General features: G+C 41.2%; 7 protein-coding genes across 12 annotated transcripts in view; 4 read left to right on the top strand and 3 right to left on the bottom strand.

Moving 5' to 3' along the window:
- Positions 1-10,016: 10,016 nt before the first annotated feature.
- tmlhe (trimethyllysine hydroxylase, epsilon) lies at positions 10,017-17,492 on the bottom strand. Of its 4 annotated transcripts, none has more exons than XM_019858798.1 (8): positions 17,437-17,492; positions 14,208-14,570; positions 13,960-14,136; positions 11,941-12,220; positions 11,674-11,793; positions 11,335-11,571; positions 10,996-11,134; positions 10,017-10,881 (listed from the first exon to the last, which is right to left on the bottom strand). In XM_019858798.1, the coding sequence occupies exons 2-8, from the start codon at positions 14,356-14,358 to the stop codon at positions 10,750-10,752; spliced, it is 1,236 nt and encodes a 411-aa protein (XP_019714357.1). In that variant the 5' UTR covers positions 14,359-14,570; positions 17,437-17,492; the 3' UTR covers positions 10,017-10,749. The 4 variants fall into 4 exon arrangements, with proteins under 4 accessions (XP_019714357.1, XP_019714373.1, XP_019714370.1 ...); XM_019858814.1 differs by lacking the exon at positions 17,437-17,492 and having other exon boundaries at positions 14,208-14,367; positions 14,453-14,801; XM_019858811.1 differs by lacking the exon at positions 17,437-17,492 and having other exon boundaries at positions 14,208-14,389; positions 14,469-14,801.
- mpp1 (MAGUK p55 scaffold protein 1) lies at positions 14,115-24,756 on the top strand. Of its 2 annotated transcripts, none has more exons than XM_019858786.1 (13): positions 14,115-14,222; positions 17,405-17,527; positions 20,051-20,179; positions 20,293-20,371; positions 20,513-20,598; positions 20,692-20,760; positions 21,520-21,716; positions 22,350-22,450; positions 22,535-22,615; positions 22,841-22,921; positions 23,001-23,203; positions 23,435-23,509; positions 23,586-24,333. In XM_019858786.1, the coding sequence occupies exons 1-13, from the start codon at positions 14,148-14,150 to the stop codon at positions 23,760-23,762; spliced, it is 1,476 nt and encodes a 491-aa protein (XP_019714345.1). In that variant the 5' UTR covers positions 14,115-14,147; the 3' UTR covers positions 23,763-24,333. The 2 variants fall into 2 exon arrangements, with proteins under 2 accessions (XP_019714345.1, XP_019714350.1); XM_019858791.1 differs by lacking the exon at positions 14,115-14,222 and adding an exon at positions 15,914-15,994 and having other exon boundaries at positions 23,586-24,756.
- A 1,123-nt stretch (positions 24,757-25,879) lies between these two features.
- LOC109508883 (55 kDa erythrocyte membrane protein-like) lies at positions 25,880-29,188 on the top strand. Its single transcript, XM_019858823.1, has 7 exons — positions 25,880-26,148; positions 26,782-26,882; positions 26,967-27,047; positions 27,273-27,353; positions 27,433-27,635; positions 27,867-27,941; positions 28,018-29,188. Exons 1-7 carry the CDS (start codon positions 25,895-25,897, stop codon positions 28,192-28,194), a joined length of 972 nt encoding a protein of 323 aa, XP_019714382.1. The 5' UTR covers positions 25,880-25,894; the 3' UTR covers positions 28,195-29,188.
- Positions 29,189-29,872: 684 nt separating this feature from the next.
- On the top strand, positions 29,873-38,021 carry vamp2 (vesicle-associated membrane protein 2). The gene is made up of 5 exons (XM_019858853.1): positions 29,873-30,386; positions 33,307-33,409; positions 33,508-33,666; positions 33,854-33,905; positions 34,027-38,021. Coding segments are annotated over exons 1-5 (333 nt in total). The 5' UTR covers positions 29,873-30,384; the 3' UTR covers positions 34,044-38,021.
- A 3,003-nt stretch (positions 38,022-41,024) lies between these two features.
- pcolcea (procollagen C-endopeptidase enhancer a) lies at positions 41,025-47,303 on the top strand. Its single transcript, XM_019858830.1, has 9 exons — positions 41,025-41,191; positions 42,475-42,583; positions 42,669-42,927; positions 44,638-44,762; positions 44,840-44,976; positions 45,059-45,417; positions 45,508-45,585; positions 46,716-46,886; positions 46,984-47,303. The coding sequence occupies exons 1-9, from the start codon at positions 41,103-41,105 to the stop codon at positions 47,112-47,114; spliced, it is 1,458 nt and encodes a 485-aa protein (XP_019714389.1). The 5' UTR covers positions 41,025-41,102; the 3' UTR covers positions 47,115-47,303.
- A 46-nt stretch (positions 47,304-47,349) lies between these two features.
- tmem88a (transmembrane protein 88 a) lies at positions 47,350-52,859 on the bottom strand. 2 transcript variants are annotated; one of them, XM_019858838.1, is made up of 4 exons: positions 52,396-52,859; positions 51,162-51,468; positions 49,242-49,352; positions 47,350-48,580 (listed from the first exon to the last, which is right to left on the bottom strand). In XM_019858838.1, exons 2-4 carry the CDS (start codon positions 51,462-51,464, stop codon positions 48,404-48,406), a joined length of 591 nt encoding a protein of 196 aa, XP_019714397.1. In that variant the 5' UTR covers positions 51,465-51,468; positions 52,396-52,859; the 3' UTR covers positions 47,350-48,403. The 2 variants fall into 2 exon arrangements, with proteins under 2 accessions (XP_019714397.1, XP_019714403.1); XM_019858844.1 differs by having other exon boundaries at positions 47,350-48,589; positions 49,251-49,352.
- A 2,280-nt stretch (positions 52,860-55,139) lies between these two features.
- LOC109508971 (uncharacterized) overlaps positions 55,140-61,022 on the bottom strand; it is a 35,222-nt gene continuing 29,339 nt past the window's right edge. The window contains exon 20 of the mRNA XM_019858920.1: positions 55,140-56,636. Coding sequence (XP_019714479.1) covers positions 56,613-56,636 — 24 coding nt within the window. The 3' untranslated portion in view covers positions 55,140-56,612. The remainder of the gene's footprint in view (positions 56,637-61,022) is intronic.

Raw genomic sequence — 61,022 nt, 5'->3', positions numbered from 1 at the left:
AACACACACACACACACACACACACACACACACACACACACACACGACTTTAACATTGGCATTCCATTGCCGCAACCTTAAAATGTAACTTCCAATAAAAACATTGAGGGATCCCCACGTCAAAGATGCCTTCTGTTGATGTCTAACGTCAGTGCGTCATTACATATCGAGATGTAGACTAGCAGGTTGGTGACGGCTGACAAGCGCAATCATCTCGGGCCTTCTTGGCCTCTTCCCCACACGGTTCACCCGCAGGAGACCTTGGAATGGCTCGAAGGTGCGAACGTGAGTGCGAATGTGAGTGACGACACACGTGTTATCTCTGTGATGAACTGCTGGTCTGACACGTCCTTGGTGAGCTTCACCCGGATGCTTGCAACATTTTTCCGCCCCCTCTTGCGACCTCAAATGGGATTAGCAGTTTAGAAAATGGATGGAAGAAAGTCTAACATGTATGTGCATTTATAATCGTTTTTGCCAATGAATTAATAACTCAGCGGCCCGGTGGTCCAGTGGTTAGCGCGTCGATCTCACAGTGCAGTGGTTGTGGGTTCGATCCCGGCTCTGGCCTTCCTGTGTGGGGTTTGCATGTTCTCCCCGGGCCTGCGTGGGTTTTCTCCGGGTACTCTGGTTTCCTCCCACATTCCAAAAAACATGCATGGCAGGCTGATTGAACACACTAAATTGTCCCGAAGTGTGAGCGTGGATGGTTGGTTGTCTGTGTGTGTGTGTGCCCTGCGATTGGCTGGCAACCGGTTCAGGGTGTCCCCCGCCTACTGCCCGAAGATGGCTGGGATAGGCTCCAGCATGCCCGTAGCCCTCGTGACGATAAAGCGGATCGGAAAATGAATGGATGGATGGATGAATAAATAACTAAATAAGTCAGGGTTTGTTCTTTTAAGTTAAAAAGAATCATGCCATAGTGGATTGTGAATTGAGGGTTGGATAAAGTCATCTGTTCGGGGCGTCTGGAATGATTTTTGCGCCAAGATGTTCATTGCGGCCTCTCGTGCAAAAGACGTGTGCATACGGATGGCATGCCGTGGCGAGGCTTTCCACAAAGCATACAGAATCTGCAGCTTTAGGCGACACTCGCAGTTTGACTTATCGTGGCGCTACTGTTTGAACAAAAGAAGCCATACAAGCACAGTAATCCACGTTTAAAGGCACATGATGCCGCGTTGAGATAACAGCTTTAACGTCAGTTCAATACTCAAACATCAAATTCTTACAGCGGTTTCCCAATCTTGACTGAGCCGAGCCACATATTTTACAACCAACCTATTGGAAAAAGTCTGACACCACCACCAAACTCAAATGGCACAAATACTTCATTAATGACATTAGGCCTATTTGGTAGAAAACAAAGCTGATACACCGGTACTGAATTGAAGAAAGGCACACACAGCTATCTTAAAGGTCCCGTGCCACACCAATTTATTCATTTATTAATTTAAATTAAAAGCGTTGATGTCCTTTTATCGCGATTGCAAGATCGTTTGGGTTGAAAATGTCCAGCATACCCTTTTTCCGGTCGATTCCATTTGGTCCAAAATGCCTACTCGATGAGATGGCTGGATTTCTCATTAACATTCACTTTGATTGGCTTACTGCTCACCTCGATTTAAACACGGAAAACCGTTTTGCTCAGATTGCTAATACTATTCCTAATAGAGAGTGCTTGAAAATAGAAACATAGAAAATCCGCAAACAACCCCCAAAAAGAAGCCACAGACATATATGACATGGTTCCCCCATTCTCACCCTTTTTGTGCTTTATATAGTTTCTTTTTTAAGACATGGATGGTTTAATATGAATTATGCATCTGGCCAAAGAAAGGCCTGTGCCAGCACAGTTGAGGGGAAAAGGAACATTATCTTCATTTCTACAAACTACTAATCATGCAGTCCAGGGGTCATGAATGTGTTGCACGGGGGCATCAGATAGCCCCCAAGGACCACGCGAGTAGCTCAAGGTTCTGCTCCCAAAATAGCTTTGCAGTGATGAGGCATTGTGAGTTTCTAGGGATTTTGAAGAAGTGATATCTAACATATAACGTATAGTAACAATACCTGTAGTACGATTAAACATAAGTTGAGCAAATTTGTTTTTTTAGAAGTGTGTGATTGCTCTTTGCAGTAATCATCGAGCGCTCAGCTTCAAAAAGGTTGATGAACCCCAGATTTTTCACATTGAAACTGTCATGTTTTGTCTTGATTGTGTTCCAGCTTGCAGGTGGAGTGGAGGGCGTTTCCCTCCAGCGGGCGCACCTGCGCCTCGTGTCCTCATCAAGCTTGGGTGTGTATTTAAGGACCCTGACTTCTGCTATGCCTTGTCAGATTCTTGCCTTGCGTGCTGTTGTGCTTCATGTGTGATTTTTCCAGACCTCTCCATTCCATTCATAGTCGCTCTTGTTTTGTTCTTAGTAAGATCCTAATTAATTAGATGAATTAAAGTCGCCTGTTCTCCAGTCCGACATGATACAGCAGTGTGCATGTGCTCACGTGCATATTGAAATAAAGAAATGTTATTAGGTCAAAAGCTCTCAAACAGTTGATCAATGCATGTAATTAATCTTGTGGAGCTTTGGACAATGAGAGTCAAAACATATTAGCAAGACTAATTGAAGGTCAGGGGTCACATATCCAGAGGTTGGTATCACCAATATGTGAGCAGATCATTGAATATATATACTGTATTGCAAATTTTTTTGTTCTGGTGAACCATTTAAACCATCAGAATTACAATAAAATCTCGGAGGGCAGCACAGTGGTGAGTAATTATGAGTGCCTCACATTCGAGAGGTTGCGGGTTTGAAACTCTGCTCAGGCTCAGGCTGTGTTGCGCCATGTTCTCCCTGCGCTTGAGTAGGATTTCACATTCCAAAAGAAGTTACCTGATATTTAACACCACATGACTGACAATGGGCTTGATGCTAACACACACACCGCAAAACACCATTGATGGTCAAACAAAACTAGCATTGATTGCATTATAACCCTTCAAGCAACAAGTATCTGAACACAAACGGCGCATGAACACATGTAGACAGACAATACAAAAATACTCTTAATATATTTTTTATCCTCTGTAAAAAAAAACAAAAAAAAACACACACATGATTGCGACTTATTTGTGATGGTCTTCCGTGTTTCATCGTCTTATCTACATTGGGGATGTCTGTATTGTGCATCTCCTGGCGGCACACAAAGAGTACCACAATAGATGTCACAGGAAGTATTGTTGAATTACTATACAGTCAAACCTCGGTTTTCGAATGTCTGTTATTAACCAAATCGGATTTCGACCAGAAAAATTCAAGATTTTTACGCCTCGGATTATGATATATATATATATATATATATATATATAAAACATCACTACTTTGTCTGCTATCAGCTTCAACAACAGTGAAAGGCAATTTATTTGAACAAGTCACCTATAGGTACTTAAAGGAAAGGACGGGCTATTGAGACGCTTAAAAGGACTCATTTCATTTCATTATGTCAAAAAAAATGATTTTTGTGTGCTAAACCGTCGGTCAAGTTGCAAGTCCTTCGCAAGACGTAAAGCAGATTTAATGTTCAGCTTAGAGTCATCTAATTGATTTTGTTTAATTTACTCACAGCGGTCTGCACCGAGAACTTGGACAGTTGATTACGCTGCTAAGTGAGTTCACCTTCAGAGGGCCAGGACTATATAAATCATTTCGAACATGTCAAGATGATCCAAAAAAAAAATCTTTATACCTTCAAGATAATGAAATAGTTCCCGATGTAGCATATGGAATGCTTTAACATCATCATGCTTGAATTCATTGGTTGAGAACGAATGAAAAAGGAAGCGAGTTTGCTTGCTGCTGCTGAATTTGCCTGTACTTCTCTTTGTTTGCACAGGTCGGCTCTTTCTGAACTGGAGTGCATAACTCTGTTCAGCAGATGGATGCAGAGCCACTGAAGCAGCACCATGAAATGTGCTTTCCATTTCCGTGTTCAATTGTCAGCACTCCATATAACAACATCAAATATTGAAAAGATGCATTAACATGGGTCAGGAATTGATGGTGGTTCCTGTGTAGAAAGAAAAGAAAGTGGCAGCAGTTCGGCTTAGTGAGTTTGGGTTCTGGTTTTTTTTTTTTTTTTTGGGAGAACCATGCTTCCTTGAATGCATTGTCTTCATTGAGGCAGATCATTGACTGGACCAAGATGCTTAAAGGTGACCTATTGAATATTAATTTTAACTATTATGACCTTTAAAAAGGTTTAGATTTTTATTCATCAGGCTACTTTCAATACCTTTGAATCTTTCTGTTAGTTTAAACAGCCAACAGAGTACTTTTCAATATCGTGAAATCATTTCATTTTTTTAAACAACTGCAAAAAAAATTAAATTAAATTAAATTTTAAAATCATATTAAGACAGCTTGGACCTTTTCCATTTACAGAAAACCAACATGTACCGTAAATATTCTGTTTCCTTAATTTGGCTGGTAGGAAAAGACCACCAAAATGTTTTCAGTCAATACATGTAAGCAGTTGGATCCGGTCATATGAATGGAGCCCTTTCGGGAAATGCATCCAACGACGACATGATAAAATGTCAAGCCATGTTTCCTCTCAAGCCTCGTCCGATTTGTGTTGCCATGACGTTCTGCTTGGAGCTTGCAAAGAGAGAAGATGTAGAAGAGTAGAAACTCAGTGATGCGAATAAAATATTAACATATACTCTATATCGTTTTTGCCGTGTGACCATTACAAGGCCACAACTCCCCTTTGGGGCATCATTCATTAACGCCATGTGCTGTAAGTGCAATTACCTGTGATCCAGTCAACTGACCCAGAGCGAATGCAGTATATTTGTGCTGAGTACAACATAAAAATACCGTCACTGCCACAACCCACTTCAAATTTAAGAAGGTTTAGATTTTTCTTTTTTCCTGCAGCAAAGGTCGAACTAAATATCCTCGTTTCGGGAAGCCCAAGTAATCTACGCTTGTTTCACCCTGCGAACAAAGACATGCAAGTGTATTTCCGTCAGTTGGGAGTCCGTCGGTGACATACTGACAAGGCCAGTCGGTATTGACCCGGTTAGTGACGATTCCAGGGACCAACGAAAACCCACTCCAACATGTGCGCTGTGTTGAACTATCTCGGTCAAATGTGGCAGAGCCAAAAAGCATATCTCGCAATATACGAGTTGCTCAAAAGGCAGTGACGAAAAGTGTAAGGTCACAGATACAAGTGGCTGAAGTGTGTTGAGGTGGCTCAGACATCTGCTACGACAGCCACCCTGGTGAGGTGTTCTGAGCATATCTCTCCAGGAAAAGGCTTCAGGGCAGACCTAGGACAGTCTAAGGCCGATGTCACACAGCTGGGCTGGGAAAGTGTCATTGTCCCAAGGGGGACACTAAAGAAGGTACCCGGGAACAGTGAGTTCTCATTCTCTCTGCTTCGACTTTTCATTAAATGTCAAGCATACCGTTTCCAAAAAAATACTCTCTTTAACCGTGTAAAATTTTTCAGTGAAAGTGTAGTGCCCACACAGTAATTTTCAAAACTTTAACTGATTTTTAAAATTTGAGACACCCCAAACAATGAGTACATAATCATCAAGTGTGGAATTGATCTTAAAATTTGTGGCATTCTCGAAATGACCAACACAGCACACCACAAGAAAGCCTTGCCCCAACCACATCTGTCGTAGTACTATGACTGACCTATAAGGGGCAGTATAATGCCCCAGGGCATAGGTGTCAAACTCAGGTCCTGGAGGGCCGCTGTCCTGCATGTTTTCCAAGTCTCCCTGTTGCAACACACCTGATTCAAATGAACAGGTTCAATTCCAGGCTTCCGCAGAGCTTGCTGATGATCTGATCATTTGAATCAGGTGTGTTGCAACAGGGAGACTTGGAAAACATGCAGGACAGCGGCCCTCCAGGACCTGAGTTTGACACCCCTGCCCCAGGGGATTCATGCTGCCATGAAATACAAGGAAAAAGAAAGGTTAGTGTTATTTGTCGTAGTAGTAATTGTCATTTTGGTGTGCTGAAAAGTTTATTAAAAGCATTGCATTGCATACAACAATATTGCGAACACAGATGTAAGGCAAAACAATCACTTGGAAATGTTCAACATGTGCCCTTGAGGAACAATGATCATTCCTTTATGCTTTTTTAACTGCAAGCCATTAGAAAGGAAAGTTACGAATACAATAGTGATGCAACACAAAAGAAAGTCCACTGTTCCCCCGCTCTTCTCCATATACAATTCATGCTCTGTCGCCTATAGCAACAGTGAAGTGAATTTCTCACATGACAAAAGAATCGGGAGATCTTGCACCTGACTGTCACTGCTCCAGTTTTTCATCAGATTTACTTGCACGGTCGCGTCAATCGTTAAGGAAGAAGCACTGCTTGCTTACGTTTTGACGCCGATGGAAGACGATAGTTCAGCGTCACTGCATTTGCTTGCAGCACCTTGTTGTTTGCGAGTCGGATGATGCTTCACGCCACTGTATGTGCCATTGTGATTTGCGCATTGAGCATCAGGATTTGTGAAAGCTGAATGTATTCTTTTAGAAGCTGTAGAAATATTGTTAGGTGGGCGATCGGTGTTTGGGGGTTCAGGGGAATCAGCATTTGTTCAGCTAAGATGAGCATCGCCTTCTGTCTGTCACTGGCGCGCGCAGTTGCACGCGCACTTTTCGAACTCTAAAAGCCTCTTCTGCCACCTGCTGGCTATCTTGTGACCTGCATGCTTTTGGTCCTTCAAAATCTATTTTTACAGCACAGTGTCTGCCTCGAATGGAGAAATCAGCAATTACTTGGCAAAGAGGATGTATTATTAATATTCGTTATAAAATTGTGTAAATTAGGGGGAAAAAAACTACATTTACATTTGGAGTCGGTCCTGCAGTGCTGACCAAAGTGCTGATTCACTCCTCACAGTCTGCTGAGTGGGGAAACAACGTACAGTATCTGTGGTGGGTGGATGAATGAGTCTGTGTGGAGGAATTACACTGAAAGCAGCACTCAGGTTTGAGCAGGAGGAGACCCACCAGCTCTCAAAGTTCACTACACCAGAAAGTTCAGCACATGCTGCTGGCCCAGTTTATCATCGGCTCTCCAGTAAGGCAGGCTGGGAAACCACTCATGCTTGTGTTCATTATTATAAAGCCACCCGATGCACTACATTGGTTAGTAGGATAACGTCATGATTCCAATGTCAGACACGTTTGCTCTGTCATACCACAAGTTCAACGATGTACTTTATATTGTGTGTTACACAACCACTTTCAATTTACCGCCAGGCTCTCCATTAAATTTTACCACTTTCCTTGGTTGTAAAATTGGTCAAACTCACAATAGCATATAACCGTGGAAGGTTGTACTCTAGACCTTCAAGAATTTTATAGGCTAAGTAGATGATCGAGGGTGCCATGGTAATGCCGATTCTTTTTTTTTAAGTCAGTGCAAATGCAATAGTTAAAATTAGACACTGTCACCAAATGCAAAATTACATACAACCAAACCATTTAATAAAATCCCATACATAAGTTGTATAAACACAAATCCTGCTTTTCATGGAATTATAATGCCTAGTGTTGTCAGAGCATTGCTTTTGAAAATATATATGCTCTGAAGTAGAAACCAGGTCCGAGATGTAGGGGTAAGAGTGGTCCTACCCACTCTGCCCTCAGTGCTCCATACATGCTGGATTGAGGATAATCACTCATTTTTCACCCCCACCCTCCAAAAAAAAAACAACTTACTTAGAAACAATTTATTGAAAATGGTCAAACGGTTCGTTTATATTTTCCCAGCGCACATGGCGCAGTGTGATGGTTTATCAGTGGTGGTCACTGATTCGTGATCACTTACCAGCGAGTCGTACTATTGATTTAATTAGACTGTCTCCTCCATTGCACAGTTTAGTTCTGCTCAAACATACAAACTTGACCATACCACATACCAGTGCATGCCTCGGATGAACCGAGGCCATGCTCAAACTTGCTCACCTATCATGCATGAGTCCAGAAAGTTCAGCACATGCTGCTGGCCCAGTTTATCATCGGCTCTCCAGTAAGGCAGGCTGGGAAACCACTCATGCTTGTGTTCATTATTATAAAGCCACCCGATGCACTACATTGGTTAGTAGGATAACGTCATGATTCCAATGTCAGACACGTTTGCTCTGTCATACCACAAGTTCAACGATGTACTTTATATTGTGTGTTACACAACCACTTTCAATTTACCGCCAGGCTCTCCATTAAATTTTACCACTTTCCTTGGTTGTAAAATTGGTCAAACTCACAATAGCATATAACCGTGGAAGGTTGTACTCTAGACCTTCAAGAATTTTATAGGCTAAGTAGATGATCGAGGGTGCCATGGTAATGCCGATTCTTTTTTTTTAAGTCAGTGCAAATGCAATAGTTAAAATTAGACACTGTCACCAAATGCAAAATTACATACAACCAAACCATTTAATAAAATCCCATACATAAGTTGTATAAACACAAATCCTGCTTTTCATGGAATTATAATGCCTAGTGTTGTCAGAGCATTGCTTTTGAAAATATATATGCTCTGAAGTAGAAACCAGGTCCGAGATGTAGGGGTAAGAGTGGTCCTACCCACTCTGCCCTCAGTGCTCCATACATGCTGGATTGAGGATAATCACTCATTTTTCACCCCCACCCTCCAAAAAAAAAAACAACTTACTTAGAAACAATTTATTGAAAATGGTCAAACGGTTCGTTTATATTTTCCCAGCGCACATGGCGCAGTGTGATGGTTTATCAGTGGTGGTCACTGATTCGTGATCACTTACCAGCGAGTCGTACTATTGATTTAATTAGACTGTCTCCTCCATTGCACAGTTTAGTTCTGCTCAAACATACAAACTTGACCATACCACATACCAGTGCATGCCTCGGATGAACCGAGGCCATGCTCAAACTTGCTCACCTATCATGCATGAGTAGTACAAGCAAGACAAGCCTCCCTCTACTTGTCCAGTCTCCACTCACCTCTGTTCAACACTTTTCACACCGTTAATCACCTTTGTCACCTTCTGCTAACGATAGACAATTAATCTTGTGTGATTTACCCCCTCCCTCACTCCATCAGCTGGCTTCTATGTGTCCTGCGTGAAAATGATGAAGCTGAAACTTACTTTATTAAGTATGCATCACAGGGGAGTGATTCCCTCCCCCGGCAATAAGCGGCATGATGCAGTGCTTTAACTTTCAGAAGCTTGAGGCAACCAATAAAGGCCAGGTGGAGATTAAATTACATTCATTCCTGATCCACCAGCCATGACCCAGACTGATATACAAGGCAAGCAAGGCAGAGTTATGAGCTGTGGCTAAACTTCTGGCGAAGTAGCGTCAAATAAATGACATCTACAGGTAATCAATTTCACAATGCTGTCACCTTCACCTGCTACATAACATCTACATGTTTAAAATGCTGTGTTTACTTTTAAAAGACCTTACTCGCCGTCACTCTCTTTGGGTCTTGAAAAATGTCCCCAAATTTATATTTCAGTGGATAGTCGGTAGCCAAATGAAATATTCGGTGGTTGATGCAGGTTTTAATGTGTTTAAATGAAATGTGCCTGTACAGAATTCATTTATTTGGTAATAGCCGTTTGGTATTATTCATAGAAACCACCACCACCACATTGGTTTAATCATTTACAGTAGTCTCACAAAATAATGACCCAAAGAGAGGTTTCGACCACCTGTTGACATTGGGTGAGCGATGGGTGTGATATTAAGTGAAACATTTCGAATAATAATCAACAACAACCGTTTAACAAAAGCACCACACACTGAAAATTATATTTGAATGATTTTTTTTTGCGTTTATTATTGAATATCAATACAAAAACAATTGTGCCAAAACAAACAAACCAAAAAAAACAATCACATAAGATGCATCTCACATCAGGTGAGACAATTCCGGACATTGCTGTTGCAGCTGCTCCCACTCTCTTTTATTTCCTCACTCTTTTGTTATATTTTAACTACCGTTTTTGTTCTGAAGCAATAGGTAACGCATTGCTCAGTCTGTTTGAAATCCGATTTGAATATTTACATTTGCAGTCAATTGCCCTTAACCACTTTTTTTTAATCACCACACAGTAGTTTCAATTATTGTGTGTGAAATCTGAATTCTGAATTCCTTCAAATACATTTTCCCCTAAAGGCGACATCATCACATGCACTTCTTGATCGAAATGGCCACCTTGCACGGCCTGATGATAGACTGCTCTCATTCACTGAATTACCAGGACAACAAAGCAGGCCTCAGTATGCTCAGCTGTTTCTATGGTTACGATTACAGCAGTCTCTTCAAAGCCACTGATGGAAATAAGAGTAGCGCTGTGACTGCATCTTTGTGCCGTGTGCTGTCTTCTGCATGCAAATGTCCCCAATTGAAACTGTTTGCTGTCAACACTTCACACACACAAAGGACACTCAATTATATTCGTGTGTATGTATATGTAAGTATCAAAAAATCTGTTTTAACGAAATAGAAATTATTAACGTGATTGTCATGGAGGATTAGCCCACACTGGCCTGTGTAGGTTTCATGTCGCAACTGTCTACTTAATTCATCGATATAAATTACGAAGCAGTGTAATTAATGATTTTATTTAACAGATCAATTAATGCCTGGAAGCTTTAAACCTACTTCACGAGATGAAAAGTGCTTAAGGGGCTCTCTTAGACTGGCTTCATGCCTGAAGCCCGAAACCCCGTGCCTTGCTTAGAACGTCATCTCTGCTCAGATAGCATCCACAGAGTTGCCTTACGCCGGTGAAAGCCTCCCTGCCATGCATGACCCTCCAGTTGTCAATAAAAATCACCTAAAGTGAAACGGAGGGGAAAGTCAATTTTGCATTGCAATCGCATCTGCGTCTAACATTCTGATTGCTATTGTTACAGGGCATTTACTGGTGAAAAATGGGCAATGGTCTTACTTTTCCTGGAGTGAGTTTGATCCACAGCTCATTCTCTGGTCGCCTGAGTTCCATGGTCAACTGTCGATGAGCAACATACCAGCGGCGAACAACGTTGTGAGGTATCGTGTTTATTACGGATCGGTCATAGTTGTTGTATCTACAAAGAAAAGCAACTTTTTACAGATCAAATAGCAGCGGTATCCAAGAGTAGTTTTTTTTGAAGTGATCCGTGACCTGATCATAGTGATCAAAACACGTCACGTAAAACGAGTTTCTGAATACATAGCCAGTATATATGACTGTTATCTTTAGTGACAGATTCGGCACAAAAAATTGAAAATAATATCATCAACATACCGAATCAAGTAAACTTCATTATTCCAAGGATAGGTATTGAGAATGGGGCCAATGCCTATCATGTGGTTATGGTGGCCGTCATCGCTTTCGACAAATTCGTGTCTGATTGGAACATGCGAAAGCAGGTCAAAATGTTCTGGTGATTGCAGACGAACGGTTTCAGCTGCATAGAAACCATCAACAAGCAGATTCCTTCCTCCGGTACCCTCATGCTTTAGACAGTGAAAAACCTGAATTCTGTAGGGGGGTTGGGGGGGCACAGAAAAAAAAAGGTGTAACAAGCAGCACACATTGGCAATGTTACTGTGCCTTTAAAGAAAGATTCCCTCTCCCACTTACCCACATGGTTCATGAAAGTAAGTTGTGTCAGTGTGGCGGTCAAGACCCAGCTGGCTGTAGGCAGTGTCTCCTCTGGAGAAATCAGAAGTGAAGCACCACATTCTTCCATATGTCGTCTCCCTAGAGGATCAGTAAGGCAACAGATGCATATGGGAATGAGCGGACAAGTCTGGATACATGCTAAATTCCTTAGCGATGTGGCCACTGATATCAGGAAGGAAACACGTAGTAAAGTAGGGAAAAAAAACATTTTAAAGCATGTTATACCTGATTAAACTAACCCTCTGAGTCACGGCCTCCGTGGCTTCAACTGTAGCAGGGACATCGTCTACGAAAGCGATCCCATAGAGAAGATAGTTCTGCAGAAACATCTTTAGTTCATCATCGCTGCTCATGAATGTGTCCCATTTGGAGGAGGCAACGTGGGAGTTATTATAGATGTCTGCGTTCCAAAGAATGCGCGGCTGTATGGTGCTCTGCTTCTTCCCCTCGTAACTGTTCTCAGCTAGCCAGCAAAGGCTGTAATTAGATGTATGACCACCGGGCCCTAGGGTGCAGAAAAGCAAACGTGGTTTAGCGACCTCATATTTAAAGCAGAGGACATATCAGCAGATATGAATCAGAAAGTATCTTTGTGGCACTTCAGTTTTTATGATTATTTGGAAGCGAGTCAAAGGGTGTGGCTCAGAAAACGATCAGAATGACGTTGCGCTTTTAAAGACAACTTTGGTTGACACACATGCTTTACACATGCTTTGTTTTAAGTGTTATTAAATCAAAGTCAAGAGTACAAAGTGTGGTTAATTACCGGAATAGATAAACTGATTGTGCTGCATGCGAATGCGTGTGACGTATTAAGTACGTTCTCGACGCCGAACGGCTGTCATAGGCACAACGCTGCAGAAGAATGCAATGCAATAAAAGTCTCCTCTAAAAATGTGCAGCTGACTTTGCACTCAATATAGATTTAAACAGGTTGTTGATTGCAACTTGAAGAATGGTGGCCCACTCCTCTTCAGTGCAATGCAGTTATCAGCATTGACAGGTGATGGAACATGCCATTGGCAAGCATGATCAATGGTTGAACTGCCAAGTGAGGTGAATATGCTACCATACTGGCCATGCAAGAAGGGAAACGGGTTTTCAGCTTGTCGAAACTGCAGTTATCCTTGCAACAGGCTGATGTTCATTTTCATGTTGTAAGAAGAGGTGATAGTTGTGGATGATTGACACAACCATGTGGGGGGGGGGGGTTGACAGGGGCACTGCGCTGCAAACGGCAAAGACAAACAATCTAAAAATCTAAACGACAACTGCAAAACAAAAACGCTGCAAGTAAGAAATGCTGCCATAGGCCAAATGCTGCAAACAAAAATATCTAACACATAAATGAAAAACGAAAAGAAGGAAAAACATAAGTAGCAAAACAAAATAAAAACAGCTGCAAATGATGCAAATTGATGCATCACAACAGAAGTTTTCCAGGACACTATGCCTGTTTGTTCAAAATTTGGTTCTTATTTACCCACTGTTTAAGTAAATTTAACCAAGTGTTAACTTTAACCACACAAATATCATGTTGCTCAAAACTCGTTTAACTTTAAACAGCTGTTAACTTGACATTAAAAATTAACACACTTAAGGACCACCGCTAACTTTTAAACGGTGAGGTTAACTCTCAAGATGGAGTTTGTGGCTCATACTGCTCTCATGGTGGCAATTCAAGGAAGAAAAAAGGGAGGCTATCGTGGGCTTGCCTTTGACAGAGTTAATTATTGCAATGAAGAGTTACAAATGATAATGTTTTATCTCTCTGACATATATATATATATATATATATATATATGACGCGAAAGAGTAAAATCCACGAAGTAGGTAACCCCCTGATGGATGTACAGCTCATGTGTATGTGTATATATAATATTTATAAGGCCAATTGTAATGCTATGCATGCATGTAGAAGTAAATGTTTGCATTAATTGACATTTCTTAATGCTATATACTATAGCATATATATAATGTATAAGTTAGGTTAGGTTAGTGTATAAATAACAAAATACAGTAAACAAACATGAAATATACATGTAGTACTGTATATGTTGCTCTATGTGACTCACTGTTGTTTTGCTGACTTTCAATGCCTCTCGCGGACCTTTTTCGGCATTTTCGCTTTTTTTTTTTAAAATCTGCGAAGCACTGACTCCGCAATAAATGAATCGCGAAGTAGCGAGGGATCACTGTATATATGAGTGTATAGATGGTTGTCAGTAACCAGAATAGATTTACAAGTGATGATGAGGTGGTCATCTTCCAATTTGGTGTGATCGGGGCGAATGTTGAGGTCAATACTTCCGGTGTCCAAATTTCTCTGGTTTGTTTTGAAGTTGAACGACGAGTCAGAGCGGCAGTGATCCCTCAACCAGACGTAGTCCAAATGCATCCGACTTCCTCTGTAGTGGAGTTCTGGTACATGCATGAAGAGGAGGAGCGTTAACTGCAGCTTTTGTCTTTTCGACGAATATTCCAGAACTCACCCAGACAGTCTTCAAGTAAGTGCAGAGTTGCCGGTGGGACAACGTATCCACGGACGAGCTTTTTGTTTCTCAATGTCGTCCAGTTTAGAGCGCAGAGACGCTGTGTGTGCGTGGCGCCGGCTCGTATGCTCCTGCTCAGCATCCCGATCATGTCTAATGCCTCACAGCACAGCAGCACCTCTCTCACAATAAAACCACTAAGTTTCAGAAATTTTGATGCAACTGTTGAGGCACTGCGGACTCACCCCGGCACTGACTCGCGAAAGTGTTCATTAACAGCACAGCTGTCTCCTGTCTTGCGCTTTGCTTCCTTTCATCAAAGCGAGTTTCCCGTTTCAGGTGGACCCGGCCGTGAAGCGTGGCCTGGATTAGATATGAAACGCGTTAGAATTTACATGCGATTCGAATCGATAACGTGGTACTGATGCATAGTGGAGTGCGCATACTGAGCGAATTCGCCGATACAGTACAGTAATACCTGCAGGCGTACTTCGGCCTAAAAGGCAGTTTGGGACATATTCTTAAAGACACAGGCCCAATTTCCATAAGGAACTGCTTTTTTTTAAATCACATATAAGAATTAGATTTTTTTTTTGTTTGGTAATGTTGCATGCCAAACTGAGATATTAGTATATCGACCACGTTGTGGTTGGTTCTGTTTAAGTATCAATAGTTGTTTCAGTAATAGGCTAGTCGGAGTAGTACAGAACTGTAGTTGTTGTCGTATAGTTTTTTGGATTAGTAGTAGTAGTATTGACCAGAAGATGTCGCTGTTTTGTAACAGTACCCAGAGCGCTGCTGCCAATATGTACTGAGTCAGAAACCGTAAAACTGGCCATTGTGTTTTACTAATTTTCCGATTACGTCCTCAAATAGTCAGGATTTTATTTTATTTTATTTTTTTACTAAACAGCGCCAGTTTACACAGAAAAAAAAGGTCTTGTATTAGAGTTTGAAATTCCGAGGGGAAAAAACGCCGAACGCGATATGGACATTTAAAGTTAAAAGACACGTACAGTACATACAGTGCAATTCAACATAGTGTAATATCTGTTTCTTGTATTGGTGTGACGTCATAGGAAGGGGAGGAGCCAGGTTGGGGGAATATTGGCTCCGGTAGTCAGTCTGAGTGTAGAGCGCATGGGCGTGAGTTGTGGCTAACAGCAACTCCTTTGAATGCGTGTGTTTACTGCCTTATTTGTTTATTAAATACCGACAAATTGTATCTGCGACTGCGTGCATCCTTCTCTCCGCTATTGAAGGGCATTACAATAGGATGATAAATCCTTCCTGGTCAAACGTCAAATTTCGCACGTTCTGTCAATTCAGCCTTTGGTGCAGTTAATCCAAATAAAAAAACTTTTTTTCGCTTTACACTGGAGGGCATTCTTTCGTGGTCATTTGGGATCAAACCCATTCGTGTTTGGATACATTCTCAGAATGCCATTCTGCAATATTGTCTGATTTCAAACTGTTTATCCCTGTCTTTGAAGTAGCACCCAGACAACTGTAAAATGTTGCAATGTGGCCTGTTTGATTGTGAGAATGTTGAAGGTGATCATTAGCGTGGGCTCGGGTGGACGGCAGCGGCGTGCTACCTTCAATGTCAGTCGGATATTTGAGCTGTTATAGTCGCGAAGACGGACGATGAGAACCACCGTCACTGGACATTTCATTAGGTACCTCGTTCCAATCTTTTGAAATGTAATGCACGTGTGTTAATGGTTGTGGAGTCTTGCACTGCGTCATATAGAACGATCTGCTGTTCGAACAACAAACAAATTGAGGTATTTATAAGTCATTGAGCGATACCTCTCACTAGATGAAATTAATCACAGCAGTACATTTCACACATCACTTGTATTAATCGTGTAGTACAAACAACAAAGTGCAAACTAAAACAAAAAGCATCGAGGGGGTGGTGCATCTTCACTTGGGTTTCGAGACGTGTCTCTTTCATCCTCCTGTGGCTCTCTTGTGATATTGGAGTACTTAATTTTAATTTATTTTTAATTCCAGTTACTTTTTTATGTAATTCTAAATGCGAAGATTATTGTGCTCTTGGAACATTATACAAGTATTTTTTTTTGGATGTCAGATTTTATTTTCGGATCGTTGATCTTTTTTATATGCATCGAGAAATCTTCACTTGGGTTTCGAGACGTGTCTCTTTCATCCTTCTCCTGTGGCTCTCTTGTGATTTTGGAGTACTTCATTTTAACTTATTTTTAATTCCAGTTACTTTTTTAATGTAATTCTAAATGCGAAGATTATTGTGCTCTTGGAACATTATACAAGTATTTTTTTCGGATGTCAGATTTTATTTTCGGATCGTCGATCTTTTTTATATGCATCGAGAAAAGTAGGCCGACTATGAAAATGAAATATATTAAGGGCATGTCTTTTGCACTTATGCGCCACAATATCTGCATTAAATTGGCATTTTTGTCATATATCTAGTTAGGAAGTGCATGGTGCTATGTCGTCCCCAAGTACCACTGCTGACACCCACTATGCATCGAGAAAAGTAGGCCGACTATGAAAATGAAATATATTAAGGGCATGTCTTTTGCACTTATGCACCACAATATCTGCATTAAAATGGCATTTTTGTCATATATCTAGTTAGGAAGTGCATGGTGCTATGTCGTCCCCAAGTACCACTGCTGACCCCCCACGCCCCATTTTAGCATAGTTGCTAATCCCTGTTCTAGAAAATGACAAATACAAGCATGTGTACAAATGCAAACACAAAACGCACCGCCTTAATATGAACCATTACAACACACTACCACAGGGGAAAAAAACACTGTGTAGCGTCCCATTTAACTTCATTAAAAAATAATCTATTTCACATGGAGTAAGAGTGAACACATTTAAAAAAAAAATCTATTTCACATAGAGTAAGAGTGAACACTCAAATTTGGGATCTTGCGGTGAGCACGTGAAGGCAGCACGAGCCTGCCCCTGTTTACTTGCTCTGTCAGCTGTGTCCCCGCAGTGGCTCTCGTGTAGATTGCCCGCGACCGATCAGAACCTTGGACATTGATCAGAGTGACATTTATATCATCAGCTTTCGTTATCAGCCGTTTCCTATCTCGCAGCATTTTTTTTTCGAGCCAGCCTCTCGCGGACCTTGCACAGGGCGGCAAATCGGGTTCACTGATTTTTTTCCCCCTCTCCTTTCTTTCTGAAAGATGACGCTAAAATCCAATAAAAACGAACCTACTGTCATATTGGAGCCCGTGGACTCCGTCCGGACAGCCCTCTCCGATCTCTACCTAGAGCAGCTTCTGCAAAACAAACCAACGACTGACAAGGTAAGTTGTCGCTTTTGCATTTCATCTTTAAATACTCGGATTTTTCTGTTTGCTTCCGGGAATGTGGTCCAGCACATGACTGTTGTTTTGTCTTGGGGGGGAAGTGGAGAGGGAAACGTTTGGCTTTCAGATATTTCGTAGGAATATTCCTTTTTGCCGCACAATTGAACACCTTGGCCCCAAAAGGGGATAATGATAGAATGTATTTTGTTGAAAGCTGAGTCACCTCAACTGTGTTGCCCACTCAGCCTGAACTGGATCCAGCAGACATGGCCAAAGCTTTCCCACTTCTGCACTCGCTTTCCAAAAATACACATGGAAATCTTGTAACAGCTGAGGGGTAAACAAGTTTCTGTCATGAATAATCTACGTTTATTTTTGTGATAACGTCATCATCTTTTGGTTGTTTGTTCAGTGAACTTCAGAATACAGCATTGCAGTGTTTTCCACTCAGAGTAGGATCTCTTGAGGCTATAGTGAGTGGTTGTGGACTGCATCATATGGTAGCAGTCTGTCCAAGACATACACAACTTGGTTTTTAAAGCATATTATGGTGGAAAGTCTTGTCATACCGGGAAATCATGTTAATAGCTAGTTAAAAGATCTGTTAAAATAGATTGGAATTGCCAACTCAGCGGTGAGTTACAAAGGAACGTGACAAAGGAAGGAAACTTTTTTTTTCTTACCTCAGCACTTTTGTCTTCTGTATAATGCTGATTTAGTAAGTGAGGTCGTCACACTGGAGACTGCTGAGCATAATGTTGGTCAAAGGTCGCATTAGGATCGTTAGGGAACGGGAACAACAACAAAAGTCAACTAAGCAATATGCTAAGACTGGCAAATATAGTAACGTCAGCATTTAGGTAGCTTATTTGGAACATGCTTTTTAGGGCTGCTGTTTATCACAGGAACACCAAAAGTGCCCCTTCTTATGGGTAATTAAGGGGAAGGGTTTAACCCAATAGAGCTATTACTTTATTATGTTAAGGTCCAGCGGCATTTTTGGCCAATTGTTGATTGTCAACTCCTAAAAATCTGAAGGAAAAAAAAAATTAATCATCCTAAATGTAAAGCTCTTTTTTATGTTAAACTAGGTTGAGAGCGTGTTCTTATATATTCAGAAACATGCTTGATGAAGTCTTTTATGTAAATTAGGTATAGATAGTGGGCCAGGAAGCACTTGCCTTTGACCAACTTAGCGGACACCAAAGGGCTCCCTTTCCTGAAGGCTAGTTGTTTGTCCTATAGCTGTGCCACACCCAACACGGGCATTTAGAAAGGCCTCTCACTCCACTCATTGTCCATTATCACATATGTGTGGATTGTGAGGGGCACTATCATCTATTGATGAAATTTGCAGAACATTCCCAAGTTTTTGTGGTTTCAACATGGTCTTGCTTATTCGCACCACACACACAATTGAGGACCAGTATAGTATGACGTTTGTGATTTCACACAGTGTCATTCAATCTCCTGATGTAACTGCAAATATTTTCCTCTGTCACCCGTCTGTTAAACTCAAATAGCACAAGGCCGGGAATTAAATATCACGTTGCATGGAACTAGGCATCCACTCAGTCAACTGTTGACTGCAGGTTTTAGACAAGAAAGGAACATGCTAATAAGATCCCAAGTATGGAGTTTGGCTGTCGTAGTTTATTTATTATAAATTATATTTTCTGTCTATCTTAGGAAACCTCAATAATACCTCCCTGTTAGTGGCTGGTAAACCGCCAGGACAGACTCCAGCACGCCTGCCGCGCACGTGAGGAAAACGGATGGATATTTTATGACCTTGCCTGAAATGTCCAACCCGATAGCTCTTATGTCATCCCCTGTTGTGCTTAGCACCGCTAGGGAGCATACTTTCATAGCATCTGGGATTTAGTATTGTCACTATGTCTTAGCCAACATCAAAAGATAGAATGCATTTCAATTTTTATGTAACTACTGTATCTAGTTCCTACTCTCTTTGGGATTAATGAATAGATTTTCATATCGTCTCCGTTGTCTATTAACATACACGGCAGTGGAGCTTTGATTAGAGGCCTCTCTGTTTGCCCTTTGGAGGGAGTGGGGCGGGGGCAAAACAAGGGTTTCAGTTTTCAATCATGTTGGTTTCAGTTCATTTAGTTGTCAAGTGCAGGTCATGAATGCAAGTCTGGCCTCATCTTTGCACCCCATATTGAATGGAAGCCTTAAAAATGACTTATTTGTAATTGTCTTCCAAGACAGTACTCTCGATTTACTGCTGTTGTCTGACGGGATCCCTTGATGACACCGGTGGTATCCATGACCACACGAACCTGTCGGACCAGATCATTGGATGTGTTAAATGAGGTGTTATAATGTTGGGTTAATTTTCAACCGATAACATGTGTTGAAACTGCGAATGAAACATGAGCAAATAGCAAAAGTCTTTCCCTGTAACTTTTAGAAAAAATTCCTGATGCAAGATGCTCTCAATTTTTGCAGTATAATGAATTTTTTTCTCTCTCTCTCCTTTTTTTTTTTTTTTTGCAGGTAGCCATGCAAACCTTTGAGAATAAAGGTGCGGAGGTTTATACCAATGGAAGTGCCAAATATGCGAATGGCACTGAGCTGACCAAAATGAAAGAAGTCATGTTTGAAAAAAATCCCTCGGAGCCAATGGTACATCTTATATTTGCAACACATCTCCACTTTTTTTCTTTTTTCTTCACCATGTGGATTAATGTTGCTTGATTCTCCCTCATTTGTCCGTCAACATCATCTTTTCTCTACAGGGAGTCACTCTGAAAATGAATGACAAGCAAAGGTGCACAGTGGCAAGAATCTTGCACGGAGGATTTATACACAGACAAGGTAGTAAATCAAAATTGACCTGACAGTGGGGTTTGGTTAAAACCCTTGCTGAGAGAGCTGTCATGACATTTTGATATATGGTTGTGTTTTCCTCAAGCTGTGATGCTGTTAATACATTTCATTTCTTCCCTTTTTTTCCAGGATCCCTGCACGAAGGGGATGAGATAGCAGAAATCAATGGGAAAAGTGTGACCAACCAAACAGTCGATCAGCTGCAAAAGATTTTGGTGTGTTAACACTCAATTAATCACCACAGTTGTTAAGAGAAACACGCAAAAAAACACAACAATTAAACTGTGCCATCCTTTTTTTTCCTGCAGAAAGAAACAAACGGAATAGTCACAATGAAGATTGTTTCCAACCAAAAAAGTCGCTCCAAAGCTTGTGAGGTAATATAGAAACATCGAAAACTTGCCTCAAAACAGTAGCGTGGGTAATATCTTCACAGATTCATTCTTCATTCTTTGCTATCTTTTCCTATATTATTTTCTGTACATTTTGCCCGCTAGGTGAATCTTCTCTTAATCGATGAAAATCCAAGGTGACTATTTAAGTAGAGGACACTGGCTTTGTTAGTTTGAATGTAAAAGACAATCGTAGTTTAGTGTGTTTCTTTCGGCTCTCTAAGTACTGTTAATAATATCATATTTCCTCATGCGTTTAATCCAATGGACGCATTACTACAAAGTATCCTTCAAATATCCCATTCATAGTAGTGATTAATACATTGTATTAGATCAGCTGTCAATTTCAGTGAGATTTTGATGGTTCATAATTTTCAACGGGAATGTAGAATGTAAAACCGAATTCATGTTTTTGTATCAAATTTGATCCGGCTCACTGCGACTCTTTGGGAAGAGTTTCTTAATCCCTTTGGCCGTGGTAATCAACACTAAATGTTTTGTTGTAATTTTTGTAAAAGCAACAATGTACTCTTGCATTGGATAGATGTATAAGTACAGTATTTTTCATCCTGTATATTATTTTATGCAAGTAGTATATCTGTTTATTTTTGTTAACACTGAAAGTCTGTATCCACTCTACCATAAAAGCATATATAATTATTTTGTTACACGCTGGCAACGCACAAAATGAAATTGTACTCATCTACACTTCCAAACTCACGGTGTTATCCTCTCGATTTACAGACGTACATGAGGGCCCAATTTAACTACGACCCCTCCACCGATGAACTCATCCCGTGCAAAGAGGCCGGGCTACGTTTTCAAACTGGTGACATCATCCAAATCATCAACAAGCAGGATCCCAACTGGTGGCAGGGTACAGTAGAGAGCAGTGCTGCCAACTTCGCTGGACTAATACCGTCGCCGGAGCTCCAGGAATGGTTGGACAAATATATCATTTCATTTTAATTTCATAATTTTTAGATGATGAACATTAAGCTTCTTATATATACACACGCGCACACAGTGGCTTGCCAACGTGTTCGTCCCACTTTTTCTTTTTGACTTTTTGCCACAAAAAGCTCAAGAGGGTGGAATACTTTTGCAAGGCCACTGTTTCTAATCTTCATAGCAACCCCCAGATTAAAAAAAAACGCCATTATGTAAATGTTATACCATGAAAATTTGGTCCTTTATGGGCCTATGAACAACACCGGGACAGTCTGTGATGCTCGGGAAGTGCTCAAATGAATGGCACATCAATGCTTTGCAAGAATGAGTACTCCTCATTTGAAAAGCTTCCTATCTTGGTGAACACAAGAAAATTCTTCACAATTGGATGATGATAACATTCAGCTGAGCTGTGGTTGGATTCTTGTGAATTAGAACCATCAGAAAATAGGTTGAAGCTTCTATTGGCGTGTATTCATTTTTGCATTGATTTGAAACATGTTTGTGCGTGCACAGTATTGGTATTTCACACAGTGAACGTGTTTTGGGACCGTCTCAGGCTTGACACAATTGTGTTTACCCTCGTTTCAGCAAGTTGCACAAAACTTTGTTTCCCCCGACAGGAGAGTGGCAAGTAAAAGCAAAGCCAAAGACAGTCAGTCCTGGAGCCCATTCGGAAAGAAAAAGAAGTGCAAAGACAAGTACCTGGCTAAGCACAGCTCAAGTGAGTTTATCACTGGGAGCATGTTTTTTTTTTTTTTTTTCCCCCACCATTGTGTTGTTTGCTCACAACCAAACGTTATTTCAGTTTTTGACCAGTTGGATGTGATTTCTTACGAGGAGGTTGTCCGGCTCCCTGCTTTCAAACGGAAAACTTTGGTGCTCATTGGTAAGTTACATTCCTCTGCTACTTTGGAAATGTGCAGTTTTTATTCAACCATCCATTCATTTTCTAATCCGCTGATCCGAGTTTTTGATTCATTCTAGTGAAAAAGAACATTCTTAAAATGGCCGGCACTGAACGAGTTAACAATCTTTGAATAATTACATGCAATATTTTGGTGCTGGTCATCATTGGAGAGCAATGAAATGTGTTTTGAATTTGATGTTTTAGGTGCACCTGGTGTAGGCAGGAGTCACATTAAAAATTCATTGCTGAAAAAATATCCAGAGAAATTTTCTTATCCTGTTCCACGTAAGTAGTACAGAAGATCAACCAATTGTATACAACACAGAAGGGATTGAGTTTCACAATTCTAACTTTACATCGACAGACACCACCAGAACGCAACGGAAGGATGAGGAGAATGGGCAGGAATATTATTTCATCTCCAACGACGCCATGACAAAGTGCATCTCAGAAAATGCGCTGCTTGAGTACGGCAGCTTCCAGGGAAATATGTTTGGCACCAAAATTGATACCATCCAGAAGATCCACGAGCAGGGCAAAATTGCACTGCTGGATGTAGAACCACAGGTTTGTATTGTACTCGTTGGGCCCTCAGTGTCGACTGAATTCCATTACACCAAATCGAATCTTTAGTTGGCGCGTGTATAGTCTCTGTTCCTAACCTATGCTAACGCATTAACAAAGTCATAATTACAGTAGGCCTATGCAACAATAGTATGAAAATGTTTTCTAGCTCATGACCCGAATATGGGTCTTTTTTCCCCAGTATTTTTCAATCTTTTCTTCATTTCTTGGCAGACGTTGAAGGTTTTGCGGACTGCTGATTTTGCTCCTCTTATGGTCTTCATTGCACCCACCAACACGGCTACTCAGGTGAGACGTCCTTATTGTAATAGCCGACAAGGATATTTGACTCCACCAGCTAATCTTCTGCATTTTATCATCCTAGACGGAAAATCTGACAATGATCCAGAAGGAGTCCGACGCCATCCTGATGGCCTACAGACACTTCTTTGATCTGATCATTGTCAACAACGATGTTGACGAGAGTGTGAAAGTCGTGGAAGAAACCTTGGAGCAGGTCACCTCCACTCCGCAGTGGGTGCCTGTCTCGTGGGTGTACTGATCGATGTTAGACTCCAGCGTGATATCTTAGTTTTTTTTTTTTTTAAAGCAGTGCAATATCACTTCTTACACAAAACCTCTGAGTTAGTGATATCCCAAGTCTGACTGGGGTTTATTTTTGGTTAATGTTTATTGTCAGAAATTCCTTTTTTGCATGTGTGCGCGTTTAAAATAAAGCAATATTTAGAAAGATTTATATCAGAAAACTGAGAACTTCACCAGGAATGTTGATGATTCAATCGGTTATTTGTGTTTTAGGCTTTTGAGGAAGCTTTTGTTGCCATACAACTGTGATTGTTGTATTGTGGTTGAATACAAAATAGGACCGTAACTGTGAAAGAAGTCCACCCTTTTCAAATCATTGGATTTAATATTACATCCTAACATCATAATGTCTTCAGTTATCACAACAGGACATGATTATGTTTGTTCAGCCGCGCATGTAACTTTTGACTCCAAACCATTTCAGTCAATAAGAACTTGACCTGTCAAAACGGTCACATCAAAATGTATACCTCGTAGGCAGTTTAGAGGCACTTTTACAAATATTAAATTTCTCAGCTCTGTTGCAACTGCTTGTTTGATTTTATTGAATGTTGAAACACTGACCAGGAACCTTCAACATGCCAAATGTAATACTGTACATCCATGATCTGAGGTCAATGGTGATAAAAATCATTTTAAGAGCACAGTTGATTAGCATTCAGACTTTCAGAAGTCATCATTTCCCTGTTTTGATTCAACGTCTGTATTTCAAAGTTGTGAAACACAAAATAAGGTTCACACATGGTACAGTACTTTTTTTTTTTTCATCTGCTACACTTTTAGCTAATTGATGTAGTTATGGTAATATACAATGTCCAGTATTTTCTTGATCAATTCCATTTTGTGTCAGTATGTTTTCTATTACATTTGTGCGATATCGCTACTTGTCCAATACTTTTCTGGGGATTTGGAATTTGGTGTCATGTATTTAAAATTAATTTGCTTGATTATTATTCATGACAAGATGGGGCCGGTAATAACAAATCAAATCAAGAAAAATAAAGTATTTAACTTATTCAAGAAAACCAGTAGCACGGTGACCGAGTGATTTTCACATTCACATCACGGTTCAGAAATTCGGGGTTGAAATCGAGGCTCTGGCCTTCCTTTGCGGAGTTTGCATATTTTTGTTGTTTTCTCTGGGTACTCTGGTTTACACCCACATTCCAAAAAACATGCATGTTAGGTTCACGAAAGACTCAAAAATTGTCCTTTGGTTGTCAATGTGGATGTGATTGGTTGTTTATCCATGTGCACCATTCCAGTGGCTGATGACCACCCTCATCTAAAAATCAACTGAGATGGGCTGCAGTTCACCTGTGACCCGAATGAGAATAAATGGTGCAGAAAATGGATGCAAAATAAATCTCTTTGGATTAAGAATGCTGAAAACGTGTTAAAAACGGCTTTCCATAGGACAGACCTCCTCAACACAGCTATGAATAAATGCACCAAATAATATTCCGAATGAGAATGAGTAAAGAAGCTTTCAGGTGGGTTCTCCTGGTGAATCTTCTCTTAATCGATGAAAATCCAAGGTGACTATTTAAGTAGAGGACACTGGCTTTGTTAGTTTGAATGTAAAAGACAATCGTAGTTTAGTGTGTTTCTTTCGGCTCTCTAAGTACTGTTAATAATATCATATTTCCTCATGCGTTTAATCCAATGGACGCATTACTACAAAGTATCCTTCAAATATCCCATTCATAGTAGTGATTAATACATTGTATTAGATCAGCTGTCAATTTCAGTGAGATTTTGATGGTTCATAATTTTCAACGGGAATGTAGAATGTAAAACCGAATTCATGTTTTTGTATCAAATTTGATCCGGCTCACTGCGACTCTTTGGGAAGAGTTTCTTAATCCCTTTGGCCGTGGTAATCAACACTAAATGTTTTGTTGTAATTTTTGTAAAAGCAACAATGTACTCTTGCATTGGATAGATGTATAAGTACAGTATTTTTCATCCTGTATATTATTTTATGCAAGTAGTATATCTGTTTATTTTTGTTAACACTGAAAGTCTGTATCCACTCTACCATAAAAGCATATATTATTATTTTGTTACACGCTGGCAACGCACAAAATGAAATTGTACTCATCTACACTTCCAAACTCACGGTGTTATCCTCTCGATTTACAGACGTACATGAGGGCCCAATTTAACTACGACCCCTCCACCGATGAACTCATCCCGTGCAAAGAGGCCGGGCTACGTTTTCAAACTGGTGACATCATCCAAATCATCAACAAGCAGGATCCCAACTGGTGGCAGGGTACAGTAGAGAGCAGTGCTGCCAACTTCGCTGGACTAATACCGTCGCCGGAGCTCCAGGAATGGTTGGACAAATATATCATTTCATTTTAATTTCATAATTTTTAGATGATGAACATTAAGCTTCTTATATATACACACGCGCACACAGTGGCTTGCCAACGTGTTCGTCCCACTTTTTCTTTTTGACTTTTTGCCACAAAAAGCTCAAGAGGGTGGAATACTTTTGCAAGGCCACTGTTTCTAATCTTCATAGCAACCCCCAGATTAAAAAAAAACGCCATTATGTAAATGTTATACCATGAAAATTTGGTCCTTTATGGGCCTATGAACAACACCGGGACAGTCTGTGATGCTCGGGAAGTGCTCAAATGAATGGCACATCAATGCTTTGCAAGAATGAGTACTCCTCATTTGAAAAGCTTCCTATCTTGGTGAACACAAGAAAATTCTTCACAATTGGATGATGATAACATTCAGCTGAGCTGTGGTTGGATTCTTGTGAATTAGAACCATCAGAAAATAGGTTGAAGCTTCTATTGGCGTGTATTCATTTTTGCATTGATTTGAAACATGTTTGTGCGTGCACAGTATTGGTATTTCACACAGTGAACGTGTTTTGGGACCGTCTCAGGCTTGACACAATTGTGTTTACCCTCGTTTCAGCAAGTTGCACAAAACTTTGTTTCCCCCGACAGGAGAGTGGCAAGTAAAAGCAAAGCCAAAGACAGTCAGTCCTGGAGCCCATTCGGAAAGAAAAAGAAGTGCAAAGACAAGTACCTGGCTAAGCACAGCTCAAGTGAGTTTATCACTGGGAGCATGTTTTTTTTTTTTTTTTTCCCCCACCATTGTGTTGTTTGCTCACAACCAAACGTTATTTCAGTTTTTGACCAGTTGGATGTGATTTCTTACGAGGAGGTTGTCCGGCTCCCTGCTTTCAAACGGAAAACTTTGGTGCTCATTGGTAAGTTACATTCCTCTGCTACTTTGGAAATGTGCAGTTTTTATTCAACCATCCATTCATTTTCTAATCCGCTGATCCGAGTTTTTGATTCATTCTAGTGAAAAAGAACATTCTTAAAATGGCCGGCACTGAACGAGTTAACAATCTTTGAATAATTACATGCAATATTTTGGTGCTGGTCATCATTGGAGAGCAATGAAATGTGTTTTGAATTTGATGTTTTAGGTGCACCTGGTGTAGGCAGGAGTCACATTAAAAATTCATTGCTGAAAAAATATCCAGAGAAATTTTCTTATCCTGTTCCACGTAAGTAGTACAGAAGATCAACCAATTGTATACAACACAGAAGGGATTGAGTTTCACAATTCTAACTTTACATCGACAGACACCACCAGAACGCAACGGAAGGATGAGGAGAATGGGCAGGAATATTATTTCATCTCCAACGACGCCATGACAAAGTGCATCTCAGAAAATGCGCTGCTTGAGTACGGCAGCTTCCAGGGAAATATGTTTGGCACCAAAATTGATACCATCCAGAAGATCCACGAGCAGGGCAAAATTGCACTGCTGGATGTAGAACCACAGGTTTGTATTGTACTCGTTGGGCCCTCAGTGTCGACTGAATTCCATTACACCAAATCGAATCTTTAGTTGGCGCGTGTATAGTCTCTGTTCCTAACCTATGCTAACGCATTAACAAAGTCATAATTACAGTAGGCCTATGCAACAATAGTATGAAAATGTTTTCTAGCTCATGACCCGAATATGGGTCTTTTTTCCCCAGTATTTTTCAATCTTTTCTTCATTTCTTGGCAGACGTTGAAGGTTTTGCGGACTGCTGATTTTGCTCCTCTTATGGTCTTCATTGCACCCACCAACACGGCTACTCAGGTGAGACGTCCTTATTGTAATAGCCGACAAGGATATTTGACTCCACCAGCTAATCTTCTGCATTTTATCATCCTAGACGGAAAATCTGACAATGATCCAGAAGGAGTCCGACGCCATCCTGATGGCCTACAGACACTTCTTTGATCTGATCATTGTCAACAACGATGTTGACGAGAGTGTGAAAGTCGTGGAAGAAACCTTGGAGCAGGTCACCTCCACTCCGCAGTGGGTGCCTGTCTCGTGGGTGTACTGATCGATGTTAGACTCCAGCGTGATATCTTAGTTTTTTTTTTTTTTAAAGCAGTGCAATATCACTTCTTACACAAAACCTCTGAGTTAGTGATATCCCAAGTCTGACTGGGGTTTATTTTTGGTTAATGTTTATTGTCAGAAATTCCTTTTTTGCATGTGTGCGCGTTTAAAATAAAGCAATATTTAGAAAGATTTATATCAGAAAACTGAGAACTTCACCAGGAATGTTGATGATTCAATCGGTTATTTGTGTTTTAGGCTTTTGAGGAAGCTTTTGTTGCCATACAACTGTGATTGTTGTATTGTGGTTGAATACAAAATAGGACCGTAACTGTGAAAGAAGTCCACCCTTTTCAAATCATTGGATTTAATATTACATCCTAACATCATAATGTCTTCAGTTATCACAACAGGACATGATTATGTTTGTTCAGCCGCGCATGTAACTTTTGACTCCAAACCATTTCAGTCAATAAGAACTTGACCTGTCAAAACGGTCACATCAAAATGTATACCTCGTAGGCAGTTTAGAGGCACTTTTACAAATATTAAATTTCTCAGCTCTGTTGCAACTGCTTGTTTGATTTTATTGAATGTTGAAACACTGACCAGGAACCTTCAACATGCCAAATGTAATACTGTACATCCATGATCTGAGGTCAATGGTGATAAAAATCATTTTAAGAGCACAGTTGATTAGCATTCAGACTTTCAGAAGTCATCATTTCCCTGTTTTGATTCAACGTCTGTATTTCAAAGTTGTGAAACACAAAATAAGGTTCACACATGGTACAGTACTTTTTTTTTTTTCATCTGCTACACTTTTAGCTAATTGATGTAGTTATGGTAATATACAATGTCCAGTATTTTCTTGATCAATTCCATTTTGTGTCAGTATGTTTTCTATTACATTTGTGCGATATCGCTACTTGTCCAATACTTTTCTGGGGATTTGGAATTTGGTGTCATGTATTTAAAATTAATTTGCTTGATTATTATTCATGACAAGATGGGGCCGGTAATAACAAATCAAATCAAGAAAAATAAAGTATTTAACTTATTCAAGAAAACCAGTAGCACGGTGACCGAGTGATTTTCACATTCACATCACGGTTCAGAAATTCGGGGTTGAAATCGAGGCTCTGGCCTTCCTTTGCGGAGTTTGCATATTTTTGTTGTTTTCTCTGGGTACTCTGGTTTACACCCACATTCCAAAAAACATGCATGTTAGGTTCACGAAAGACTCAAAAATTGTCCTTTGGTTGTCAATGTGGATGTGATTGGTTGTTTATCCATGTGCACCATTCCAGTGGCTGATGACCACCCTCATCTAAAAATCAACTGAGATGGGCTGCAGTTCACCTGTGACCCGAATGAGAATAAATGGTGCAGAAAATGGATGCAAAATAAATCTCTTTGGATTAAGAATGCTGAAAACGTGTTAAAAACGGCTTTCCATAGGACAGACCTCCTCAACACAGCTATGAATAAATGCACCAAATAATATTCCGAATGAGAATGAGTAAAGAAGCTTTCAGGTGGGTTCTCCTGGGTTCACTCCGTTGTTTGATCAAATCAACAGTGAGCATCCATGAACACCCGCTGTGCAGCTCACCACGCCCCCTTCCGAGGTACGCCATTTTGTTGACAAATCTTGAGGCGATCAAAATAAGCTGCTTTCTGCGAACTTCCAACCGCGCTATAACTATCACACTTAACACCTGTAAGGGAAAAACACCTACGATGTTAACACTGACGTGTTTAGTTTAAAAATGAGTTGTCACAAGTGATAAAGCAGCTCCCAAGACGTCCCTAGCCATTTTATTAACATGAAACTCGCCTCGGCTGACGTCACCGAGCCATCTTTGTCCAGCTAATCCTAACTGTATGTTATACCTTCATCACGGCTCGGTCTCCCGTCACCTACAGTAACAGTCTGCTGCTGCAGTCATATACGAAGAGGAAAAGGGGTGTTTTAATAGCTAAGTGGACATTTCTCGACCGAGGACCCAAACCAGTGCCCCTCCTCGGCTATATAGGCAGGGAACGCCAGGCTAAGCATCCAAAGGGTGCCACAAGGCTAGAGAGGAGCGCACAAGGCAATCCACATCCATCTGCCAGCCACTTAGCACACGCTAACATTTCCAGCCCGGATTTCAGCACAGCTGTCTAGCCAACACTACCACAAAAAATGTAAGTACAGCGTTTTAGCTTGTTTCTTTGTGGATTTAGATGCATGAATGGGTTTTCCACGAAAAGATGCCGGCGACTACCTGGATGAAGTATATGCCTCTTTCATCATTCTCTATTTCGTTTGTATTGTGCTGCGCGGATGTTTTATTTGACAGCTGTCCGTTAATGTTACTCGAATGGCAGGAAATAATAGGTCAGTTTAGCCTCGGAGCAAACGTAAGTCTCGTTTGCGTTTGTGATTTTTGACGCTTTTGAGGTGAAAAGACGAGCCATGTTTGTTTTCTGCCTCGTCTCGTGCCGCTAGCTGCAGCCAGCACGCACGCATTTTTTTCCAGTTTGGACCGGTTCTGTTTGAAAGGACGTCGCCTTTATCATTGCACACACACTACTTAATCTATTCATTGGGGCTACATTGATTACAAAATAACCCTTTCGCCCATGTCTAACATTTGTCGGGTGGTAATTTTGGTTGTTGAGGCAAGGGTGACGATGGAGCTATTTCTAGAAGCATCAAGGGCATATTGTGGAGCCCGTCTTGTTTTTATGGCGTTAACCACAAGGCCATTTTGGGGTCTAAACGACGGGACACTATTTGACACATTTAAAACAACTCGTCACATATACTGTCATTTTACTAACTGTAATTTAGGCCTGGGCCTGATAGTTGCAACCTCCTGCAGCGGGGGGTGGGGATAGCCTAGCCTCTCTGTCGTCGATGATACGCGAGGGTGGACAGCTAACTATAATTATATATCACCATATTCCACTCTAGCCATTAGAACGTTTCTCGTCTGGTGTTTTTGAAGTACAGTGCATGTATTAGCAAATGTTTTTTGGGGAGAACTGAATGAATGGAGGATAAAGAACAAAATGGCTAAGTCAACCTTACACGTTTGTAAGAAAGCCCACAATCTTAAATTTGATCGGGTCCCAGCATCATTACATGCCACTCCGTGTTTGTATACTCACTTTGCTGCCTCAAATCTCGATTTATTATCAAATTTCAGTCGACCATTTTTGCTTGAAATCAAATCTCTTGTCAAGGAACCTCCCAACTGCTGCTGTCGGCAGCCATAGTATTTATAGGCCGTGAAACGTGATATTTTAGTGGCAGTCGTGTGACCGTGGTTTTGGTTGTATAGAATTGAAAGGAATGTAAGGTTTAAGGTCCGAGAGGTCACAATAGACAGCGAGCCAAGTCATACTGGTCCGGACTGGAGTGGTGCTGTTCAGTGCTGAAATGTCTCTCTCCAGTGCTGAAAGTCACGCATCGTACTGATGACAGTGTGGATTCAGAAATCCAGTTATTTTCCAAAGCCATTAACTCAATACTATATTTGAAAGTCTAAAGGAAGTGAATATATTTAGCTGAAGAATAAACGTTGTATTGTCTGAGGTCTTTGCAAAGAGGAATACTGTATGACATCTTCCCAAGTCAGTATCATGAGATCTGATGTTGCTGTTCATGAGGATCTGAGCTGATTAAAATTTGGAAAGGGAATAAAATGTTTGCGGTGTCTTTTTCATAGAAATCACGCACGTGATTTTTTGGCATTTTGAATTCAGTGCATGGTAAATGCACCAGATATCATTGATTTCCACTGAAAATACAACTAAAGTGGTGGAATTCAGGATGCGGAAAAAACACAAAATAAACAGCAATGAATGAAAAGTTACTGTGGAAGCCTCATGTTATTGTCAAATGACGTTTTTAGATCAATGAACAATATCAATATCACTCGTTAGCCTTGCCAATAATAATATGCAAGGAAGGACCAGACCATTTGGCCAATTATCCAATAGGATTTTATGTTGTTGAAGGATTAGTAATGCGTGTTGGTGATAAGGTGACCTTTCCAGACAGTTTTGCCTGACAGTGGTGGAGGAACTTTGCCACCATTCACCTACCATCCTCAAGCATGCTAAATTTAGCGTGGCAAGCACATTAGGTTCAAAACAAGGATTTTTACGTGCAATTTTTTTTTTTTTTTTTTTGTCTGACCTCATATTAGGGCAGGATGCCATGGTATTTATTATTTGTTATGGACACAGGCAAATCTTATCAGAATACACACACCAATGCACATATTTGAAAAAATATATTTGTCTAAATTAAATAATAAGATTCCATTGAGATAAAGTGGACTTACAGCAAAGTGGGGAATAGTGATCGAGCCATGCTGTCAATTGTAATTGAGGCCCATCCAGAAACATTTGGAATGACCTACCAGTACACAAGATGGAAGCAAAGCACTTTTTTTTTCGATTAGACAAGGCTATGACCCGCAAAAGGAAACGCTTCCCCTTTGGTCAACGCATTTGCTTGCCACCAAGGTGCCACCCGGTGGCGCCAAGGCCTTAGTTTTGTATTAGATAGTCAGTGAGTCATGTTGGATAGGTTTCCCCTCCAAATCCATTAATGGATGAATTCGCAACTGTCGAACTGTGCTCTATCTATATTGCTGTTTATGTTCCTGTTTGAAAATGAACAAAAATAAATCCGTCGCAAAGTAAAATCATATTTTAAAATAACAGCAATAAAAAAACAATACTGATAGTCCCTGCCGTGTACGCTTTGACCCATGACCTCTCAGGGACAGTGTGGCACCATTTATTGACGCTCCCCCCACAGGTTTGTAATTTCTTATAGATGCCACAAGATGGCAGCAAATCACTTTTTTCTATTGGCAAAGTCTGACGAAATCAAGTTCAACATAGTTACTTGGCACAAAGATACCACCAGATGGGGCCAAAGATATATTTTTGTATTCGATATGGCTTTGGCCTGGACACAAAGAAAATAAACAGGTGAGCTAGAGGTTAGATTGCTCTTTAAAAATCCAACGCTACATGAATTTGCAAATGCCGAACCGCAAATATGTGAGTGGGGTCCACCATATATGTTTTTTTTCATAATTAGGTCTGCCCCAGCTGGAGCCCCTGCACCAGAGGGAGGGAGTCAGGCTCCTCCTAACCTCACCAGTAACCGCCGTCTGCAGCAGACACAGGCACAGGTGGACGAGGTGAGCACAAGTCATCTTGCAGCCTCATTTATTGTACACTGCGAGCTGCTGATCAAAAGCAAAAAAAAAAATCAACGCCACATCGTTTCACTTCCCAGGTGGTGGATATTATGCGTGTAAATGTGGATAAGGTTCTGGAGCGTGATCAGAAGCTGTCCGAACTGGACGACAGGGCTGACGCTCTGCAAGCTGGAGCCTCTCAGTTTGAGACCAGCGCTGCAAAACTGAAGAATAAGTACTGGTGGAAGAATGCTAAGGTGGGGACATGCACACGCGCTCATCATGAGCAACAAATGTATTTCTTGGATGTACTCGAGGTTTATCAGAAAAGTAATTTCCAGTTCAAGCACAAAATTCTCCTGATGGCATGACCAATTTTCCTTTCACCACTTTTGTCATGTGACAATATCAACAACTTGGTTTGTTTTTATCTTCTGACCACAGATGATGATTATCCTGGGTGTGATATGCGTGATTGTCCTCATTGTCATTATTGGTAAGAATTGTTTTTATCTTGATCGTTAAAATGTGTTCATACTAGAGTACAGTAGGCGTGTATGTTGCAGAGTGTAGAAACAGACTTTGACATGCCTGATGTCGTTTCTTGCTTTCTGCAGTGTACTTCAGCACCTAAGAAGAGTCACTTCCTACCCCAGTCTAATCCCAACGACCTTGCTTCAGAAGGAAACCCGAAATTCATGACAAAAGGAATCACAGATAATGAGTCAATGTATCTTTCCCGATTGGCTTCAATAGAACACCCCTAAACCCTTCAGAGCCATACGGTTCAGTCATTTCCACCACCTCGCCTCTGGACCCCTGTCAAATATTTGTCCCGTGAGTGTGCGGCCCCGCGTCCCGTTCCGGGTCCTCTCGGCTTCTCTAACCTGCCATAACGAGAGCCAAACATTTGTGACGATGCAACAGCAGAAAAGGAAACTGATTGGCAATGATAATTGTTACAAGACTGATCTATATCTAGTCATTTGTAGAGTTTTATTCTGATATATACTGTTTTGTAGGTGTGCGTGCGAGTGTGTGCATTTTGTATTTTTTAAGTTTTGTATTCATTTTCTGTATGCTTCAGCGTCAACTACTGCCTAATAATCCAAGTGTGTATCTTGCATGTTCTAGTCACCCGTCCGTCCCCCGCTTACTCTTTGTTTCGCTGTATTTCTGAAACGGCGGCAACAATCGAGTGAGCCGCAGAACTGAAATCTGTTTGGATTTTTAGCTGTCGCAATCTCCAGGTTGAAATCACTTGAGGTTCATTCAGGTCTAAGTTATTGCTCACAGGTATTGATCAACACAAAGTAACGCGTGAATTTTTCCACTATCGCTTGGTTATTATTCCCCGTCCTTTAAATCTGACCGTTGCATCTCCTCTGAAGGTCTTTTCCCTTCCCACGTTTCTCTTTTAATGTCTGTTTATGTCCTCAGCTCTCCGGCCGTCTCCCTCGTGTCTTGCAGCATGCTTGAATGCCCAATCGTTTTAAAACTGCCATAGTACCGTTGGACCAATGTCTGTAGGTGTTTCTTTCTTTTCTTTTTTTTTTTTTAAATTAAGTACGTAGTGTCTTATTTCGAAAACATTCCTTCATTGCAGTCTAGTGCAAAATGCTCTTACTGTAGCACATGTGTAATCGCAAGTATATGTCAAGTGCGCAATGAAACTAAAGGCTGAAGTCAGTCATTCAAACAACTGGGAAAAAAAATACGATAAGGTCTAAGGGTGAATTTGGTGGGAAGCAGCATTAGGATGTCATCTTGTGGTAGGAATCATTTATGTTGGCTACTACAACTAACATGCTCTTGTCAGGTTTGTAACTGGTTTTAGTGGCACCATCACAGACATGAATCTTAATTTCCCATGTCAAACTGGCACACATTAAAAGGCCTTGGCATCTACTTTTAGTTACTGTCGGTCAAAAGAACGGAAGCAGTTGAAAGTGCACTGAACCAGCTTGTTTTTGATGGCGCTACCACACTGGGCTATATAACCGGGCCGAACGTGTGCAGCCACACCTCCATATGAAGAGCACATGAAACAGTTCAGCCTTGCTTGCATGTTAAAAAGGCCCCGCAATTGACTTTTCAAAACTTATTAAAACAAATCAAAGAAAAAAATCAGAGCATTCCTTGGTTGTCCCTATGGTTCTGCATCCATAAATGTAATAGATTCTATTTTTTATTATAGTGTATTTTTGTGTGAAACAGACAGACGAAGAGGAAATTCCTCTCCTTCTGTCTGGCGTGTGCGTTTCCTTTTTATAATTCCGCTGTGTGCGTTATACACTGCCAAGCAACAAGCTGCTGAGGGGGGGAGCTTCTCTTGTTCATTGCACTTGTCTGTCACGGCGCCCTTTCGTGTACACTTGCAAAACTGTTAGCTTCCGCGGTTTGGGGTGGTACATATGGCCCCCCCAGTCGGCTACTTGATGAGTAACTGAGCAATAGGTGGACTTGCTGTAGTTTTAGCTGACTAGGTCCAGATGAATAAGAAACACACTTTAGCATTAGCTTTCAGTCTCGGTCATAATCCGCTGTAGTTCAAACTGAGTGTATTCATTATGTGTACTTGATAGCCTTGGGGTTTTTATGTTAGCAGCCAGTTTGGTAGATCCACCACCTTTACTCGTTGCTGATTCCGAATCGTACTGTTGTGCGCATGTGCAGGTGCATCCATGTGGTGTGTGTTAGAATAGCTCTACCCCAGGAATATCCCCAGTTTATCCCGACAGATTAGGCCGCTTAAATCTCTTAGGTTCAAGGCACCTTTGTTTCCTTGCCCACTGTAGTACATAAGGATAGTGGGGACAGATTTGAGGGCCTAACCTTTTGACAAGACCACAAGCCCCCCACCCTCCCGAAAACCCTTAACCCACATTACATTCTCAAGTGTACCTACACCCAGAACAAAAGATAACCAAAGACCTCATGCCCGGCCTTGTGCTGACGATTGCCATCAAAAACAAGCGGCGTGGAGTCGGTGAACCCAAACGATCCGAACCTTGTTGTCTGCAATTACAGGACCTCCTACTGCCACACACACCGCAGGGTGTGTCAGTGAGGCCAGTGAGTCGACCTTATGCACGTTAAAGCAGAATTTACAGACCGCATGCATCGATTCTCGGAACACCTTGTGTGTTGCAAGTCTAAAGGAAATTATTGAATCCGTAACCAGATTTTAGACACAGGATCCTTTAACTAATACTAGCACAACCTCGTTTTCATGACCTTTTCCTGCCAACTTTTACCGGTAAGTAGCTCCAAATATCGGACGGAAATCTACATTAAGCGTTGTAATCAGAACTTGTTTTGAGGGTAAAGGGGGGCCTATTTTGTTTTGTTTTCAAAGTCAACAAAGATGTACAGTAAAAGGGGACAAAAACATTTTTTGGAATTAGCAAAGTATAAATTTGGAACACCGTTATGAATAACGAGGCCCTTTTCGCCATCCTGCTGAGGTGAAGTGACACTACTGATTGGGGTAGGACAGGTGTTATTCCATCAATCCAGCTGTCGTCCTGTGATTGCTCAACCAATTTGATCACAAACGGAGAAAATGAAGCGAGCGCTGTCTCTTCACGTTGCTTTGCTGTATCGTGTGAAAAAAGGCGTGCACCTATATTTGAACAGCGTGGCACGTATTGTTTGTTGTTGTCATTCTTTCGGGGGGGGAGCACATCTCTTCTATGTGAGAATATTGCCTGACGCCATCCTTGTGAAATGTTCAGCTGTCTCAAATTTAAGCTGCACTCAGCCCCATTTGTTGGGTGATCTGAAACACTTCATGACGATGAAGTGGGGTTTTTTTTCTTGCTTTTATTTCTTTGTGATCTTGTAATTCAAGCTTGAAATAAGCGTACTAATCAACTGTTGAATGAGTATAAACGTGCTCTGTTGTTGAATAACAAACCTAAATCTCCACCATGATGGATTTGTCACTCCAAATGGGATGAGTGTAGTATTAGGAGGGAACCTATTGAGTTTCTGAATGGTCACTGGACGGCTTACAATATTCCACAAACTACATAGAAAGATGTTTTGTATGCTCGCGTTTTATTATTATTATTATTTAAGAAGAAAACAAAACTCCCAAATGTATCTGAATCTTGTGCAAGCACTGATTGGTCGAGGTAAAGATCGCTCAAGTCAGCAGGGAGGAAACGTATTTTTACCTTCAATTGTCCAAAAAGCTTAAGACTAATTCTGCTGTTTACATCAGATTGCTGTTTGCATCCACACAATGCTGTATGTTTTTTTTTGTTTTGTTTTGTTTGAATATATTTATTTTTGAGGAAAGATTTTAATTTCTCTATGGGACTGGCATTGCCCCTGGTTGTCTGGTCTTACTGGAGGGACCCGACTGGGGGATCATGGGCAATGTCCTCCGTCTCATTTCATTCTTACTTTTTGTTTTAGCTTTTATTTATTGATAGATTTGTTGTGCTGTCATTTAATATGGAAATAGAAACGAAACAAGGTTGGCTCTATGTAAAGAAGAGAAAAATGAATGGGAAACTAAATTGTATAAAATAATTGTAGTGTAAATCTATCAATGTCTTATTATATTGATGAACATCATAAAATATATGTATATTGGAAAACAGTCTTGTGGCCAAGGGTGTTCTCTTTGTCTTTCTGTGCAAAATACATTGAGAAACACTTGCAAAGGGCATACCCACATGACTTTAAACCACCGTGTTACACAAGTGACAAAAAATGATAACCTCAAGTTACCCGAATGAACTCTACAAGACACTGCTTAATTACACAGCTTTGGCCAACACACAAGTATCCATATATCACCAACAAACCCAGTTTCCTGATTGTAAAGACATACAAGCACACATATGTGTTGGGTGTCGCGATAACATTGAAAGCAAAGTATAAAAAATAAATAGCACTCATAATAGCCCAAGTCGTATCGTCTGTGGTGTGCGTCACGAGACACGATCCTGAAATAGAAAAAAAAAAACACTGAGAGGTCACATCACTATAACCACTTGCACACTATGATAAGATCCCGAGACAACTTGCGCGAACTTTGTAAGAAACGTGTTTTGGGAGAAACAAGCACGGGGGAGAATTCCATACCGAGGAGTTCCAATGGAATGTTCCAATGGAGACTGCCAGGTGGTAGCTATGCATTTTAACCACCAGGTGTCAGTAAATTGACAAATGCGCGACACCACGTCACAGTTCACTTGAGTTTCCAAAAGCATGCATGTTAAATTCACTGAAGACTGCCACGCTGAACCTCCCACGGAGGCGCCCCCCGCCCCCCACCCCGAAGTTCGCTTTGCATTCTACCTTAAAAGACCGCAATTGCGCTTTCTCGTCTGTAGGGGGCAATGTTTTCCACGGTTTTGCATGAGTGAAGACGCCTTTTTTTCCTCATGTATCTTCAGTTAAAAAAAAAAAACACATTCGCCACTACACCAGCTTTCAAATGAGACCCAACATGAAAAATCCGATCGGTATTAAGTTCAAAGTGTGCACCATTTGCATATTCAAAAGCAAGATTGCATCCACTTTGGATCAAGTCAGGGACGTTGATCGGCTGCCATAGCAACGGTGGTGGTTGGTTTTCTCACCTGTTTCACACTCAATATTATATCTCAGCTGCACGAACGGGAGCGCAGCCGAGGAGCCAACTTCAAAGTCGTCTGAGCAGTCTAAATTGTCCATAGCTGAGAATGTGATCGCATCAGTGTAATGCCCAACCTGCCCAAAGTCAACTTGGATAGGCTCCAGCCCACCTAAATGAAAATGGATGAACGACCAAGATGCTATTTCCAGTACAGCATAAAGTAAACATCACCTCATGTTAAATCTCACATATTTAAAATGTTACGAATCAGGTTTGTAATACAAATCTCAGGATCATTAGGCAACATGAAAAATAAAATGCGTGCACTGCGTTACGTGGCGTTGCTTTAATGGTGATGTCAGATGATATACGTCAAGATTCTCGGCGCACTTTCAGCAAAAAAATATTTTCCTCTTCAGATTAGAGCTAGACGGGCTTGATTTTTCTCCAGCTGTTTCTTGAAAGTCTGGCAGAGTGTGATTAACAGTTTTCTCGACACATGTTAAAACCCCTTTTGCTTTTGTTGATGATGTATTTTTTGCTTTAATCGACATAGAGTGAATTTGAGTGGAACCAAGCTGACAGAGACCAGATGGGATTCTCAGACAATTAGTTGTCTTCATTTTCCTTTTCTATGTAAAAAAAAAAACGGATGAATAAACAAATAGAGGAGTAACAGTTGCGAATGCATCACAAGCAAAATGACTTTCCTAATGCTGCTGAGTCAGATCCGTTCTTCTCCAAGTTGTTTTTCTCAGAATTCTTTTTCACTCCTCCCCTCACACCCATTGCGAATCTCGGCTAAATGAAATCTTGCCAATCATACATCTATCTGGAGTTATTGCAGAACCCCTTGCCTTGACTTGGGTCCTCCCCCTCCCCCAATACACACGCATGCAATGCATTGGCAGTGGCCGCTCACTGGGATGCCATCATCACTGCATTCCAGCCTCTGCTGTCTCTTATCTGGACTTCCCGTTTGAAGACAAACAGCACAGCAGTGACCGGCACATAGTTGTTTCTCTACCGGACCTCTTTAGCATTTATTTTGACAACAGAAAGCATTGCGTGAAGTTTGTAAAGTGAAACATTAAATCAGAGTAAAACTGAAACAAAAAAGTGCTTTTAAGTAATGTGCCACATGTAACTGGAGACACTGACTCTGTGGAAAGTGTGTCTTGTGTTTTTATTGGCTGTCCGCCTCGGTGGTTCCAGACTCTGATCAATCGGTTGTAGGTCAGCAGTGCAAGAAAGTGTCTGGTTTGACAGCATTTATTGGAGCAGCTTACCTGCTCCAGGCCTCAGCAGTGTCAACCGAAGAGTTGACTCATGCGTGAGAACTCCTCCACTGTAGTGTTGTCTTGGTGGATTGCAGGGGGTGGACGTGTGTGTGTGTGTGTGTGTGTGTGTGTGTGTGTGTGTGTAAACAGACGCCCTCTGGCTCAGACTCTGTATGGAGTCAAAGGACATCCTGGGGTTTGGGGAGATACAATGCAAGGATACATTTGTTTGATGATAATATGAAATCAAGATCTCACAGGAGCTGATACTTGCGCAAAGGCTGAAAAAAAAAAAGAATAACAAGAACGGGGAAAAAGAAATGTAAAAGCAACATAAGTTCAACTCAATAGAATGTGAAAATTAGGAGTCCTGCTTGTGTGATTGATTCACCTCATTGAGCTTCAGGCTGTGCTTCCAACCTGAGCAACTTGTGAATTATGCAACCATCAGTAAGACCCACCATGGACGGGAAACGAGTCAAGGTAAAAGCCACCAGCGCAAGACGTATGCATTCCATCCAAAACCTGTGATGTGATGGCGAAAACATCTGGTTCTGATTAAAGCCTTGTACTCCCTTCCTCCCACCGCTGATCGCCCCCTCCGGGCTCTTTTCTCGCAGTCTTTGTCCCTTTAGCATCACTCTTTTAATATTTATCCCTTCGAGAACTATCTAACCCCGCCGATCTTCAAGTCGCTCCACCCACCCTCCTCCTCCTCCTCCTCCTCGTCTTTCTCCTCCTTCAACCGCGCTCCTGAACCTCTTGCCTCATGCAGCAAACTCCCTCTCTCTTCAAATAGTATCTCAGTGAGTGCATCATGGTGTACGCAGGCCGTATGTGGGGCATCTCCTTGCTCCTGTCTCTGGCGTTGGGATGGACGGAGGCGCAGCAGACAAACTACACCAGGTGAGGTCACACGCAGTGTGCGCAAGGTGTGTTTTGAAAGAAGGTGTGAAGAAGATGAACTCGCTGTTCTACGCAGTGTTGATGTTGTAGGTGAGAGAACTCCAAACTGGAGTCTATGTCTGAATTCTTTCCGTCTTTTCAGTTGAAATCCTTCCAGCTGGTTTGTTTGAATGGGCGCTGAGTTGTTGTTTTTTGGTGGGTTTTTTTTTTTTTTTTGTGTTTAAAATGGTTGGGGCACCAAATTGTAAATTTTTAACTGGAGTCTATGTCTGAATTCTTTCCGTCTTTTCAGTTGAAATCCTTCCAGCTGGTTTGTTTGAATGGGCGCTGAGTTGTTGTTTTTTGGGGGGTTTTTTTTTTTTTTTGTGTCTACAATGGCTGAGCCACCAGATGTTAATGTTTTCGCTTCTACCCGTGGGGTCGAATCCGAGAAACTTGGCTGCAGCTCTGGACATCTTGGCTGTAATCACCAAGTGTATGACTCTTTTTTTGGGGGGGGGGGGATTCTGCTGTCTTGCTTCATACCGTTAAACCAAGAATTATTCACACAGTGGCCAAAGTTTGAGTCAACAAAGCGGGTGCTTTTTTGCTGAAAATGACACTCGAAGTGGCACAAGAGTGTTGTGCTGGAGATAATTATTATGTGTCACCATTTTGAAGGAATGCAACCTTTTGCATCAGGATCCTGGTTATCTCAAACAAAAGTTTGAGTGTAAACTTTTTCATGGACTGTACAACAGCGAACATGACTTTCTTGTGTATTTTCTGAATTTGTTTGTCTAATATCTGGCCACAAAACAAAACAAAAAAAATAACTCTGGCATTAACCTCTAAGTAACCGAATAAGAAACATACCCTTGCTGACTGCTCTTGCAAATCTGTACGTGTATAAAAGAACTGCTCCTTTCTGCGTAATTATCTATGACACCCGCAGAGCTCTTTAAGATGTTTATTGCACAATAACGATGGGGTTGAAAGAGTCAACTGAAAATGATTAGTTGAATGGATTTGTTCCATTTGTATCTTTCTAATTATAATTCTTGGAAGGCATTAGAATTTCAAGTGAAAGGCTTTACAGAGTAGTCCTTTTTTTCTTTTTTTTAATTTTATTTTGAATTCCAAACTTCAGCATTTGGCGAAGGAGGATCACAGTTTGAGACTCCCAATGGAAGTTTCTGTAAATATTGTAAAACTGGCAGGCTGAGTTTATGCATTCATGCAATTCTTGTCTCCTTGCCAAAGCTTGTTAATGCTGTCGTATCTTCTCATGGCCTTTATCACAGGCCGGTCTTCCACTGTGGAGGATCTCTTGTGGCAGAGTCGGGATTTGTCGGCAGTGAGGGCTTCCCGGATCATTACAAACCAAACAGCAAATGCACCTGGATCATCACAGTGAGTCACCCTGCAACAAGTCAAAACACCACCCTACTGCTTCACATTTATCATCTGACCCTATGGATCTTTCTCTGGCTGCCAGGTCCCGGAAGATAAAGTGGTCATGCTCTCCTTCCGGATTTTCGACCTGGAGGCCGACTCGCAATGTCGCTACGACTACCTGGATGTTTACAACGGCAAATCCAACACGGTGCAAAAACTGGGCCGGTTCTGTGGCACCTTCCGGCCCGGTGCTCTTATTTCCACCACCAATACGATGATGTTGGACATGGTGACCGATGAGGAGACCCACGGTCGAGGGTTTGTGGCCTACTTCAGTGGTGCCACGCCGTATGCTGAGGGTAGGTCCTCGTTTTTTCAGAACAGATGAACGTTATTAATGAACCCTTTCAGGGACAGCGGTTACTACAGCGGACAGCTTATCGGGTTGTCATTATTAAAGGGTTAGTAAGCGAAGTAATAAGGAATCCTGTCTCCGCTGCAACAATCTGTAATGTCGGCACTTCTGCACAATGTAGTGATCCAATGCCACCAACGTGCTTTGTATGGTATGAGAATGGGGCGGACCGGTGGTTAGCACGTCGACCTCATGGTGCAGAGGTCGTGGGTTCGATCCCCGGCTCCTGTGTCGAGTTTGCATATTCTCCCCGGGCCTGCGTGGGTTTTCTCCGGGTACCCCGGTTTCCTCCCACATTCCAAAAACATGCACGGCAGGCTGATTGAACACTCTAAATTGTCCCTAGGTGTGATTGTGAGTGCGGATGGTTGTTCGTCACTGTGTGCCCTGCGATTGGCAATTGGCAATAGGTTACCTGCCTACTGCCTGAAGACGGCTGGGAAAGGCTCCAGCACCCCCGCCACCCTTATGAGGATAAAGCTGATCGGAAAATGGATGGATGGATGGTATGAGAAGGTCAAAACAGTAGAATGTCAAAACACACCCCTCTTTGGGGTGCAGTGCTACGCCACTGCAAAGCGCAACCATGATACTGGTTAACAGTGTCAATCAAAACTGTCTGTTTTTTGATCTGTCAATACAAACATGAACCCAATTCTTGTACTGGAGCTCATTTGACAGTGGAAGTGGTCCTCTTGTTCCTGCTGCTGGTTTTATCGATGCACACAATTAATATAAAAGTCTACACACCCCTGTTTAAATGGCAAGGTTTTGTGATACAAGACATGAGACCGAGATAAATAATTTAACTAAAGGGAAAAACGCAACGCCTTAGGCAGGAGATTGTATTATTTTACAGTCCAAATATCCATAATAAGTGGCATCAGGATTAAACAGTTCAGTTCTCCGACCACAGCAAACGACAACCATTGTAATTACAATGTGACATTCATTCATCTCTGACGGTGTCAATGGATGGTTTCAGCATGGTGTCGCAATGCTCAGCAACTGAGTTGGCATGTTTTGGGGAAAACAGATGCTGTGGCAGTAACTACATGTAAATATCCATACTTTTGGTGAATTTGGTGATGTCCAAGATTTTAAATCGGCTTTTTTTTTTTTTTTTTTTTTTTTTAGTAACACCGAAGGATTCTTTCTTTTCTCCACATTCCATAAGATGGTTAAAATTAGTATCTTATCAGCATTATAGTTTTTGTTGTGTATTTTTGCAGTAATTTGTCAAGATTTGTCGGCCCCATTTGAGACAAACTGCTAAAAAGTGTGTGCTTGCAGTGGCTTTTGACACGCTTTTCATCTTTTGCGAGCTGAATAAACCGTCATAAGGACACACAAATAGCCTGCCGTGCATGTTTTTGGAATGTGGGAGGAAACCGGAGTACCCGGAGAAAACCCACGCAGGCCCGGGGAGAACATGCAAACTCCACACAGGAAGGCCGGAGCCGGGATCGGACTCATGACCTCTGCACTGTGAGGTCAACGCGCTAACAACTGGATCACCGGACTGGCCGGGATAGAATATGCGCGTTTTCTAATTTCAGTCCATATTGGAAGTAGAAGAAAAGTGAAGATTTTGATCGCATCTTGATCTGCATTCTACTGTTATCTTACTTCATGGTTTTGTGGATTGTTTTAGATGAGCAGTTCTGTGGGGGAAAGACAACAAAATCTCAGGGAGAGATCATGACGCCAAACTGGCCCAACAAGAGATATCCACCGGGAACTAGCTGCTCTTGGCTCATTACTGTGGAACCCGATAAGGTTTGGCGACCTAACCTGCATGAGTCCATTTTCAAATGTCTGCGTTTGGGTTGTAATCGCTTCTGTTTGGATACTAGGTAATCCACGTTAAATTTGGCAAGTTTAATTTGGAGGCGGATACCTATTGCCGCTTCGACTATGTGGCCTTCTTTAATGGTGGAGAGAAAGATGACTCACGCCTGATAGGAAAATATTGTGGCGATCAAGCCCCACAGTAAGAATAACAGAACCCATTCCAAAGTTCAGCGTTTACTTAACCACTCCCAGATTCCCGGTCATGCTCTTTTTCTACGCAGGCCCATCACTACAAGCGGCAACGTGCTCCTGGTCCAGTTCGTGTCTGACCTCAGTGTGACATCCGATGGATTCCTGGCCACTTACACAAGCATCCCCCGTGGTTCTGACGCAGCTGTAGTGCACAGCGCCGGTGCCGGTACCAGGTCCATTCCAGCGAAGCCTGCTGTCAAACCCGCCGTACGTGTAGTCCCGATGACCGCAGCGCCGCCACCTGCCCCCACGATCAAATATGTGCCCCCTGCTGCACCGGAACCAACTAAGAAACCCAAACCTGTCAGGCCCACGAATGGACGTGGTACCGGTACCACGGGCCAGGACAGGGGAACGGTTGACTCGAGACCAAATGGAGGGCGACCTGGTGAGTGAAGCGACGGGTTGTGCTATTTTGGAATGCACTTGTGGACATATTATAGTGTACTGTATTTTATCTATTTATTTTTTTTTCTAGTCGCTCAGAATCCACTGTGTGCCAAAGTGTGTAAAAGAGACGGAACCATCAAGCCCATGTTCTGTGCCAGTGAATTTGGTAAGTCGACCCGTTAAACCAGAAGTGAGCAAATGTTTGTGTTCAAGGGTCACGTTGGATTTTTAAATCAGACCAATGGCCAAGGTCATGGGTAAATCAGGTTAAAAAGAAGAAAATATGTAAAAATGTGTATGTAAAATATTTATGCGTATGAGTAATATAACAATGTATCCCATCTGAAAATTTGGTTATAATTCATTTGCCAGTTCAAAAACGTTAAATGTACTGTAGAACTATGTAAAATTACTCTGGCATTTTGGAAATCATCTTTAAAAAAAACTCATTTAGGGACGTATAAACAAGGTTAAAAAGAAGAAAATATGTAAAAATGTGTATGCAAAATATTTATGGATATAAGTAATAGAACAATGTATCCCATCTGAAAAATTGGTTAGAATTCATTTGCCAGTTCAAAAACGTTAAATGTACTGTAGAACTATGTAAAATTACTCTAGCATTTTGGAAATCATCTTTAAAAAACTCATTTAGGGACGTATAACCGTCTCTGATTAACATTGGCTGTTGACCAGTGCAATTTTTGTACTTTGATATTTTATTTGATTGACAGTTTTACAAAAAAATATTTAACGAATGATTCAATTCAATAAATTACATTGTAAAATTCTACTAGTTAACATACAGCACTTCACCAGTAACACTAGTACAGTGCAGCTCTCATCTAGTGCACAGTTTTGCCTCACTAGTAACATGTATCTGACCTAGTATGTACTAGTATGCCAGAGTTATTTTCAGAGTTGTCTGGGCTCAAAGAGTGTACCAGTTCACGGATGTTAACCTGGATATCAAATAAATGCTCAAACGGAGGCTATTAGCTTGTGTCATGTGCCTACTAGTTTGGCCTAGGAGTGTTACTAGTGCAGCACAGTGGTTTACCAGTACTGTAACTGCATACCAGTTGGCCAAGAGTGGCACTAGTATTTAAAAATATCATTGAGTAATAAAAGGCAGAGGTGGGGAAAAAAATAGTGTGCTGAATAACCTTACTAGTGAGGACAAAGAGCGCAGTAGTGCATGGATCTTGACTGTAACTGAATCCATATCGGCCATTGTGCTTTCATACCTGCTGGAGGTGAAACGCTGCCTTCTAACCACGCCCACTTTGTTTGTAGTGATCACCGGGAAGGTGACCTCTCTGGCCCCTGGGCCCCGGGGCACCCTTCTCATCGGGGTATCCCTCATTCGGACTTACAAGGCAGGGCGGCTAAGTATCACGCAAGTCGGAGAGACCATGTCCGTTCGATTGGTGTCACAATGCAGGAAGTGCCCATTGCTTCGCAGAGGTACACGCAGACACATACCGTATATCCGTTATATATTTTGTGCACTCCCCCCACACTCATAAAATCATCTGGTCCTTATTGTTTTTTTTCACCGCAGGCGCTAACTACATCATCATGGGTCAAGTGGATGAAGATGGCCGCGGCAGCCTGCAACCCGGCGCGTTCACAGCTCCGTACAAAGCCCCACATCACAAATTATTGACAAACATCAACAACCAGCCATGCTAACTCGAAACATCTGTCCCGAACACGATGACTCAATAAGTCCTTGTATAATGCAAAAGACAAATCTACATGAGATAATAATATCTCAGTAAAACATAACAGTAAATTTATAACCCCAGTGAAGAAACACAAATCCTGAAACATTGTCTGTAATTTATATATGAATGAAGGATTATTATATCACTTTTGTCATTCCTTTTGTCAGTCATTCTGGCTAAAGCATTTTTTTTTTTTTTTACCCCACCATGAGGAGTCTGGGGACGACACACGTCAAGTTTTAGGAGCACATCTAGTGGCCGTAAAAGTAAAAAAAACAAACAGATTTTGCGTCATAACTTACCGTTTCAATTTCCAACAATCAATGGGCGAGATGTTCCAGTTTTAGTAAAAAAGTGAATGATGGTTCAGTGGAGTTGGACACCAGTGCAAGCTACAGTCACAATGTTAAAGAAATAAATAGTCAGCCGTAAGAAGTAATTCCGTACTTTGTAACAGTGCCGAAGTAGAATTTTAAGGTTATATTTACTTGTATTGTGTATTCCCTTTTGACTTTTTGCTTGAACTTCTTATATGAAAACCAGTATCTATATTTTACAGCTTACTGCGTCAAAAGTAGGCTTGTTAAGTTTTTAAACCTCCATGGATGACATGAAAAAAAAAGTAAAAAAAAAAACCAAAGTTGGCGACCTGGAAAGGCCAAAAAAAAATAAAAAGGCAGTGGGCTAGCAATGACATGGAGGAATGTGAACCATGACGTGTTATAGGCAACAGTTTCAGGGAAGCAAGATATTCCCCTCCATGGCCTTATTTAGGAGAAGTGTTATTGGCAACAAGAATGATTTGTGATGAATACATCATGTATGGTGTCAACATGCCAATTTCTTGTCAAATTCAATTTCAATGAAAATATGTCCACCGTTAGCATGTTGGACATGCGCATTTTTGCAAACAATGTTGTCATTTGACGCCGCTTGAACATAGGGTATATGCAATTTCGTTTTCTACTCATAGTCTATTACAACAGTAGAATACATCTTTTCTCCACTTTTTATACACTGTCAATTCAATATAAGTCTGGACATCAGAGTAAGGTTTTATTGGAAAAAATAGCTTATAAAATACAGAAATAGTATACAAATCTTTTAGCTAATCATCCATTTGCAATGACGAACTGTAGTGGATCGAGTGTTACAACCGATTAAAAAAACGATGACCCACTTCATTAAGCAGGGATAGCCTACATTAAAAAAAAAAATAAAAAATCAAACCTCGGTCTCAGAGGTCACTTCTCATCACACCCAAACGCTGCCCTTCCCCTCCGTCTCCGAAGCTTCGGGCATTCCACAGCAGCCGGCCACTCCGGCATCCCTGCTGCGAGCGGGTGGTAGGTTCTTGTACACGGCCCTGCTGTAAGGAATGAAGCACATGCCCAGTTGGAGGTGGCGAGCCAGGCGACAGAATGCAGCCAGGGCTAGGACCAGCAGAGGCGTGAGCAGGAGAAAGCCGACGACCAGCAGCGCAACACAGCCCGCATCGTCCAGCAGGTCTGAACAGTACACTGAGGTACCATGCGGCTGCACCTAAAGCAATCAAATGCACAAGCGCTGCTTTAGATTCCATTTTTCATGAGTTCTTACTTTTTAGAGGGCACTCATTTCAAACCGTAACGCTTGACCGTTGTCATTTACAAACTTTCAAGTTATTACCAATATATTTATATTTCCGACCGACCAGTGATGGGTGAAAGCCGCCACATAGAGACACCAAAATTAAAAAAAAACATTTGTCGTTAAAGTCCACGGTTTGAAGATATAAAAATAACATGTATAGTATTGTATTAAACTACCCTTCCTCCATATTGCAAACACATTTGAACAACTTGTTCAACACGATTAGCTTTGAAACACTGTAGAAAGGGTTCTGTCAGTCGTCATCTGTACCTGTGGGTAAAAAACAAAAAATAACTTGTTGACCACCAAGGGACATAGACATGCTGATCAGGCCAACTGAAAGTAGCTATTCAGCCCTAGCCCAAACAATAGGCCTAATCAAGACCCAACGATAGGGAATTTAGAAATCAATGGGCCTCTTCACCATAGGGGTGTGACTAACCATCCCGAATGCAGCCAGGGCTAGGACCAGCAGAGGCGTGAGCAGGAGAAAGCCGACGACCAGCAGCGCAACACAGCCCGCATCGTCCAGCAGGTCTGAACAGTACACTGAGGTACCATGCGGCTGCACCTAAAGCAATCAAATGCACAAGCGCTGCTTTAGATTTCATTTTTCATGAGTTCTTACTTTTTATATGGCACTCATTTCAAACCGTAACGCTTGACCGTTGTCATTTACAAACTTTCAAGTTATTACTAATATATTTATATTTCCGACCGACCAGTGATGGGTGAAAGCCGCCACATAGAGAGACACCAAAATTAAAAAAAAACATTTGTCGTTAAAGTCCACGACTTGAATATATACAAATAACATGTATTGTATTGTATTAAACTACCCTTCCTCCATATTGCAAACACATTTGAACAACTTGTTCAACATGATTAGTTTTGAAACGCTGCAAATGGATCCTGAACACACAGAAACTGGCAAGCACACATATTTCATAAAACTTTCTTGATAATTGGCTTTGTCATGAGGCATCAGCCGACTAAACCTACAAGCCCAAGAAAAGGCTCCACATAATCAATACTCTCATTGGACACTTAATTAGGGACACTTGTATCACTTAATGAAGTGAACGCCTGCAGATTAGTAGGATGGCATTTTCTGTTTTTGTGATAAAGCAATGAACGTATTACGTTAGGGTCATTTTGTGGCATCATGGTGGCAAGGAACTATGTTGAAGTTAATGTAAGAGATTCATCCAAGCAAAATTTGTGCTCTTCTGCCATCTCGTGGCATCATGGTCCGGAGGAACTACAGTATGTTAAAATGAATTGTTGAGTTTCATGAAGACAAAAGCCGTTTTTGTTGATATCCTGTGACATCTATCAGCAATTATAAACCTATTTGGGCATGCCCACAGCTCGAGGGAGGCCCTATATTCCGTGATTAGCTGGAGAACACTGCACATTGTCTGTCTCCAAACCTTGACCTAGCCAAAGCACATATTTTACATTAATGGGTCAATTCCCCCTTCTGCCATCTAGTGGAGGAGTATTGAACTGTTCTGTAATAAGTCACAAGAGTCTAGCGACTAGACTGTACGTCGCTGACATGGCTTGTTGGACAAATATACATTATTTGTTGTAAATAAGTAACATTTTAAGGAGCAATTTCGTAAAATTGACGGAATTTGATCTCGTATGACACATTAATGTGCTGCTGTACAGTGGTTAAGAATCACTGACCGAATACGATCCAGAGCAAGCTGCATGGAAGCTATGGTATCCTTTCACATGTTGTTATGTTATTATTAACCAGTGAGGGCTTTTTATTTGCCAATCTCCGAAAAACAAATTTTTTTTAAATAAATAAAAAAAATCCACCATTGTATTTGTGTCTGCGATGCATTTCCAACACAGTATTGGTGGACATAAAATGAAATCGATCACTATACTTGAATTAATTCATTATACAGTTCTTGTACCGGCTCCAATGATATTTTCCAGGTGAACTGTACCCAAGAAAATATCTGGTGGAGTGGTGATTCAATTTAATACTGCACAGCGCAATGTAAGCAAAGCTCTGAGTCACGGCTGCAAACGATCCAAACCTAATCTCCAGAAAGTCCCAGGAAAACTTAAAAAAACAGTATCAAGTCACTGAGAAAAATATACTGCATGTTGCTAAGCATTTAACATGCAGGAGGCTGATGTGGTCTCTCACAGTGATTCCTAACCAGTGTGCCATGACAAATCGAGTGTCAAATATTGACTACAAATAATGTATCTTTGTACCCGTGGGTATCTGCTGTTTGTGACATTTTTGTTTGGTGGTGTGTTATGATTTTTTTTTTTTTTTGTCATGTAGAAATGATGTGCCTTGGCTCGACAAAAGTTGAGGACCACTGCTTTATGAGACCAACAGACTCACCGTAGAGTGGCAGAGGAAGCCAAATATAATCATGACGAGCGCTGGGGTGAGGATGGTGCCAAACACGATGCCGGCCAACAAGCCGTTTATTGCCGCGATGATCAGATTCTGAGCCGTGACCAGGACGGAGCAGGCCCAGCAATCCAGAGAGCCCCTCAACTCCAGTGGGGGGTCGGGGCCATCGCTCCCTCCCGTGGAGTACGGTGGGGGCACCACCGCCCCGGCCCCTCTTGAGGGGGAGCTGGGTTCAGAGTGGGGCGGCTCCGATGTCTTCTCCAATGTGCCGTTTCGTGACAGACTCATGTTTCTGGTGGAGAACAGCAGCAGAGTAAAGAAGAGACGTTGAATTTCGTCGGGAAGTGTACTAAAGCTTGGGCACTAGTTGAAATTTGAATAATTTACAACTGGGGCCTCTCGGCTTGCAATGAACAGGTTGAGAATGAAGCCTTTTTATTTTTCTGCAGAGCCACAAAATGGTGATTTTTTTAAAAAAGATTTGGATGACAGCAGCTGTAATGTCCCGCAAATATATTTGAGCTCCAAAGAAAAACCGATGTACCAACTTTATGATGTCAAATTAATATGTCAAATGCAATATCGTATTAGCTTGATCCAATTCAGAAGCGAAAGGCTTTATTACCACGTCCATTATTTCATGCGTGATCCACGACGTGCTTTTTACTTCCTTTCAATTCCAATCAATTTAAAGTGCGGTGTTTTCTCTCGATGAGGTGACTTTGTATGGTGAAAATCGGGGGTATAGATGGAGTGAAAAGTCACCGCAGCGCTAAAATGAAGTGCAAGGAAATGGGCTCTGCCAACCCCACCTCCAAACTGCTGCAGGATAACCGAGAACAATGAGTCCAAGCAGAAGCCGAAAAATTCCTGTAATCACTAATCAGTCAGAACAATGTTCTTGCGGTTGATGACTCCTTTTTGTTTTTTGTTTGGGTTTTTTTTTTTTACACAGCTTGTATTTTATTGTCTCATTGAACGAGCAGCTGGGAAATACATTACCGTGTGTCTGAATGTGAACGCTTGGGATGCAATGGGAACGTGAGGCTTTTTACTTTTACTTCACTTTCATTTTTATCAACAAAATGATTCATGTGCAACATACTTTTATTTTCTAGACTTGAAACCTTTTCCACAAAAAACATCATCATCAAAAAATCATTTCGGTCGGTTTCAAGGTTTAGTTCAAAACTGTTATCTCCTGTTCAATTCTACTCACCGTGGAATCGAACCCGTTGATGTGTTCTCCGGCACTTTGATACCACAGAAACTGAAGGGACCTAAAGTTGGAGAGGTGCAAAGTCAGGGATGAAGAGAATTTCAAGAATTTCCTCCTGATGAATGTCTTCTGTGGAATTCCCGTTCCAGTGGTTGATGATATCCTCGGAAAGGCGTCGAATGAACTGAATCTAAAATGGTACTTTTGTTTCCGTTTTGTGAAGTAGCAACTACTTAATCTTCTTGGGTGTCGCAACTCTGAAGATCCTCTGCCCTCTCAGAGAAAAGGTGCTGTGTCGACTTGAGGAGAAATCTGCTTTCCCCCTGACTTCAACGCTTCCTTCCCTGGCATTCTGTTTCCTCAGTCTGACTCCAGCTTGAGATATGATTGAGTGCGTGTGTGCGTGCGTGCGTGCGTGCGCACGCGTATCCTGAGCACGAGAAGCCTAGTGGGCTGGTGTCTGGGCACTGGAGGCTTTCTGTGTGATAACACCAGAGCCCAGATGTGAATCCAGGGGGAGGGAGAAGTGTTTATTTGGATAGATTAGAGGAGTCAGGGTGTGCTACCCCACACGCACATCATTTGGCACTTTTTTCACCTTTGTTGTTGTTTTTTTTTTTGTGATGAATTGCAGCTGAACGTCTTTTATAACGGTTGTTGTCGAAGCCGAGCTTTTAGAAGGTGTGATCCGCTCTCAAAAAAACTTCCCACAGAAGCCTGAGGTGTAAAACAAAAAGGGCATGAAGAGTCGGTCCGTTTCCCAGCAGCAGGAATGGCAAAGCGGGTGACCGTTGACCCCTTTGATGAAAAACAGATCTGCGGGTACGGAAATGAGCTCCGGGGTAGAGCTCGACTAATTTGGTGGAGAAAAAGGCCACTTCGGGCCCGATAAGAAGCCACTGGGGGCTCAGTTCAAAGACGTGAATGGGTATGATGATAACAAGCCTAATTTTCAGGCGTTATCGTTTATTTATTTAGATGTTCACAGGGCTGATACACTACATACTGTACAGTGTTTACTTTGGGGAGAAGATGGGGACTTTTTAACAGCTTGAAAAAGTGTAAACAGACACCCTGAGGCAATGTTGGTTTAAAAACAAAAAACCCCACAAAAAAAATTGGAACATTTTCTATGCTTTTGCTATTATTAGTGATTGAGTTGTTTGTGTGTGCATGTGATGTGTCAGTGCCTCTCTGTTAAGGCTGTGCAAGGGGAGGCTTGTTAGAGGAAAAACCATTTTTCCTGTCCTTGGAACCAGGATATCCCTTGCTGCATCCGCAGCCAGTCCAGATGTGGAGTTTAAGCCATTTTGTTTTCTTCAAGCCCCAGGATGGACGTAAATGTTAAAAATAGAAAGAAAAAAAATAAGTTAACAATAGATGACAGGGTATTGAGTGTGCGTTTGTGGTGATGGCATATGAAGTCATACCCGTAAAGGAAAGCATATCGTTCATGGTTCGTGTGTGTCGCGACGGGTGATGCCGGTATAGGTTACTGTACTTATGTACAGTCAAACCTCCATTTTTGAACGACTCTGTAATCGACCAGATCAGATTTCGACCAGAAAATTCGGGATTTTTACGTCCCAGATTACAACCGAAAACCGGTTTACGAACAAATTGAGCAAACCCGAATAAGTCATTTGACTCCTCTCGGCTTCCTTACACAAGGACACTACGTTCATTGTGAGCAGGCGTGTTTGTTGTGATTTACGCAAATCTGACTGCTTTTTGTTTTTATTGCATAGTGTATTAGCCCCTAATCATGGGCTAATAAAATAGTTTCGGATTTCGAACAAATCGCTTTTCGAACAGCCCCGTGGAACGGATTATGATCGAAAAACCGAGGTATGACAGATGTATACGTTTTTCTTCAGTGTATCGTATCGTAAGCAAATATAACTCATACATTGACTGCATTGTTGAATAATTTATCAAAACATTATTATTGTCTTGAACAATACAATACAATATGTCACAGAAATATCACAGAGGGGGTTTAAGACAGGTCTGGCTCAGGTTTTTCTTCTACATGTCCTATTTGAAGTGCAGCAGAAATTGAACATCATGAGAGAGAGAAAATAAAACATTACATCTGTCAAATAATAACCCAGGATGAGGACAAGACACACACACGTACAGAAAACAAAACCTTGGCCGTTAAAAGCCACATCCCTATAAGTCTCTGCAAAAAGTGTCAAGAGTTACAACTACAGCTACTAATGCTCATAAAATCACCAATATAGCCACACGAGATTATGAAATTCACACAGTTAATTAAAAAAAGGAAAAAAATCATTTATGAGTTAAATACAGTACAAAGATTTGATTTTAGTTACAGTAAACTGTGTTGAAATGTTCCTAAGCACCAGCAGGTTGGCTTGAGTTGTATCGCTGCTTATTCAACATCGTGACGTGACAGTTGAAGGGGCGCAGAGGCAAAGAGGGGTCTAGCACCAAGGGGATTACACTGACCCCTCAGTGCACTTCCCCTATCCACGTCTCCACCGTTCCATATCTTGAAAATACCTTGTCGCCCCATGAATGAGTACCATTTGATATGCAATAAATATGTAGCATATACAGTATAAATAATGTCACAATTTACAATTTTCTCTGCAACCCCCCCACAAAAAAAACAAAAACAAACCTGTCAACAAAAAGAGGTATAAAAGTAGGAAGAAATTCCCAGTGCAGTAATTAAAACGAGAGTGAATCAGGATAGTTCAAGACAGTTTTTTCCCCCCCAACAGCACCAAAAACAAGAGACCCAGGATGACAAATTTGACCATTTGCAAAAATTTGATTCCAAACGAGAACTATTTCAAGTGAACTAGAAAACAGATATACTATGTACATGATATGGTGTGCATAGAGGAATAACAGCATGGGGATGAATCATATTTGAACTCAGATGTTATACAACAGGCCTTTCTCACATTCCAGTTTAGAGAAAACAACCTTCAGCAATTTGTATGTGCACAATGCCACTTGAAGAACTTATGACGAGACAAGAATGTTTCCCTTTGTTCTTTTGACGCCGCTAGTGAGATGTGCTGGTATAATTAGTGGATTTATACATAAGAGAATCATCAAATAAGTTTTGTACTGTAATGGGTGGCCTTCTTGTCTCACAGAGTGTTCTGGTCACTCCGAAAGAAAAAAAAAAAAAAATTGGTGATCCACCCCCTGCTGTACTTCATCGATGCACTCCGTTTTTTATCCCATAGTCATTCACAATGTACAGTTATTTACGTTCATTAAATCTAGAAAACAAACAAACAAATCAAGAACCAAGCAACACAAAGAGGTATAAAACTGGGCTTATGTTCCCATAGCAAACGAAAGAAATATAAAATCCACACCACATTTGCTTTAAGGTGTATCACAGACTAAATTGACCGTTTGATCCCCAACTACGAAGCCATATTAGTTCTCTAACAAACCCGTATCTTAGAGAAATCTTTTTTTTTTTTTTTGTCGTTTGTTTCATTTTTTTTTTTAGTTCAACAAAAGCGTATCCGCATAGTTTTACACTCCAATTACAACTTCTCACAGTTCACAAGGCCAATGTGGTGTATACTTCCAGGCTGGTAGAATTTTTTTTTTTTTTTTTTAAACTGTTCTGACAATGAATACGATTGGAGTAGATAGCACCTCAGAGTTTACAGGCATGAGTAACATGTTCAAGTTTACCTGAAGATCAACACAAACTGGAATCAATATGACGCAAATGTGACAATCAGCTACCTCTCCTGTGTGAAAGCGATTTCCCCTGCTGGTACAATAGAATCACAGCAAATTCATGGACATATAGAATAACTAGAAAGGTGTAGAAAACGGAATTTGCATAAAAGTACCTGAATTGATACATAAAATTGGCTACTTGACGCTTTTGAATCACAGCAGAGTCCGTTCATTGGAAAAAACCTGATTTTCCGTCTTAACAGTGCTTACCTTTGTTTTTTTCCTTCCATGAAATTTACCATTCTAGTCATTCTATTTCAATGCACAAGTCCAATCAGCAGCTGGTATGGGGAAGACAGTGAGCTGTACTTGGATTGGCTGAGTAGCTATACCTTATTGTGTGACGTAAACAACAGAGTAAACGCTGATTGGCTGATTCACAACGTGCTTGCAGGAATCGATTGCCTTCAAGGCAACATTTGTGCTGCCCTTAGTTTTGGTTGTGGCTGAAAAACGCCATGGCGACATCCTCATTTCGATAAGGGTGTCGGAGCCTGAAGTAGGGGAGAAAAAAGGGAAACAGGCTCAGGTGCGGCAATACAACATATTCCACTGAATATGTCAAATCAACGAGTCACTTCACGTTCAACCCGTCACCGAGAACATGGATATCGGTTCATTGCTCGAAGGAACCACAGGGCCCAGGGTGACAGGCGGCATTTTTAGCCACTTTGGCCATGGCTGCTCAGTTACAAAAAAAAATTAAATGGAATTGTGGAATGTTAAATTGAAAGAAAGGTAAACTTTGATGGCCTTGCACAAATAGAGCAGCAATGTATGCAAAATTTGTCAAGTAACGCGTTATCTATCTCTAAACTACAGAAATGCAGGAGTTAAGTCATTGCCTGTATGTGATCTGGAGAAAGCCGAAGTTGCTTTGCTTTGTGATGAGACGATGTATTCTTCAACATGCTAATCTTAATGTTAGTCACAAATCCAGAAAAATCACCAGACTGGGATTAATATGAATGACCAAATATGCAGATCAGCTGCGTGAAGCAGTTCCCCCTACTGGCAAAACAGAATCACAGCAAATTCATGTGCGTATACAATTGAATAAAGACATTGGCGCTGAATGACGGAACACAATATTATGATCAAGTGGATGGCATTGGGAAGCAGTCTCAATCTACAAAAGGGAAAGCTAAAATGAAACTTATTGTTCAATTAATATCATCAAGGTATTTTTTTATTTACTTGTACATGAAACAACACCTCTGTATTTTATTAAATAATACAGAAGTGTAAAATAATAGACACGTAGATCAGTGCTTCTTAACCTGGGTTCGATCGAACCCGAGGGGTTCAGTGAATCGGTCTCAGGGGTTCCGACAGAGCGTCCGCCATTGAGGGTAAGGCGGGTTCAGTGAATCGGTCTCAGGGGTTCGACAGAGCGTCTGCCATTGAGGGTAAGGCAGAGGTCAATTAGTTATGACACGCCTGCTTGGCCATCACTGGCTGGTTCATTTTGTAGACAATTAAAAAAAACGTATTCTTATGTCTTGAAATTTTATTTACTTTTTTCTGTTTTTAATGAATGCGTTTTTTATGTCTCGAATTTGTAAAAACAAAACAAAACATATTTTGATTTTTCAGTAATGAAGGGTTCGGTGAATGTGCATATGAACTGGTTGGGTTTAGTACCTCTAACAAGGTTAAGAACCACTGATCTATAGTATGTGTTTTTAGCCTGAAAAAACGACCATGTATAGCAAGGCGTTTTTAATCACAAAAAAAAAACACTATGTAGGGGAAGGCGTTTGTAACCCCAAAAAACGACCATGTATAGGAAGGCGTTTTTAATCCCAAAAAATGACCACGTATAGCAGGGGTGTCAAACTCATTTTTGTCGCGAGCCAGATTTTAGTTACAGTTTCCCTTGGAGGGCTGTTCTGACTGAAACCTTAAAAAGAAGTCAAGAATAATGGTTTATTCACCTATTATTTAAATTACTGTAATGAGGGGTTTGGTAACACGCAAATGCTTATAGTATCACTCTTATTTATTTATAATGAGAATTTGAAATTTTGGTAGTGATTTTAGCATGCATCATGAAAGTCGACATCTTTGATTTGCTTTCGTGGGCCACATAAAATGATATGGCGTTCCTGATCTGGATCCCGGGCCTTGAGTATGACACCTGTGATGTATAGGAAGGCGTATTTAACCCCAAAAAACGACCATGTGAAGGAAAGCGTTTTTAACCCCAAAAAACGAGACCATGTGTAGAAAGGCGTTTTTACCCGAAAAAACGACCATTTATAGTCAGGCATTTTTAACCAAAAAACCCCGACACTGTACAGGAAGACGTTTTATAGACAACCATGTATAGGAAGGCGTTTTTAGCCGAAAAAAACCGACCATGTATAGTAAGATGTTTTTAGCTGAAAAAAAGAACCATGTATAGTCAGGCGTTTTTAGCTGAAAAAAGCAACCATGTATAGGAAGGCGATTTTTTTAATCGAAAGAAACGACCATGTAGAGTAAGGCATTTTTAGCCGAAAAAAACAACCATGTATAGTAAGGCGATTTTTTTAATCGAAAGAAATGACCATGTATAGTCAGGCGTTTTTAGCTGAAAAAAGCAACCATGTATAGGAAGGCGATTTTTTTAATCGAAAGAAACGACCATGTAGAGTAAGGCGTTTTCAGCCGAAAATTTTAGCCGAAAAAAACGACCATGTACATATAGTAAGGCGTTTTTAGCGGAAAAAAAAACGACCATGTCGAGTAAGGTGTTTTTAGCCGAAAAAAAACGACCATGTATAGTAAGGCGTTTTTAGCTGAAATTTTTAGCCGAAAAAAAACAACCATGGATGGTAAGGCGTTTTTAGCCGAAAAAAACAACCATGTACAGTAAGGCATTTTTAGCAGAAATTTTGAGCCGAAAAAAAACGACCACGTATCGGAAGGCTTTTTCAGCTGAAAAAAAACGACCATGTATAGTAAGGCTTTTGAGCTGAAAACAACGACCATGTATAGTATGGCGTTTTTAGCCGAAAAAAACGACCACGTATCGGAAGGCTTTTTCAGCTGAAAAAAAACGACCATGTATAGTAAGGCGATTTTTTGAATCGGAAAAAAACGACCATGTATAGAATGGCGATTTTTTTAATCGAGAAAAATGACAATGTATAGGAAGGCGTTTTTAGCCGAAAAAAACGACCATGTAGAGTAAGGTGTTTTTAGCCGAAAAAAACAACCATGTAAACAAAGGCATTTTAGCAGAAATTTTTAGCCGAAAAAAACGACCATGTGTAGTAAGGCGTTTTTAGCTGAAAAAAGCAACCATTTATAGGAAGGCGATTTTTTTAATCGAAAGAAACGACCATGTATAGTAAGGCGTTTTTAGCCGAGAAAAACAACCACGTACAGTAAGGCGTTTTTATCTGAATAAAACGACCATGTAGAGTAAGGCGTTTTTAGCCGAAACTTTTAGCCGAAAAAAACGACCATGTATTGTAAGGCGTTTTTAGCCGAAAACAGCGACCATGTATAGTCAGGCGTTTTTGAAAAAAAACCACCATGTATAGTAAGGCGTTTTTAGCCCAAAAACACGACCATGTACAGTAAGGCGTTTTTGGCCCAAAAAAACGACCATGTATAGTAAGGCGTTTTGACCACAAAAAACCAACCATGTATCGTAGTGTACAGGTACACGCGCCAGCTTTCTGTCCAGTCAACGGGGGTTCAAACCCTGCTCAGTGACGTGTAAAAATACAACACCAAACGAAGTTACTTTTTCCTGCAAAACCTCCATAGTGCATGTCAAATACGCCTATAGTGCAGAGCAAATCACAGTCACTGGGGGTGTAGAGGTATACATGCTGGTGTGCGGTCCAGGCAACCCCGGTTCAAACCCCGCTCAGTGATGTGTTAAAATACAACACCAAACATGAAGTTACTTTTTCCTGCAAACCCTCCATAGTGCATGTCAATTACGCCTATAGTGCAGAGCAAATCACAGTCACTGGTGGTGTAGAGGTATACATGCTGGTGTGCGGTCCAGGCAACCCCGGTTCAAACCCCGCTCAGTGATATGTGAAAATACAACACCAAACATGAAGTTACTTTTTCCTGCAAACCCTCCATAGTGCATGTAAAATACGCCTTTTGTGCAGAGCAAATCACAGTCACTGGCCGTGTGGAGGTACACATGCTGGTGTTCGGTCGAGTCAACCCTGGTTCAAACCCCGCTCAGCGATGTGTGAAAATACAACACCAAACACTTGGTTACTTTTTCCTGCAAACCCTCCAGACTGCATGTCAAATACGCCAACAGTGGAGAGCAAGTCACAGTAACTGGTAGTGTTGAGGTATACACGCTGGCCTTCGGTCCAGGTCGACTGGTTCGTGCGTCGAAGGAACAGTGTATAGGTGCAGGTTTCGAACACAGGTCTCGGACTTCCTCTGGAGGGGGCGGGGGGGGTTTCCATGTCAAGCTTTTTTTTAACAACCATTTATGCAAGGTTGGGTTCTAAGGCGTTTTTAGCGAAAAAAACGACCATGTATAGTAAGGCATTTTTAGCTGAAATTTTAAGCCGAAAAAAAACGACCATGTATATTCAGGCGTTTTTAGCCGAAAAAAACGACCATGTATAGTAAGGCATTTTTAGCTGAAATTTTAAGCCGAAAAAAAACGACCATGTATATTCAGGCGTTTTTAGCCGAAAAAAACGACCATGTATAGTAAGGCATTTTTAGCTGAAATTTTAAGCCGAAAAAAAACGACCATGTATATTCAGGCGTTTTTAGCCGAAAAAAACGACCATGTATAGTAAGGCGTTTTTAGCCGAACAAAAACGACCATGTAGACAAAGGTGTTTTTGGCACGAAAAAAACGACATAGTATAGGAAGGCGTTTTTAGCCGAAAAAAACC

The sequence above is a fragment of the Hippocampus comes genome, unplaced genomic scaffold, assembly GCF_001891065.2.
Source record: "Hippocampus comes isolate QL1 unplaced genomic scaffold, H_comes_QL1_v1.1 scaffold66, whole genome shotgun sequence".
Lineage (NCBI taxonomy): Eukaryota > Metazoa > Chordata > Actinopteri > Syngnathiformes > Syngnathidae > Hippocampus > Hippocampus comes.
Note: the sequence above shows the minus strand (reverse complement) of the source record. Positions and strands in the feature narration are given on the sequence as shown.

What these genes read in the sequence shown, in the direction of transcription:
- mpp1 (XM_019858786.1), top strand. Translation starts at nt 14,148, where the DNA reads ATGAAGAGGAGGAGCGTTAACTGCAGCTTTTGTCTTTTCGACGAATAT. An exon ending in ATTTTCTTATCCTGTTCCAC is followed by an intron (nt 22,922 to 23,000) that starts GTAAGTAGTACA and finishes TTACATCGACAG; the next exon opens with ACACCACCAGAACGCAACGG. An exon ending in TGCTGGATGTAGAACCACAG is followed by an intron (nt 23,204 to 23,434) that starts GTTTGTATTGTA and finishes ATTTCTTGGCAG; the next exon opens with ACGTTGAAGGTTTTGCGGAC.
- tmlhe (XM_019858798.1), bottom strand. Translation starts at nt 14,358, where the DNA reads ATGATCGGGATGCTGAGCAGGAGCATACGAGCCGGCGCCACGCACACA. An exon ending in CTTACTTGAAGACTGTCTGG is followed by an intron (nt 14,137 to 14,207) that starts GTGAGTTCTGGA and finishes TGCATGTACCAG; the next exon opens with AACTCCACTACAGAGGAAGT. An exon ending in TACTTTCATGAACCATGTGG is followed by an intron (nt 11,572 to 11,673) that starts GTAAGTGGGAGA and finishes ACCCCCCTACAG; the next exon opens with AATTCAGGTTTTTCACTGTC.
- LOC109508883 (XM_019858823.1), top strand. Translation starts at nt 25,895, where the DNA reads ATGAAATTGTACTCATCTACACTTCCAAACTCACGGTGTTATCCTCTC. An exon ending in CCTGGCTAAGCACAGCTCAA is followed by an intron (nt 26,883 to 26,966) that starts GTGAGTTTATCA and finishes ACGTTATTTCAG; the next exon opens with TTTTTGACCAGTTGGATGTG. An exon ending in CCACCAACACGGCTACTCAG is followed by an intron (nt 27,942 to 28,017) that starts GTGAGACGTCCT and finishes TTATCATCCTAG; the next exon opens with ACGGAAAATCTGACAATGAT.
- vamp2 (XM_019858853.1), top strand. An exon ending in CACAGGCACAGGTGGACGAG is followed by an intron (nt 33,410 to 33,507) that starts GTGAGCACAAGT and finishes TTCACTTCCCAG; the next exon opens with GTGGTGGATATTATGCGTGT. An exon ending in ACTGGTGGAAGAATGCTAAG is followed by an intron (nt 33,667 to 33,853) that starts GTGGGGACATGC and finishes TTCTGACCACAG; the next exon opens with ATGATGATTATCCTGGGTGT.
- pcolcea (XM_019858830.1), top strand. Translation starts at nt 41,103, where the DNA reads ATGGTGTACGCAGGCCGTATGTGGGGCATCTCCTTGCTCCTGTCTCTG. An exon ending in CAGCAGACAAACTACACCAG is followed by an intron (nt 41,192 to 42,474) that starts GTGAGGTCACAC and finishes CCTTTATCACAG; the next exon opens with GCCGGTCTTCCACTGTGGAG. An exon ending in TTACTGTGGAACCCGATAAG is followed by an intron (nt 44,763 to 44,839) that starts GTTTGGCGACCT and finishes TTTGGATACTAG; the next exon opens with GTAATCCACGTTAAATTTGG.
- tmem88a (XM_019858838.1), bottom strand. Translation starts at nt 51,464, where the DNA reads ATGAGTCTGTCACGAAACGGCACATTGGAGAAGACATCGGAGCCGCCC. An exon ending in GCTTCCTCTGCCACTCTACG is followed by an intron (nt 49,353 to 51,161) that starts GTGAGTCTGTTG and finishes TGATTGCTTTAG; the next exon opens with GTGCAGCCGCATGGTACCTC. An exon ending in CGCCTCTGCTGGTCCTAGCC is followed by an intron (nt 48,581 to 49,241) that starts CTGGCTGCATTC and finishes CTGGTCCTAGCC; the next exon opens with CTGGCTGCATTCTGTCGCCT.